We start from the raw sequence: 72,089 nt of genomic DNA, 5'->3' as shown, positions 1-72,089 counted from the left end.
TTTCCTAGAGGAATGTGTGATCAAAACAAATGTGAGCTATAGATATGTTTATATGTTTTACTTTGTGACATCTTTCCCACTTGAATTGGCCTCTTCTAAATTCTTAGATTCCAGTGGGGTGTTGTTAAATACTATTTGTGGTCATGTGCTCTTCTTATTCCCATAGCTACTTTTCATTTGGTAAAGTTTCTTTCTAAAATGTGTCCTGTATCAGAAAAATTATAAATCTATAAAAAACAAAATAAGCTTGTCTGGAGTCAGTGATGGGACCCCAAGGCAGTGTAATTGTATAATCAAGCAAGTTCTCTCGAAATATTTAAGTTCCTTTCTTTGGCATAAATTAATGAATAAATAGGAAACATATTCAAATTAATTCTTTCTCCAAATGAGGAGATTAGATATACAAAACTATTTATAGTAAGTCTTTCAGATGAACTCTTCTGAGTGTGCCATGTAATTGCTCCTGTGTAGGCCAGGCCCCATGAGCTTCATGTCAGGGTTTTGAATAGTGGGACTGAATTTGTTGAGCAGGACCTGGGCATCCACCTATAGAGGGAGTCCTGCCTTGGGAGGCACCTGGGGGCCACTGACACAGATCCTCATCTTACAGGGGGACTAAGCCACATCTGTTTATGCTAGAAAAGAAAGTGAGGTGAATTTCAGGACTCTCAATAGAATAGACAGGTCCCCAGAGGTAGTAGGTATGACTACACCAACCCGAGCAAATAATATAATTTAGGCCTATTCAATGAACAGAGAATCAAAAGAGTGCTTAGAAACCAATATTATAATCAATATTAATACTTTTGCATGATAAATCTCTTCAAAAAAAGATGAAGTACACAGGGAATACAAAAATGAATAAAAATGGGGAAGAAATAAAAAATAGAGGCATCATCTAAAAAATTAAAGATCTGAAATATTATTTCAAAAAGTGAAGCAAGAAAAACTGAAGAAAACAATATTATCAAAGAAAAAAATGAAAGAAAATTTCTTGACATTTAAGATATGAGCACATTAAATAGGCCCTGAATGTGCCCAATAAAATAAATGCAGGAATGTACCCACTGAGATATATTAACATGTTAAATTATCCAAAAAGCTTATGAAGAGAAACAAAAAAAAGCAAAAGAGGTTCTACTTAAACAAATTTGAACAAAAATGGCATTAGACATACCAAGAACAATGACTCTGAGAAGATAGTGCACACATGGATTTTAAATCCCACTTCCTCCCCTTCATGCTCAAAACACTAGAAAAAATAGGGATAGTGGGAACATTCCTTAACATTGTAAAGGCCATTTATGCTAAGCCCATGGCTAATATCATTCTAAATGGTGAAAAACTGAAAGCATTCCCCCTGAAAACTGGAACAAGGCAGGGATGCCCTCTTTCACCACTTCTATTCAACATCGTTCTTGAGACTCTGGCCAGAGCAATTAGACAAACCAAAGAAATTAAAGGGATACGAATTGGAAAAGAAGAACTCAAACTATCCCTGTTCGCTGATGACATGATTATATATTTAGAGGAACCTGGAAATTCCACCAGAAAACTCTTAGAACTCATAAGTGAATTCAGTAAAGTAGCAGGTTACAAGATCAATGCCCATAAATCCAACGCATTTTTATACATAAGTGATGAATCTTCAGAAAGAGAAATTAGGAAAACTACCCCATTCACAATAGCCTCGAAAAAAATAAAATACTTGAGAATCAATCTCACAAAAGAGGTGAAAGACCTCTACAATGAGAACTACAGAACACTAAAGAAAGAAATTAAAGAACACCTTAGAAGATGGAAAGATCTTCTATGTTCTTGGATAGGAAGAATTAATATTGTCAAAATGGCCATACTACCTAAAGTGCTATACAAAGTCAGTGTAATTCCAATTAAAATCCCAATGACTTACCTTACAGAAATAGAGCAAGCAATTATGAAATTCATCTGGAAGAATAAGAAACCCAGAATAGCTAAAGCAATCCTTAGCAGGAAGAGTGAAACGGGGTATTGCAATACCAGATCTTCAACTCTACTACAAAGCAATAGTAACAAAAACGGCATGGTATTGGTACCAAAATAGAAAGGTAGATCAATGGTACAGAATAGAGGACACGGACACAAACCCAAATAAATACAATTTTCTCATACTAGACAAAGGTGCCAAAAATATGCAAAGGAGAAAAGATAGCCTCTTCAACAAATGGTGCTGGGAGAATTGGAAATCCATATGCAACAGAATGAAACTAAACCCATATCTCTCACCATGCACGAAACTAAACTCAAAATGGATTAAGGACCTGGGAATCAGACCAGAGACCCTGCAGATTATAGAAGAAAAAGTAGGTCCAAATCTTCACCTTGTTGGTCTAGGATCAGACTTCCTTAACAGGACTCCCATAGCACAAGAAATAAAAGCTAGAATCAACCACTGGGATAGATTCAAACTAAAAAGCTTTCTCTCAGCAAAGGAAACTATCAGCAATGCGAAGAAAGAGCCTACAGAGTGGGAGAATATCTTTGCCAATCATACTTCAGATAGAGCGCTAATCTCCAGAATCTATAAAGAACTCAAAAACTCTACTCCAAGAATTCAAATAATCCAGTGGACAAATGGGCTAAGGAAATGAATAGACACTTCACAGAAGAAGATCTACAAGCAATCAACAAACATATGGAAAAATGTTCAACATCTCTAGTAACAAGAGAAATGCAAATCAAAACCACCCTAAGATTCCATCTCACCCCAATTAGAATGGCGATTATCAAGAATACGAGCAACAACAGGTGTTGGCGAGGATATGGGGAGAAAGGTACACTCATACATTGCTGGTGGGACTGCAAATTAGTGCAGCCACTCTGGAAAGCAGTGTGGAGTTCCTTAGAAAACTCGGAATGGACCCTCCATTTGACCCAGCTATCCCACTTCTTGGCCTATACCCAAAGGACTTAAAATCAGCATACTACAGAGATACAGCCACATCAATGTTCATAGCTGCTCAATTCACAATAGCCAGACTGTGGAACCAACCTAGATGCCCTTCAATTGATGAGTGGATAAAGAAACTGTGGTATATATATACAATGGAATATTACTCAGCCATAAAGAATGATAAAATTATGGCATTTGCAGGCAAATGGATGAAATTGGAGAATATCATGCTAAGTGAGATAAGCCAATCTCAAAAAGCCAAAGGACGAATGATATTGCTAATAAGTGGAGGATGACACATAATGGGGGGGAGGGAAGGGTTAGTGTTAGGGTTAGAGTGAGGGTTAGGGAGGGGGGCAAGTATGGAGGAAGGAAGTACTGTATAGAGGGTAAAGAGGGGTGGGAGGGGTGGGGGGAAGGGAAAAATAACAGAATGAATCAAACAACATTACTCTATGTAAATTTATGATTACACAAATGGTATGCCTTTGCGCCATGTACAAACAGAGAAACAACATGTATCCCATTTGTTTACAATAAAAAAAATAAAAAATAAATAAATAAATAAATAAATAAATAAATCCCACTTCCTGATGTGGGAAGATTGTTCAGTGATTTTTCCATGCACTCTGCTTATTGTCGTATACACTGAACATTAGAATTTTGTAAACTAATTAATTTGCTCATTTTTCCCAGCTATACTTGCATCTCAGATGTTCCTTTGGCAATACTTCTTTTTTCTAGAAATATATTCTTTAAAAAATGTCTTAGTAAGAGCCCATTCATTGTTGGTAAACAATCTCATTTTTTATTTGCCTTCATTTCTTTATTCTTGCTTTCCTCCAAATGGTTGTTAAGCTAGACATTTAATTCTTACTGTGCAGTCATTTTTTTCTTATTGCCTTACCAGTATTAAGATGTGCTTATTGTTGCTATTTTTACCCTGTGTTCTTACTTGAGCCTTTTAAAATCTTTTCTTGATATTTGTTTCCCTACAGTTTAAGAGGTGTTTGGAGGCAGATCTGTTTTTGTTTATCTTGAGATTCCAGAATCTTGAATTTGTATATTTCAGCATGTTCTTAAAAGTTCTTAGCCACTATTCTTCAGAATATTCCGTCTTTGACACTACACGCTTTGTAAAGCTCCAGATTTATATTGGAACTTCTCATTCTTTCCTTCATATCCCATGATTCATCTTTCATATTTTCTATTCATTTAGCATTCTTTTTAATTTTTTAATTCCGTATAATTTGCTCATTCTTCTTCAACAGTATCTATTTTGTTATTTAACCAAATGGAAGTGTGTAATTCCAGGTGTTATAGTTCTAACCTATAGAAATGTAACTGGTGTTTTCCACATCACCTGATGTCTTAAGAGTATCTCATTCTTTGTTCATATTTTTGATCCAATCTTAATAAGTTTCCTTGAGTTCCATTTTATCTCACATATTTTTAAAATGTGAATTTCTTGGTAATCTAAATTTTCAGTGTGTTATTCAGCTTTTTCTGATGACCATTTCCTGGGGCATTATGTGGATTTTGAATTGTGATCTTATGAAATTCTCAGAAAAGATTTGCTGTTACTGTTTTCCAGGTTTCTGGGACTCCTCCCCCCATTATGGAATAACTATAAATTTGTTTTATGGGGTTTCTGGAAACATAGAGTTGGTATAAATTTTACTCTTAGATCACCAAGGGAAGAACTATGGTTGTATGTATTCAATGAAGTTTGAATTTTGTTTTATTTTTTCTACCAAGTGTCTAGTCGTATCAGGCATGTTTGTAAATCATTTCTTTCCCTCCGTGGACAGAGTTTTAACTGTTCCATTTATTTACTGAGGTTATAATCTTTCAAAACATTCCAAGGAAAGAGTAAGCCCAATCTTCACCTGATGTTGACTCAGGCATTATGTCTTGTCTTTCTTTCACAGCTGTGGATATTGTTTACAGATGAAGAGATTGACATTCTCTAGGTAGCTCTATATTTTATCTTCTACCTTTCACTCCTATTTAAATCCTCCTATTAATTTTCACCTCTTGTGAAGAGGCAAAAATCTTATTACTTTAATAGGGGGTTAGAGAGTCTTTAGATGACAAGGGACATGAGTTATCCACTTCCCTCTTCCTTTCTACCCAAATCCAGTATTTTAACATGACATACTTGCAAAGTATTCTTTTTGTTGCAGAAGTCAAGTACCCCTTGTTCTTAATATATGTTGATAATTTCTTTAAGTATAATGCTTTCATTCATATTCGGATAAGACTAAATTTTATTCACAATTCTGAAGTAAAAATATTATTGAAATCAGTATGATAAAAATAATTCATGTACAAGAGAAACTCGGTGAGAGTTTTTAAAGAAGTATGATGTGAATTTTAATTTCTTTTAATTTTTAATTTTTAATTTTTTTGTTTAGAGCTTTATGATCACACATATTAGTTGGGTTCATCCCAACAAACTCATACACCCATGAAAATCAATTTCAATTCATGATCCCCCTTTTTTTCTCCCCATTTTCTCTCCCCCTCCCCCTTCCTCCTTCTCCTTCTTCTCTATGAGACATTCTTTTGTTCATCTATTTATATTTGATTGCGTCTTTATGTTATCCTATTCTTCCATCCCCTTTTATTTTACTCTAGCTTCCACATATGAGAGAAAACATTTGACCTTTGATTTTCTGAGTTTGGCTAATTTCACTTAGTCTCCATTTCCATCAATTTACTGGCAAATGCCATAATTTCATTCTTTTTAATGGCTGAGTAGAACTCCATTGCATGTATATATGCATACCACAATTTCTTAATCCATTCATCTATTGATGGACATCTGGGTTGATTTGATTATTCAGCTACTGTGATTTGTACTGCTATAAATTTTGATGTGGCTATGTTGCTGTAATATGCTGCTTTTAGACCTTTTGGGAAAATACCATGGAGTAGAATAGCTGGGTCATATGGAAGTTCCATTCCTAATTTTTTGAGGAATCTCCAAACTGCTTTTCAGAGTGGTTGTAATAGCCTGCAATCCCACCAACAGTGTAAAAGTGTTCCTTCCTCATCACAACCTCGCCAGCATTTATTATTGTTTGTATTCTTTTATTTATTTTTTATTTTTTTGGTACTGGAAATTGAGCTCAGGGGCACTCAACCACTGAGCCACACCCCCAGCCCTGTTTTGTATTGTATTTAGAGACAGGGTCTCACTGAGTTGCTTAGTGCCTTGCCATTGCTGAGGTTGGCTATGAGCTCGTGATCCTCCTGTCTCAGCCTCCCGAGCTGCTGGGATTACAGGTGTATGTTTATATTCTTGATCTCTGCTATTCTGACTAGAGTGAGATGGAATCTTAGTGCAGTTCTGATTACTTGCAAAGTATTCTTAAAGACTGTATTTAAGTCAGTTAGCAGTCATGACAGTCTTCTAAAGTTAGTCCTTCATTTTGTGATCACCTCTTGACTATATTTAATTTTTGCATATTTTTCCAGATTCTTTATATGCAATTAGCTTTAACTATGCACTTTGCTGCTTCATTCTTAAAAATTTTATATCATGGTCATATTTTATATTCATGTCAGATGAATTATTTTAATGAATCTATTTTGAAAAAAAGTTTGAATTGAACCATGATGTCAAAGAATAAGTTACAAATGAAATTTAAAAACACTTTTAAAAAATGTAAATGAAAACACAATATACTGAAACTTGTGGTATGCAACTAAGCAGTGATTGCTTAGAGAAAATTTTTAAAAAATATTTAATGTATAAATGGCTATATTAAAAAAGAAGAAAAATCTCAAAGCAACAATCTAACCTTCCTCCTAAAGAATCTAGAAAGGGGAGATAGCACCCAAAGCAAGGAGAAATGTGGTAATAAAGATTAATAAGGAAATAAATGGAATAAGGAAAAAAAAATGGAAAACATCAACAAAACCAATGTTGGTTGTTTGAAAATATCAACAAAAGTTGAAGATCTTTAATGAAACTGACAGAAACCAAGGAAGAGGGAGGGAGAAGACTCAAATTACTAAATTCAGAAATGAACAAGAGGCCATGATTACTGACCTTATAGAAATAAAAGTTTCGAGGATTCTGTCAACATCTGCATGTCAACAAATTAGAAGCAAATGAAAGGGGCAGATTCCTAGAAACATACAAACTTTTGAAACTGACTTGGGAAGTGATAAAAACCTGAAATGCACATAAAACAAAAAGAGAGATTGAACTAGTAGCCAGCATCCTTCCCCAGAAGAAAACACCCCAGCAGTTGCCATCTTTGCAGTTTATCAAGTGTTTAAAAATTGTTGCCAATCATAAAGCACAGGTCTATTCCATTTGTCTACATTTGTCCTTATGCTAGCACCACACTACCTTGATTACTATAACTTTCCATTGTTAAGGTGGGAGGTTAGGTTGTTGCTTTGAGATCTGTCTTCTTTTTAAACGTAGCTGTTTACATACTAAATATTAAAATTGACAACAGAACATTCCAACTCATTCTATGAGTCAACACCTGACAAAGACATCTGAAGAAAATAAACTCAGACTGCTATTCCTTATACAGATAGATGAAAAGAAATGCTCAACAAAATACTAGCAAATTGAATTCAGAAAAATGTAAAAAGGATTTTACATCATCATCAAGTGAGATTTAATATATGGTTGTAAAGTTTATTCAACATACAAAAAAATCAATCAACACAACACACAGGATTGATGAAAGAATGAAATAACCATATAATAATTTCATTAGATACATAAAAGTGATGTGACCAAATCCAACATACAAAAACCAATCAATGCAGCATCCATTAGTAGAATAAAGGATAAGAACTATATGACTATTTCACTAGATACAGGAAAGTCATGTGACCAAATCTAACACAGTTTCATGATAAAAGCACTCAATAACTAGGAATATAAAGGAGATTCTCAACCTAATAAAGAATATCTATGAAATATCCAAATAGAAGTAATTTAATATCCACCAAAATGTGAATGGATAAACCAATATGGCATATCCATACAATGAAATATTACTTGGCAATAAAATGAAGTTCTGACACATGTTCCAACATGGATTAATCTTGAAAATTTTATGCTAAGTGAAAGAAATCTATCAGTGTGACAAATTGCTTGATTCTGTTTATGTGAAATGTTCCATATGAGCAAATCTGTAGAGATGGAAGTTGGATTAATGCTTGCTTAAGACTAGGGAGCAGGGGGTAGGGGACTGACTGCCGGTGGGTAGGTTTTCTGGAAGAGTATTGAAAATGTTCTAAATCCTACTATCCAACTGTAGTGGAGACTGCACAACTCTGAATACGCTAAAAAGCCCCAAACTGTGCTCTTTAAAGGAGTGAAATGTATGGTGTATGAAATATATCAATAAAGCTACTTCTTAAAGAAATATTTGCCCTAGACCAGTCTTCTTCTCAATGAAAGGAAAATGATTAAGAATGATCCTCCTTTATATTATGAACTGAATTTAGGGTAAAGCATCTTAGAGGATGAAAATGATAGTTTTTCTTACAGAGAAATTTCAGCAAAGAATATTGAAGAAAAATCACCATTTTGTTACTCTTTAAGAAATAAGTTCAGACAAAGATCATCAAAGAATAAACCCAAAAGTCTGAGTGATTATCTTAATAGTGGGGGAATCTCTGTCGCCACATGCTAGGTTCTGAATAGTCATGCCCCCACTACTTCATATATTGAAATTCTACCCCCCATGATGATGACATCAAGAGATGGAGACCTTTGAGAAATGAGTAGTTCATGGTGGGATGGTGGAGTGCCCAGGTATGTGCCTATTTCCAGGGGAACGTGTCAGCCCCTTTTGTCAGATGCAGACTCAGCTAGAAGGAACTAGAGAACTATGAACTAGAAGAGCTAGGCCCTCATCAGATAGACACCAAATCTGCTGGCACCTTGATCTTGGACATTCCAGTCTCCAGAACTATGGGAAATGAAGTTATGTTCTTTATAAGCCAACCAGTCTAAGGCGTTTTGCTACAGCAGCCTGAGTAGACTAAGACACCACCTGAACCCAGTATCTCTTTTGGCATCACCAAGGGGTAGACATCCAGAAATCATGTCTAGCTTTGCGGTGCCATATGGAAGGTACACCATCACTTATGAAGTTCTTAATGAGGAGAGATGCAAAAGGACAGTCAACCTGAAACTATTGGAACATTTTGAGTGTATAATACATTTGTTTTGCTGGTGGAATTGATTAAATGACACCACAACAGAATCAAATAGAACAACAACAAAAAAAAGTCTGTCATGTTGGACATTCTACAGGAATACTGGCCCAGTTACTTTCAGTCAATGAATGGGATAAATATTTTTAAAAATGGGAAGAAGGAGGTTTTTAGATTAAGAGACTTAAGAGATATAACCAAACACAATGTGGGGACCTTATTTGTATCCTGATTCCAATAACTATATGTAAAAAAAGATAGTCTTTAAGACAATTGGAAAAACAATTAGTACAATTTTGGTATCAGACAGTGCTAAAGAATTTTTATTATTTTTGTTAGGTATGTTATGATAATCATAGCTTGGAAGAAAATGCACATGTTTTTCAAAGGCACATTAAAATTAAGTGAAATAAGTTCTGGGATTGCTCTGAAAGTACTTCAGCTAACGAAAAAAATAGAATGCAAAATGTTCACGATGTCTTAATCTACACGATGAGATGTGCATTCTCTACTTTTTGTTTGAAAAATGTTTACAGTTAAAACACTTGTTAAAGCAGACAAGTGCCTGTGGGGTCACCACCTTTTACCCACTCTTTTTTCTCCTCTGGTCTCCACTGGAGTATAGCATGCTGGGAGCTCCACATTATTCAATCCATAGGTGACATCACAGTGCAAATGCTGTACAGTGATAATAAATTACAAGTGCAAAGACTCACATTTCTCATCTTATTTTATACAAGATACAGCATTAACCAATCTATTCATGCAAGACCTTCCAAGTCTTATTAATTTTTCTCTTTAAAAGTGATGGAAAGCCAGTGAAGGGTTTTTTAATAGGAGATGGCACAATCACATTAGAGAACTGAGAAGTTCCCTTTGCCCCTTGGAAGATGAAATAGGAGAGTAAACAAAGGCACTGGAAGAAACCTAGTTCAGTCAACAACGTATGCATTCAAGCATGTTTACTGAGCACCAAGTGTATGCTAGGCTTGTTTTTAAGTACTGAAGTAATGCAGTGGTAGAGATGATGAATGATCATAGTTGGAATTATGGTAGTCATGGAGAAAACTGAAAGACTTGGACTTATTCGAAAGATATTTTGCTGGTAAAATTAATAGGAAAGGACTCGACAATGGTTTCCTAATGGAGAAGTCGAGTTTGGCTTGGATTTCTGACTTAAGACACAAGATCAAATATCTACAGTGAAGATGACCAGTTGGTAAGGAAAGATTACAAATTGAATTTGGAATGTGTGGAGCTTGAAAGATTTATCAAGTCAGTCAGTTGGATACATCGGCCTAGGGAAAGACTTGACTTGTAGAAGTCTTGGAGGTAAATTTGTGTTCCATCCATCCATGTAAAAATGGCAGATCTTACCACTTACCTTGCAGGCAGTTTCCGGAGCTCTAGGGTCTCCTTCTGTGTTCATTTTTCTCAGCGTGCCCTGTGCTGCAGTGTCTCCTCCTGCCTTTGTGCCCCTGTTATCCTGAGGCTGCTACCATGGTGACTACCATGGTGACCATTACACTTGGTCTTCAGCGGTTTCCTCATCTTTGGTTGTGAAGCCTTCGAACAGAGGACTCAAACTTATGTTTTGTGAGCCAGCGCCTGATACTTGCAGGTACTTACTCATATGGGAACTTTGAGGTGTGAATCCTGAGGCGGATTAAGACCATGAAACAATGAATCCTGGAACAGAGATGATACCACAACACGGAGGCAGCAGGCTCCCTCTAGAATTGTTCTAAAATAGCCTTTTAGGAGGAATGGCTGTAGCAGCCCTTCCCTCATCCCTCCCTCCACCTCACCACCCCAACTCACGTGTTAAGTAGAGGAGTGTAGCTCTGGATACTGTAAGAAAAACAAATATGAGCATTTTTTTTCAAGTATTGAAGCTAAATCACCAACGGCTAGATTACAAACACACCATAGAAGTAATTGATTCTGGGGCTGGGAATATAGCTCAGTTGGTAGAGTGCTTGCCTCACAAGCACAAGGCCCTGGATTCAATCCCCAATACCACACACACACAAAAAAAAAAAAAAAAAGAAAAAAAGAAATGATTCTGAGAAAAAATTCTTCAGGCCTGCTATGTAGCAAAGTGACAAATAATCACATAGTAGAGGAAAACGTTTTTCTGTATCCTCTTAGGCTCTCCTCCTTGGGTCTGTGAATTAAAATGATAAAAGATGAGCAGGAGAAAAGACATATCTATTTTATTGACGTTAATATTTTTGCATGCATGATTGGTAGAAGTTCACAGAAGTGAAAAACCTGATGAAACAGTGGACTTGGGTTTCTAAAGCATTTGAACAAAGGGCCATAAATTGTGGAAAAGTGATGAGATAAAAGAAGAGGGGTTTCTAGGGGCAGTAAATTGTGGGAAATAAATACCTGGGTAAACTAATAGGGGATAAGCATCGTTTAGTAAGTTTTCTTGCACATACTTAACTCACTAAGTGTAGTTGCCAGTGATAGTTGTTTCTTCTTCTTGATGTGGGTCACCTTTAAAAGAGAAAATGCCCTGTTTTCAGGAAGAAAGGGAGAGGGCAGAGAATTCTTCCTGCATCTGCTGCTTCTCACTTGCCTTTAGCTCAAAATAATTCTTATGCCAAAGTAGCGTGTTTGAAGTGACATAATGCGCTTGTAACGTTAATATGGATTCATATTGCTTCTCCATATTGAATCTCAGTTTCTTTTCTGTAAAATGAAAACAAGGAACTAAGATGATCTCTGTTGTTCCTCCAGATCTCAGATTTCATTGGGAGACCTAATTTCTTTTGCCTGTCCTAATGATTTTCACACTCACAGAAACTGCAAATTTACCAAGATTTCTAATAAAGGATAACTGCCAGGATATTGTATAGAAAATGTGCAGATTTACCATGGAGGTGCTTAGCTTAAGTAGAGAGTTTATCAAAAAAATTTATACTTTCACATTTAATACCCAATTTCATAGCTCATTATTTTAACATTTCTGAAACCAGCTGCTAAGTTTTCAATATAACTAGAGTTGTACATGTCAAACACAGAATTGTATCAAAGTTAGTTTATTGAATATGGCAAAATGCTGTGTGGCTGCTCACAACATCACATGCACTTGGTATAAAATTGTAATACCGATTGGGATCTGTATCATCCTTGGAGAGCCATTGAAGTATTCATTATTCACATTCATGATTTCAAACACTCCTTAATGACTAGAATCTTCTCTGAGTTTCTCAGATTTATGAGCAAGTCAAAATGTATTGACCAAGTGTTTCGTCCCAGTTTGTATCATCCACATCATTATTTAAAGTGTCTTCATACAGGAATGGAAGCAATTACCAGTCTAAGCAGACTTCAGCATCCTAGAGGATAGTATGGATGTTTAAGACAATAGACTCAGTACCACTGTTTGGACCCTGGAACAGGAGGGGGGGACTAGACTTATTTGTAATGGAAGTGTTGTCTAATAGGTATGTATCTGCATGTATTACAGCATATTGAAGCTTTAATAAAATTTTTCTTTCTTTTTTGTGCTCAAGGATATGATCAGTCAAAATATGGATAAAAACTAAAACTCAAGTTCCACTTTTACATTGCTGATCTAAACTAGATGCAGGAACCATTAGCAAAATTGATGAGCTTAAATCTGTGTCATTATTCTAACCATAGTATCGAAGCCTCAGGGTGATTCTGCCTTTAGTACCACTGAAACTTAATATGAACAGTATCACTCAAAACGATCACATAATAGGGCCTTTATTGTTGATTCATTAGCATCCAGAGACAGTTCTGCAAGGGATTATTCCCTTCTCTTCAGCACGAGGTTTTTTTCTTTTTCTCCCTGACATTGTGTTTTTATCCAAGAAGATTGCTCTGAGTGATCAGATGCCAAATACAACACGAGCTTTTTATCTAAGTTCTGTAGGGGAAAAAAAAATGACCTGGGAAAGTACCCATTCTGCTACTAGAAAAACTTCAGAGTAGAAATTAGAATTATAATATGCCATAGTGTCATATTAAAACTAGGACCCAGTGCCAGTTTCATTATAATCAGTTTACCAGGCATCCATGGAAACAACTCTTTCACTGACTAAATTACTATACATTCCCAAATTTTGGAAGAGAAATCTACACAGATGCAAAATCTAAATAGAACAAAGCAGAGTAAAGAGTTGGCAATAGTCCATTGAATTAGGGCAGTGGAGACAAATAGTCTGTATAATTCAGCCATTTCCCCAACTGCACCCTGAAAAGTATTTTTTACATTGTATGAATTCACTGATTCATTTATTCAAGGGTTTATTGAACATCTACTATATACCAAGTTTATACCAAGTTCCATTCTAGACACAACAGGGAACAGTTGTGATCTAAATAGTATAAAAAATCTCTGCCAGTGATGAATATATGTATTTAGTTAAAATGAAAAAATATGCAAAATGAATAAAATATGCATTATATCACATGCTTCTTAATATTGTGAGAAGGAAAGGACCAGAAAGATGATAGGGCATCCTGAGGTTAGGCAGTGCATCAGTTTAAGTGGAATGGTACATTAGTTAGCTTTCTGTTACTATAACAAAATATCTGAGATAATTCGGAAACAGTTTATTTGGGCTCATGGTTTTGGAGGTTCCAGTCCAAGGTCAAGTGTCCCATTGCTTTGGGGCTCTACTGAGGCGTGTATGGTGCAGCAAAGTCAGTCAGCTCCTCAGCCAGGAATCAAAAGTCAAAGATGGGGCCCAGGACCCATAATCCCCTCTGAGGGCTCACTCTCTAACAACCTCGGGCAAAGTCCTGCCACCTATGGTTCAAGCACTTCCCAGGAGTGTCGCCTTGAGGACCATGTCTTTAATAATTATGCACACCATAGCAGATGACCTGGAAAAATGGCATTCAGAGTGTGACCTGAAGGATGTGAGGAAGTGAGCTAAGTGAATAATGGAGGAGAAATTCTGATCAAGAGTAAACAGCACAGACAAAGGTCCTGAGCAGAGTGTCTTGAGGGTTTCAGATCCGCTGAGGAACTCAGGCAGTTGGGAAAAATGGATAAGGAGCTGAGGAACTGGACATGAGGTAGGGGAGCTAAGTGGAGCGGGCGTGGTAGGGTTTCTGTCTGGGAAGCTTAATGGAGTGCTGAGCAAAAGAGGGACATGATTTACCCTGGCACTGTGGAGGAAATAAACTGAGCGGCAAGGAAGAAGCAGAAGCACGCGCTCTTAAGAGCAGTTGCCATAACCCAGGCGGTAGGCAATAATGGCTTGGGAGGAGGGGTGACAATGGAGATGATGGGAAGGGTTTAGCTTTTTGAACATACTCAGGAGATACAGCCAGCAGGACACATCAGGGGATTTAGTGTAGTTATGTGGCAGGAAAAGAACCAAAAGTCTAATGGTGTAAGCTGGAACAGTTAAAAGATGGAGAGATTTGCTGAGCTGAGGCAGCTTTGGGAGAAGTTCAAGGCTCAAAATAGGATCCCAGGTCAGAGGAGGAAGAAGATTCCTTAAAAGACTGAGGAGTGGTTTATTAAAGGTATGAGAAGAGTTGAGGGGTGATTTGACTGGAGACCCTGTGTCATTCCAGATGAGATGGAAAGACAGGAAGAGGCCAGTCTTTTAGGGTCTCCTGGATAATGTTCAGAAATTTGTGTCTATGATAGATAAGCTAGTAATAATTGCTTTGTCTTGATTAGAAATATTAATCATGTTACTAAGATTTAGTATGTCTTACTTTAGTTCTAGTTCTAGCATCTGAATAAAATAGAAATTTCTTTATGAAGGTCAGTTTATTCAATCCTATTGAGTTGGTCAATATGCCAAAAGATATTAAAAAGAAGCTTTTCCTTTCAACAGATTAATGATTTATTTATTTATTGCTCTCAATGTGGAAGATTCCAATATTCTGGAGAAAAAAGGACAGGTTATAAAATATTATTATAAACTTTAATTAGAACCAAAAGCTTAATGAGGGCAAATAATTCACATATTTCAATGGAGACTGACATAACCTAGGGTTATGGCATTATCAAAATAGATCATACAGATTTTTTGCCCTACCCACTTCATCTTCATTTAAAGTAAATACAATCTAAAGTCTAATGGATGTCTTGAATAGGCATGTAGAATTTAAAAACTCTTTTTAAAAGGCAGAAAACATTTGTGTTTGCAACTTCTTCTGTATATTGGACTATTAGATAAAAATGAACAGCTAAAAAACGGAGCCTCAAATATGTTCAGTTAATTTTTTTATTGCAGAAAAATACGTTTCTTACCCATAAATAATTAATCTGGTTTCATGTTAGAGTCATGGAATAATCTTTAAAACTGAAGGGCCAGTGATTGCCATTTGTGAATAGCATCAACAGCTTCGGCCCAGCCCTATCATCTGTCACTGCACAATGTCATCTCAGCTGGGCAACTCTGGCAATATTGCAGCAGGCTATTGTTTATGGAGAAAGCTAATATTAGGAGGAGATGTGATAAGAATGCCTTTAAAAAAACTAATTGAATGCTATCTGCTTTTTGGCACTAGTGTCTTGTATCTCTCTGTAGTTTATCACTTTAGAGTCCTTTATTCAGTCTTTTTATAAAATCCCATTATTTAAAAATCGAGGGCAGAGTGATGGCATGTAAGGAGCTTTATATATTAGTCTGATGCTCGGTGATAACCCTTTATCCTCTACTACTCCACAAATCCGACTTTATTGGAAAACATGGGCAAACCTGCAGAAGTGTTGAAATGTGAGTCATAATCCAAGGTTTGCTTCTAACCCTTTCCAGATTTATATCATAATTTTTACACAGGAAAAATTAAATTCAAAAAGCATGAAAACATTCCGAAGGGTGGGATGGGAATAATTCTATTGAATCATGTTCTTTCTAATGTTCGTAAGCTGATTTCACTTATAAAGTGGTTGCAAGATCGCCAAACAAGAAAAAAAAATAGATGGACAGATACATGATTAAGAAGATAGAATAAAATATTAATCACAGAATCAAGGTTTTCATTGTTTGGTTCTTCCATGGTTTTAGTATGTTTGAAAATTTTCATAACAAATCATTGGAAACCCAAAATATTCAAATATTTCTCTGGCCCATCAGCTAAAATGGACTAGACATTTGTTGGTTTCGACACATGATTATTTCATTTCTAAGTATAATCTTGCAGCATGTTTGCTGCAGAAATTCCATACTGCTATCTGAATGTGGGGAAACATGAACTTGGAGGAAGAATCAATGACATTAAATCACAGTATGTAGGAAAACCACAATTGGTAGCAAGAAATTAGCAATGGGAATTATATTTTGCAAAAGGTCTGCGAAGTGTAAAGAGTGCCTGTTCTTCCTTCCATAGGATTAAATTAAACTGACAAACTTTAAAACTAATGTTGAAAATAATTTGAGAATCGCAATTGTTTTTACTTAGTTTTTATTTTATTTTTTTACAAAACCCTTTCCAAATGCTGACTACCCAGACACCAAAAAGTGGGAACTGACCTACCTCTGGGGATGAGGACTTCCTCCTGCTCTGCTAGGCTTCTCTGGCTTAGCCATGGCGTTCTGGGACTTGGACATAGTTTTGATCTCTGCCTCCTCCCTTCCTTCTGCAGGGAAAGAGGATGAGAGCAGAAGTATCAGATGGCCTGTAGGCGCCCATCTATGTAGTAGCACAAATACCAGCTGAATGTATTTTTGATCAGGTACAAAGAAACAAATGGCTGTTGGTTTTTCCAAATGTTGTTTACCCTTCTGATATTCTTCCCAACAACCATCATGTATAAATATGTATGGTATTTATTTTAGTGTGCAGCTGAGAACAAACTAAGCAAGGTGCTCTTGGTACCAATATTATTCTTGATATGAAGTTATTGAGCTTTTAAACTGAATGGATTGGGACACTACCTTAATGGCTACTTTTAGGATAAATTTTGCTAAAAAAGAATATATACCAAAAAGATTTTAAAATGAAAGAGGAAAGGAGGGAGGGAGAAAGATGGAAAGGGAGGAAAAGAGGAAGGTGTAATTCTTACTACTTAAACAATTGTAATGAAATTTTGTGGCAGAGCAAGGGACTTGGGATGATTTTGGCCTCTATTTTTAAATATGTCTAAGACATCTAATTTTTAAGCAAATGGCAACTATTAGGTAACAGGACATACACCCTTTATGAAACAAAATATTCAAAGCAAGGGTCAAGACAAAATAATAGCAAAAGCAAAGGATGTATTACCAGGGGATATTCTACCAGAGGTAAAAAGTATGTGCAAAATGGAAAAAAGAAGGGTTTAAGAGCTTGATGTTAGTACATCCTAGTTCAAATATACCAGGGAAGGGAAGGGAAGGGAAAAGTCTGAACATGCTACTTCCAAAATTTTTTGTTTCTTTCAGAACAGTTTTAACACTTCTAAACTACAACCAAAGGTTGTGTTAGGCTTGAATGTCAAAATGGTTTTCAAGGGTGGTTTTGGAGAGGTGAACAAGGAGATTAGGGTGAAGAAGATGGACTATGTTTTAGTCTACTTCGTGTTTCTGTAACAGCATACCTGAGACTGGATAATTTACAAAGTAAAGAAATGTACTCCACACAGTTCTGGAGACTGAGAAGCCCAAGAACGAGGGGACACATCTGGGAAGTGCCTTCTTGCTGCATGGTAACATGGCAGAGGGCATATTATGGCAAGATGGAGCATGCAAGACAGCTTGGTTTTATGGCTATGGTTTTATGGTTTTATACCTGGGCTAACTAGCCCATTCCCTTAATAATGGCATTAATGTATCATGAGAATGGATTACTCCTGACACCTCTTAAAGTTCCCACCTCCCAGCACCAGCCAAGTGACAACTGAATTTCAACATGAACTTTGGAAGGTACATTCAAATCATAGCAGACTGAAATGCACGAAGAAGCAAAACTGAGACCCACCAGCAATTTCCTTCTCTGAAAGGCATGGGCTCCTAGAACTTCTGTCAATCAGCAGTAATACAACTTAAACAACAAATGCTTTATCAGTCAAGGCTCAGTGAGGGTAATGAAATGCACACTATAATGTAAGAAGAAATATGGATTTGATACAAGTTATTTTAAAACATTGTTGGAGGGCTGAAAGTGATAAGTTCCAGGAATGACAGAATATGGGAGGCTGATCCACCAAGGTTATACCCCACAGGTGGCTGCTGCTGTGAATGCTGCTGGTCAAATCCAGCTAACAAGCCTTGGAACCCCCCCAGCAGGACAAACTCAGACCTTGCCAGACCTTGCCAGAAAGAACTAAAATATCAATGGGGAGGCAGGGCAGAAAAAATGGTCTCCACCTCTCTTATGCCTTCCCGATGTAATGCTAAGTGCACACTAATTGGCAGAAGGTAATTAATACCCAGAGTCTTAGTTGTGGGAGTGGTCTCATAAATACAGTTCATTTTTTGAAATTTTAATTTCTGGCTACTTTATGTCTAAGTAAGATGGAAAGGGAGGACTTAATCAATATTACCCATTACAGAGTTAATATCCAGGAATAGAAAATATCTGTCAATACTTGTACAGTTATTTTGCATTTCAGTTTCTTGGCTATTCAGTAAAATGTTTATAAAAAATGTAAATATAGATCTGAATTATTTATACAAGTAATTAATATTCAGAGAGTCAAAGGTACACTCTACTCATAGTTTAGATTCCAATCCTGATCTTGCAACTTATTTTAATAATTCTTAAATGTGGTCCTTTTTTCATCAGCTATTTAACATATAAATCTTAGTTTTCTCATCCTTAAATGAGAATAAGAGAGTAACATCTCATAGGGTCAGTGTCAAGAATGAATGGGGAAATAGATGTAAAGTGCTCATATAGTGTGATTAACTTGTTTGTTGCTGAATCATTAGCGTTGGTTGTTGGACTCAGGAACTTCCTCTACATGGCTCGAGTTTGAATCCTGTTATGGAATTTACTAATAATATCACTGTGGGAAATTTACTTGAAGTTTCTATGGCTCAGTTTCCTTATGTGAAAAATTGAGGTTATAATGTTGTCATATGGACTGTGAATTAAGAAATTGGGGGATTGAATCCCAGGGTCACTCTACACTGAGCTACATCCCCAGCCCTATTTTGTATTTTATTTAGGGAGAGGGTTTCACTGAGTTGCTTAGCGCCTCATTTTTGCTGAGGCTGGCTTTGAATGCATGATCCTGCCTCAGACTCCCGAGCTGCTGGGATTATAGGCGTGCGCCACCATGCCTGGCTAACTGGGCCTTCTTATGTTAAACTTTCGCCTATTTGTTTGAATTGTTAGGATTTATATCAGCTCAGAGAAATTTACTTTTATCTTTCACAAAGACTCTAAAGTCTTCAAGTTGTATTAGCCTTACTTTCCTATCAACCACTTAAAGCCTCAAGAAGAAGAAATATGAGAAAGAATTTCAGATTGAAAACCTGAAATTGCTCTTATATTTTCATCTGTGTCCTTGCTTCAAACTTCGCTTCTTAGCCACCACACAGAGAATGAGATCATAGGTAATGAAGCAACCCAGGCTACTTTTATACAAACTTGGCTAGAGAACTCTTATTGAGAGTAAGAGTGGACCTGAAGAATCCAAAGAAAGTTTCTTTCAAGATGGAAATGGTTAGACATTCTTTGCATTAATGGTCATAGGTATTAATATTTTAAGAAAAGGTAAAATATAAACTCACTTATCTATTAAAGGGTATCCTAAATCCCAAACACATTCTATTCTAGGAGTATAGAATGCTACTATATTAAGAGATCTGTTCTTACACTTCATTACAGTAACACATTCAAAGAGAACAAGCATATATAATTAATAATTATAAAAACGATAACAACCAGTTTAAAATAATTAGTTAGATGATAGATAAGGAAGTAATCTATGAAGCTGGAGAATCAATTATTTACTCTAGGAACAATAAAGATACTCTTTAGAAAGAATATGAAAGAAAAGTGACTTTGATTTTATAAAAATTTCAAAATTTTTCTATGGAAAAATACCATACATAAATCTAAAAAATTGATTTGAAGGGGAATTGCATCATAGAAGGCAGAGGTTCAATACAATGAACTATTTGAAATGAAAACAAGGAAATAATCTAATAGCAAAATAGGACAGAGATGTAGAGAAACAATTTATAAAACAAAATCCACCTGCTATTCAATATAAACTGAAATACTCCAGGTCACTAGCTGTGGGAACACAATGAGAACAACAGTTTTTCAGATTGACCCAAATTAAAGCAAGGCAGAAAAAATTAATAAACAACTATTTCTGGCTGGGACATGAGCAGAGAAGTGCTCTCACACTGCTAGTAGAAATATGAATTTCACAGAATTTTAGAAAGCAACTTAGCAATATATATTAAAATAAATATATTTATTTTTAGTAATATACACTTTTTATTGTACTTCATCTTGGGAATCTATCACACAGAAATAAAAGCACTGCTAAATAAGCAAGCTTAGCTTAGCATTATTCGTAGTTTGAAAATGGGAACTAAGTAATGCTAATTAATAAGAGAATATTTTGATCCATTCATATCATAGAAAATTATGTAGCACTTAAAATAATGAATTATTATATCTATATTTGCTGGCTTAGAGGGATTTTCATGAATTCTTCTGAAGTGAAAGAAACAAAATATAAACATGTCATTTCTGTAAAAATATAAGCATTGTCAATATTATTTAGTGAATATTCACTTATCTGTTAGATACTGTCCTAGAGATTAGTATAGTGAGACAAAGAAGTGAATTACTGGTGTTTTGAAGGTATAACACATGTACTAAAAGGCAGATGACAATTTAATGTAGCATAGACCTTAAAAAATGAGTGGTTTAAATACTACTGTGGTTTCCAGTGAGTTGTAACAATTTCTGAAATCAACGTGAATCAAGATTTGCCTACAACTCAGTGAAACTTGTCACTCATAAGAGTCTTAGTTTCCCATCATGATGAGGTTAGCAGCAGGTACTAGGAGAAAGAAAAATTGAGATAGCATAAGTACAGCACTCAGCACGGTGCCTGGCACTGAATCTAGTATATTGAATGGCAGTTATTCTGTTATCTCTATCTGGAATAATTTAAGATTTATAGATGATTATGAAGCTAGTATAGAATTCCCTCACCCAGTTCTGCCACTGATACCTTGCATAACTATGGTACATTATTATGAAAACTAAGGAACCAATATTTCCATATTGTGATGGACCAACTCTAGACTTTATTTGGATTGTACTAATTCTTCCACTCATGTTCTTTTCATCCAGGTTGCAATCCCACATGCCACTTTGTGTTCACTTGTCTTCTGGGGCTCTCTGTGGTTTGAGCAGGTTCCTAGTGCTTCCTCATTTATTCATGACCTTGATAGTTTTGAGGATTAGTGGACAGAAACTTTGCAGAATGCTCCTCAGCTTGGGCTTGCCACATGTTTTTTTCATGGTTAAAATGGGGTTATACATTTTTTGATAGAACATCGAGAGCTAAGTGCCCTTTTCAGTACATCATCTCAGCAGAAACTTGCTGTCAGTGTGACTTATGGCTGATGATATTAACCTTGATCACCTGGCCAACGTAGTATTTTTCATGTTTCTCTACTATAAATTCACCCCTGCCCTTTCTGCAGGTGGTTTTTGGGAAGCACAAAACTAAGTCCATCCCATAACCAAAGGATGAGAAGGGGACAAAATTAAACTTTTCTTTCAATTTACGGAAGCATCTACATAAATTATTAAGAATTATTAAGTAATACAGACTTTTTCCTCTATATATTCAATCATTTATTTGTATAAATATTCATTAATAAATTTTTATTTTTTACTTCAAGCCATAATCAAATGCTATATTATTTTGCATTATTATTATTCAATTTTAGACACCTTTAGATAGTTTTTTTCAGATTGGCTCCTTTGTCCCTTTGACATGTCCCTCTTTTTGTCTTTTGAGGACTTCCTCACATTCTGTCACTACACAGTTCTGTAGGAGCATCTTGTATTAACTTTGGCCTAACTCTAGAATCAGCCATTCCTTCAAGTAGTTCTGGCTGCTTCTATTAGAAAGTGATATTTAGAAAACAAGATCCGTTTACTGGAGAAGCTCATTGCTACCAACATGTCACTACTTCCTAGCACTCTTCCTCTATAGTACAAATAATGCACATGCTGATATACATGCACACACTTACACAACTGTAGTTATATATCCACTTGCATATTGTCTTTAGCCTACAGTTTCTAATCAGAATTTGTTTTCTGAAGTTACTTGGGTCAGCTCCTCTTTTTTTCTCCATACCTTTTATTGAGTTGCAGTTACTTCAGATGAAACTTTTATTTCTTAGTATATAGGGTTTTATCCTTAAGTGTAGAACATGTTTCCCTGCTCGTAATCTGACTCACTTCTTTCTATAAGTGACATTTCTAAATTTTGTTTTTATGCTGCTCCTGTTATTTATATATTCCATCTAATTTCATTCTCTATTCTTAATCTGCTCCTGGGAACCCATTCATAATAGATCTGCTCTCTGATTTCTTTTCTGAGAGACATCCTGAATGCAGTGTCCTCTCCTTGGTGGGCTCTTCTGTGCTATAAATCATTCCACCTGGACCTTGGGAGCCATTTATTGGCATCCATTCTTAATATCTGCTATGGTCCCAGTAGTTGAATGCATAGACTGTGTTTCTCTGATTCCTGATCTCGGGCCTCTTCTCTCAGTCAGCATTCTCAGAATTCCCGTGTCCCCTGAGGACATTCAGCAGTCTCAGTATGTCTCCTCATACCACATTGCAATGCTATTTGTTTCCTGTGGCTGTAGAACCTAATCTAGATGCTGTTTCCCATATTGCTTAGCACTGTATTGACCATTTGACTTTTTAAAGAAGATTGAATTCCCTTTCAACAAAACCTCCCCATTGCTATATTCTCCCACTGACTCCGAGAGACTTCCATCACTGAGGTTTCTCTTTTCTACCCTCCAGGGCAAGATACAATGGGATAGGGAGTTTGGGTTTTGTGGCACATACTATCATCCCAGCTACTCTGGAGTCTGAGGTAGATGCATCCAGCCTCAGGCAGTTTACCAAGACCCTGTCTCAAAATTAAAAAAAAAAAAAAAAAAAAAATCAAAAAGGATTGGAGATGTAATTCACTGGTAGAGTGCTCCTGGGTTCAATTCCCAGTAAAACACCACACACACACACACACACACACACACACACACACACACACACACACACACACACACACACACACACACACACACACACACACACACACACCAGAGCCTGATCTTTGATCTTTTTGTCAGGTACTGTTCAAGGTCTGTCTTTTGTTCTTCCACCAATCTGATGGTTCAATACTTTCTTCATTAAATTGGAAAGGGTTCTCATCATCACACAATCTTCACCATATGGCTTCATGTGCTGAGTTTTCCAGATTCTGGTTTCTTGGATCCCCAAAATACCATTCATTCTTAGCAAAGCCATTCACTTCCAAGTGGAAGCCTTACTTTTGGAAGTATGGTTTCCATTTTTTTTAAACTTCCTTCTTGAAATGCAGCTGTCTTCTGTGTTCTTGAATTTTTCTGCTTGAGAGACATGCATATATGGAATATTATAATTCACCCCATTTTAAATGGCTATGTTTTCCTTTTTTGCAAATTTTCGAAAAGCGATCTGATTATTTAAAACTTCAAGAATAGAATATTTATTAGCTACTTATAATAATTTTCCTTGTTTTAAAATGGGTAAGCATCAGAAATTAGGTGATTTATTTTCAGTCAGTCTTTAAGAGCCATTACTCTTATCTGAATACCAGAATGAGCAGCTAGGAGCAGTGAGGATTTTAATATTTCCAAACAATAGCCAACTACATACCCACACACATATGTATATGTAGATAGAGAAATATATAGGCACAAAAATGGTCACAACCTCTGGTCTCTTGAAAGCAGTCCCAATAACCATAGTAGTAACTATGAATTCTCCTAGGGTATTTTGCATCTGCTTACAAATATATCACTTTTGGTTTCAGCATAAAATTACACATTCCAGCACCACACCACATCTTTCCCTGCCCCCTTGTGGCATCTGCTGCTGTTTCTCTGAAGCTGAGGAAACCTGGTGAAAGTGTTTTGCTTCTTCTGTTCCAGCCCCTGTCCAGGTCATTCTGTGGTGAAGATGCATAGGTCCAAGTTAACCTCCTAGGGGGAGAAGGCCCCCTCCTGTCCTTCGTACCAGTGACCTTGAATCCAGACCCCTATGTCTGTGCTCTCAGCATCCCAGGACCTAGTGTAGAGGGGATGACTTTTTAGACATTTCCATTTTCTCACTTGGTACCATCCTCTCAAAGTAATATCCCCCAGTATCTTCTAAAATCATGCAATTCAACCAACTGCTGTCATCTTCATGGACCATGACTAAGACATTCAGCTCACTCTTAATAGGAGTCTTTCCCCACAAAAAGGATTCTTGGTCTTTTGCAAAGGGATTCCTCAAGGATTTATTCTTCCATTGTTCTGACATACCCTCTTCTGAAAGCCTAAAGTAGACAAAAGTTAGGTTCAGGCTTGGCTCTTGCTATATATGAATATCAATTATAACTCTTTATATCCTCATTTATCATTTAGAACAAGACTTGGTTTTGTATCGACTGTGACCATGTTCTACTGGGCAGGCTCATGATGACACATTAGGTGGTGCTTTCATGTATTTTCAGATTAAATCAGTATGGCCAGCTGTGGTGGCACATGCCTATAATCCTAGCAGCTTGGGAGGCTGAGGCAGGAGAATCAAGGGTTCAAAGTCTGCCTCAGCAACTGTGAGGTGCAAAGCAATTCAGTGAGACCTGTCTCTAAATAAAATACAAAAAGGGCTGAGGATGTGGCTCAGTGGTTGAGTGCCCCTGAGTTCAACCCCTTCCCCAATAAAAGATTAAGTGGTATGAATAACACAATTATTATGGTTTTTTGCTGTTTTGTTTGTTGTTTCTGGATTAAGAAGTGGTGACCCAGAAAGGTCTCAGTTAATCACCCTTAGCATGACTCTAAACTCAATAAATACTCCATGACCTACACTGCATTTTATTTTGTAACATAATGTCTGTTTGTTTTCTTTCCATGTTGCTTTAGGAAGATTTATTTTGAAGTATTCATAAGAAGTAGTCAACAGTGTAGAGCAATGTACAACCTTGAGTAGATCAGTGAATTTGCCTGCTAAATAATAACATAGAATGGTGGATATGAAAATTTGTATCTGGTTTAAAAGAAAACAGAGAAGAGTATTTTTTAAATCTTTGAGAAAAAATCACATTTCTGAGTATGGTGTATGCAATGTAGATTAACATGCTATCTATTTTATTTGAACATTTTCCAAAGTTCAATCCATTTCTTTAAATTATTGCAATATAAACAAAAGTATTTCTGATTATTTCTTAATCAGCTATAATTAAATGACTTTCACCCATATATTCCAATCTAGAACCTTGAAACTCTCTTGGTGTTGTTATTTTTCACATAAATAATATTTTCTATCGAAAGGAAGAATAAGGAGGAAATCTGAAGCTAAATTATACTTCCAGTTACTTCTAAGATTTTGGTATTAATATTTTACATGTTTTGCTATGCATATAACTTTTCACAAACTAGGATTGCATTGTAGATACTACTTTGTAACCTGCTTTTCCATCTAAAAATTCACTATAACACACTGGGCTTTGATAAAATACACTTTTGTGATATATTTTAAAGGCCTTGTTTGAAATTGCTTTCCTCTTGAGAGGTTTTTCATTTGTTTTTAGGGACCAACAAACTTTCGATTTGATGTTCTTTTGGACACACAGGTGACCTGAACTGGAATACCAAACCATGGCCCAGCCTTACAGTAATGGTGCCTCTGCCCAGCCTCATGGAACAGGACAGTTTTCTGACTGTCCCCTTCCTTGAAGTGTTTTCCTTTTTTCTCTTTCTCCCTGCTTTCCTCCCTCCCATTCTTTCTTCTCCCTCTTTCCTCCATTCTTTCCTTCCCCATTTCCTTCTTCCTTTCTTCCCTAGACCTCAGGTCCCCAGTCGTTGGTGGTGGCCTCACACTAGACTCTCCCTTTGTGGGAACCCATATTTTATCTCCTGTCCCTGTTTCCCTCACAAGACTGCAGTTCAGACATCCAGGGCTTAACAGAGAACCTTGGATGGAAGAAACTGATTTTGGCACTGAGATATCTACTAAGGTGACTGATTTCACTTTGTTTTTGGCCTTTGTGTTTTCTTTTCTCCCTGCCAGTTCAGCAATGAAGTTAAAACACATTTAATATTTTATTCAGGATTGGACTTAATCAAAAGGATTGTTTTTTGAATCTATTCTGCCATATGACAGAAATGAAGGTCAAGAATATTTACTTTGAAAGATCATGTGAACTTGCATTTGTATTTTTCCTAAGATGAAGTGGTCTTTTATTGAACTTAAAAATTCATGAACCAGCAGATTAAACAATTGTTTAGTGAAATCTTAAAACCCTATATTATAATGTCATAAAAATATTAAAATCCTATATTATGTCATAATATAGATAATAATTCAACTATTATATTTTGAATATTTATAAAGCATTAGATATATATGTTTTTAATTAATAGATTATTATTATTAATTATCATTATTTTGGTATTCTAGAAATATTGGTTTACAGAAATACTGAGTCTGAAGTACAGTGTTAACATATACCTAGAAAGTTCCCCTATTTTTAATATCTTGAATCGGTATGGCACATTTGTTGGTAGTTGAGGAGACAGAGTATTATTTTAAACATATTTTTTGATGGATATTTTTGGATCTCTTCAAATACGGGCAAGATAGATACCAATTTCAAAAATAAGGAAATGGAGATTAGGCACTAAAGCTAGATTCCTTTACAGATGCCTGAGAATAAGAATGTGGATCATTATATTCATTTTTCTACTTACCTGCCTTGAGTAATCCTTAATGTTAGCTCTCTTCTGCTTGATTAAAGGCATGCTTGGCACTGCATATTATCAAACAAATTCACAATAGGAAATTATTTTATACTAAGATCTCGTCTCAGGATCTAACATGCTTATCTAATGTAGCAACTAGATTAGGACCCAAATTGGTGATTGCCTTTTCCTATGATCATAATAGGAATAATTACTGATATTGATGATTTTATAAGTTCTCTTAATGTGAACTAATTTATTTTTTAAAAAATAAATTCTATTGTGTATATTTAAGGTTATATATGGTATTATAAGAAACATAGTAAAAGGATTATTGAAGCACATTAATGTATCCATCATCTTCTGTAATTTCCCATTTTTTATTTTTATTTTTGTGTCAGGAGCAGCTAAAAATCTCTCCATTTGGCAGGAATCCCATATGCAGTACATTTTAATTAACTGCAGTCCCCATGTGGTACATCATATTCCCTCGCTTGTCCATCCTTCAGTTCTGCAGTTTTTGACCACTGAGCTCCAGTTCCCTGTTTCCTGCTCCTGACACCCCTGGTAACCACCATTGGGTTCTCTATCTCTGTGTACTTAAACCTTTACTAAAGTTCCATAGCATAAGTGAGATTATGCAAAGCTTTCCTTTCTGCATCTGGCTTATTTCACATAGTACAATGACCTCCAGTTTGGGGCTTATTTATATAGTATTATGTTATGGCAAACACAGTCTCCTTTTTTGGGATTTCATAATATCCCATGTTGCTTTAGCCATTCATCCATTACTCAATACTTAGGTTATTTTCATATTCTAGCAGTTGTGAATAATGCTGCAGTGATATGGGAGCACACATCTTTATGAGCAGTTGAGTCCAATTTCTTTGGGTGTCTGCTCAGAAGAGGAATTGCTGGGTCGCAGGGCAGCTCTACTTTTACCTTCTTTAGGACCCTCCACTCAGTTTACCAGAAGGACCGCAGCAGTCTGCATTCCCACCAGCAGTGTCCAAGGTCTCCCCTTCTCCACACCCTTGCCAGCACTTACCTCTAGACTTTCTGAAAACAGCCATTCTTACAGATGTGATGTGACGTTCTGTAGTGATTTTAAGTTGCATTTCCCTGATGATTAATGATACCAAGTACCTTTTCATATGACCATTTGACATTCATATGTCTTTTTTGGAGTGATGCCTGTGCCGATTCTTTGTTAATTTGACCTAAATTAATTGTGTTGTTATAAGGCCTTGCTCTTTATCTAATGGCTTTTCAAGTATACATGAAGATAGCAGCAATACCCAGTATTGATACCCAACAGGACATCCGTGCCCTATTAGTAATGTGGACTGTTCTCACAAACTTAACTGTTTTGGGGCAGTTTGTTATATTTTTATTAACAACTCTAGGACATGAACAATGAAGAAACACTACCCTACTATAAATTATTGCTGTTCATAATGGCGGCAATGGTAAACGTATGACTTTCATTTCTTATTTAAAGTGTTGTTTTTATAGATAAGAATGAATCAAATATAAGCGATCTATACAATTAGTGGTTTATGTTGATTCACTATCAGTATCAGTACTGGTATAAATAATTTTTATAATAAAACATGATGCATCTAATTTATTTCAAATATTCTCTACATTAGTGAAATCCCATTCCTGCTATCCCTTCCCTCAACTTTGGTTCAGCAACAGCATTTCCTGAGTCTCTAGGCATGATCCATAAGGTAATACAATAAACCTAAAGGAAATGTACCCATGTCAAATTTTCAGTATGTTCTAGCACAACCATAATTAATTTCCTATAATAACTATTCTAAGATTTCAAAAGCATAGTACATTTCTCTCATATTCATGGAGCATTTATTAATGTAAATGTATTTTTTATTATAGTGAACGGACATCCAATACTCAAAAGAGCTAACATCCAGCTTGTTGGGAAGTTGGTGGCCAGATCCATAAGAGAAAGGAAAATGAGAGCATGTTATAAATCATGAGAAGTTTAATAAGGGCAAGAAGTAACTCAGTACTATTACTTATAATGATTGAATCTATTTACCCGAAGAGAAGGTTAACAGTGGCTGTGGAATAATTTGGCATCAACAGGAAAAAAGAAAAGCATTTTTGTACATGCAGAGAAGGATTTTGATGAGTTAGTCTGTAATTTCTAAATATCTTCGCCTGAACACTGCTTATTTTAACTTCTTCATAAACATCATGATGAACTGAAACCACAGAGTGTCAAGTATTGCTTTCATTGGACTGAAATTTGTTTTGTTCCATTAACAACAATAAAGGCCCTGAAGAAACTTTAGAATTATTTTTAAAACTCATCATTCCAATATTAAATACTTCTGGATTCATCTTTTTTACTTTTTAAAATGATAATAGGATAACATTTTGCTAAAATATATATATCAAAGAGTTTGCTTTTTAGTATATCTTTCATTACTTAATTTTTTTGGAATTCATTTCTGAAGAATGTGTTTTAAACTACATTAATTTTTAGCATGGTCATAATATTTTTTTCCTTTACTCATTCCTTGTTCTAAAGGGACACACTGAGAATCAATATACCCTTGCATTTCTGAGCTTACTTACCTCAAATCTGGAAGGAGTTGACACACAGTGGCTAACGCTAGTTCCTTAAGAATCTTGGACTTCATTTTATTTATCCACCTTCCGACCTCCACCTTCTACTCATGAATGGATTAAAGAAAGGAGACAGGAGCAGTAGTAGTTGAAGGAATAGAATCTTTGCAGAGCATAGAGACCAGGTGTGAATAGAGACCGACGCTGTGTGACAGGTGTTCTATTTTTTTCAAAGTCCTTTTCCCTGATCTGCTAATTTTATGATACATTCCTTGGTTTTAAACAGACAACTCTTTCAGGTGGCTTTCATGCTGGAGTTTACTGTAAGAATACATAAAAGTTACTGAAATTAATCTTTAGAGAACCAATTATAAGAATCATGTTATTGTTAGTGTTCACCAAAACCAAACAAACTGGGCTAAAACCATGATGGAGTCTAATCAGAAAATTTTAGAATTAAACATTTGGTAGGAGATAAAAAGCAATGATTACTAGCTTAAGTTTAGTTTTCTGTGAAATGAAATTATATATATCCTCCTGCTTGATAACTGATAGTTTCACTTTTAAAAGTTTATTTTTTCCTTTATTTATATGCAGAAAAAGGTGGAAATGGCCCAATTAAGAGGAAGAAGAAAAAATCTTATATGATTTGAATATGAGTATGATAACAGATCATAGTTTGATTTATAACATTAATGGAGTGAAAATTTTGCTAGATTTTCAGTACCTCTATTCGATAAAAATGGTAGCAAAACCATGCAGTTATAATGTGAGGTACTCACAAGCATCATACAGGATTTCTCCGTGGGTGTTGTACAATTGCTCTTCCAAATAGTAAATGTATTTATAAGATATATTTAATGTTAAGTAATATAAAAAGTACTTTATAATATTAAAATATAAAAATTAACTTGCAGTTAAGGCATGTGGAGTAGGATACAGAAGTTCATTTTTTCTTTAATAATATGTATACACACACACACACACACACACACACACATATATGTATCTTTTTTTGCCTCCAATATGATCACTTTTGTCTCATGTTTCCTACATTTGACTATCTGGATTCTTAGCAAACTGAAGGAGGGATACTGCTGAGTGTCTGTTAGAGGTGTGATTCCACATTAAGTTCAGTGACAATGTCCCTCTAGAGGTGGGGAAGACAGTGTAAGGTCAGGGGAAAGAAGCCTTCACTTTTCAATAGTCAGTTTCTATATAAAAATTGGCACTTGGTGCTCATCAAAGAACAAGAAATATTGGATATGCTCTAAATGTCCATTGTGTTTTGAGCCAACTACCTGATGGAAGCCATCACTTATATGTAAATGAACTGTCAATGGCTCACCACAGTTGGCAGTCACTGGACTGTGAAGGGTATGTCTTAATAAGAACTGAAGCTCTTCACCGACTTTGATTTACTGGAAATAAAATAGAAAAGTCCTCTGAGACTACAAAGGACACTTGTTTCAGATAAAACGTCTAGACAGTAGCAATATATTTAGGGCTTTTATTATAGCAAAACTGCAAATTAGAATGGAGTGGTGAGAAAGTTCCTGTGACCCAGCTGAATTCTAAAACACTGCTTCTGACTAGAGTAATACGAGATCTTTAAAATAGCTAAGCCAAATTAAATAAAAGTGCATTAAGGAGAAGGAAAACCAGAAACAAGGCCAGGTCAAGATGCAGCCTTGTTATTCCTTTTAAATTGTTTTAATGAATTTTACATTTTCTTATAAATTCATATTTTTTTTCTTAAAACATTTGACATTTAGAATAGTTGAATGCCAAACTTCTGTGATCCTGCAACATGGACTGCTACTCAAGTAATTCCAATTTAAGAGGATTTTTTTTCCTTGTCTATTCATTTCTTTCCAACTTTTATTCCAAAGAATAAAACAATTGAAACATTAAATTCTGTGTAGCTATTAATATTTCTATTAATTCTGCTAAAATACATTTACAAAACACTTTAGAATTTGTAGTGTACTTTTGCACAAATGAGTTGTGGAAACTTTAGTAGATAGATCAAATTTTATGTTAACTGTTTACTCCTGAAGCATCCCATATTCATAGAAGTGTGTCAGTCAGGGTAAGTTAACAACCTTTAAAAAAAATCCTATCAGTTTAAGATAATAATTTCTTTGTAGCTTATTTCATGATCCAGTGTGAATCAGCAGGGACCCTACTCAATGCAGTCTTTCAGGGATTCAGGCCTTTTCTATCCTAACCGCCATTCTTTATTTTTCTTATTGACTCTTTTTAGTTCTACATGACAGTAGAGTCCATTTTGATATAATTATACAAGAATGGAACATATCTTATTCTACCTAGGACCCATGTTTTGTGGATGTACATCATGGTGAGCTTCACTGTGGTTTATTCATATATGTACATAGTAAAGTTGTGTCAGATTCATTCTTCTGTCTCTCCTTTTCCCATCTTCCCTCCCTTCCCCTCATTCTCCTTTGTCTAATTCACTGAACTTCTATTCTCCCCTCTCCCTTATTGTAGATTAGCTTCCACATATCAGAGAAAACATCTGACCTCTGCTTTTTTGGAATTGATTTATTTCCCTTAGCATGACAGTCTCCAGGTCCATCCATTTACTGGATGTCATAAAGTCATTCTTCTTTATGGCTGAGTAATGCTCCATTGTGTATGTATACCATGACTTTTTTTTTTTAATCTGTTCATCTGCTGAAGGGCACCTAGGATAGCTCCATAGCTTACCTATCGTGAATGCACTGCTACAAACATTGATGTGGCTGTGTTGTTGTAGTATACAGATTTTAAATCCTTCGGACATATACTGAAGTGTGTGATAACTGGGTCCAATGGTGTTCCATTCCTAGTTTTCTTAGGAATCTCCAAACTGCTTTTCAGAGTGGTGGCACCAATTTGCAGTCCCACTAATAATGTATGAGCGTACACTTTTCCCCACATCCTTGCCAACAATTGTCGTTACTTGTATTCTTGATAATTGCTCTTCTGGTTGGAGTGAGATGAAATTCAATGCAATTTTAAATTGCATTTCTCCTGATACCATTCTTTAAGACTATTGCCATAATCTCTCCATCCAGGCAGGGACTAAAGAGAATGTGGAGAAAGAATACCTTCTCCTTAACTATTTGGGTCTAAAATTAGGACAAATCATGAGCAATTACATCCTCTTGGGGAGAACTTGTCACCTGATTCCATCTATATTCAAAAGCAGAAGGAAATGTGGCCTAGCTTTGTATCAAAAAGGAGAACTATGCCTATTGCGGCCACAGAAAGTAAATTGCATACCCCATGATTTTGGGGAATAGGAAATATTTTCAGTGGCTTCAATTGGATGGTCACCATCCTGGTTTAAAATTATGCAATCCAATCCCTTCTAATTTTTCCAAGATTTTGATGCTAATTCCTTTGCATAGTTCATCAAAAATCCTAAAAACATCTAGCATCAATTTAAAGGAAACCCATTTTTCTTTTTCATTTCATAGATTTGAACATTTCTTTTTGCAAATTGAAGAACTTTGGTTTTTAGTTTTCATTGGTTTTTAATGTTTGTTACTCAATAAAAGTCATGTGAAGTAAATAATTTTCAGTAATATTTTGATAAGGACCCTTGTTTTTCTAGAAGAGACCACCATTTCCCACTTGGAAAAAAACTTGATCAGAAATTAATATTTTCGAAACAGTGGAAGGGAACACAGAATTGTACCATCTCTAAACTTTTTTATGTAAAATAAATCAAGAAAAGCATTTATGATAAAGTGGTACTAAGGCAAGTCTGAGTTGCCATTTCAGAAGTGATCTTCATTTTATTCAAATGGGAAGAACACTGAGGAATTAAAATACATTCTTTCTCTCTCTCTAGGTCTTTAAACAACAGAGGGGAAAGAGAATGTATAAACTTAACCAAAATGACAAATAGGTTTGCTAAAAGTTTTGAACAAATATGCTAGCTTAAGCCTGTGCCTTCAAGACCACTAGCTCTTTTAAACTAAACTTTTTACTTAATTTAATAAATTCTTAAATTTTTAAGTTTGTGGATTAGAAAACAAATTTTGCATTGAGCTTTTTGAGAAGTTTCTGCACATTTAGCTAGTTTTTCACATTGTAAAACACACTTTTCAAGACATAAAATAACAAACTATCTAGCTTCCCTTGACCCCATGTGAAACTTTGCTTTGGAGATTAGTCATGTGGGGATAGAGGGTGAACACAGAGCATGTGGTCTACTCGGTATTCATGTCAGTGGCCTGGCCTGGCTAGTGGTTCTGAGGTCAATGGCTGTGGCATAGCTTTTTGATGCAGTTTCCTGATTTTGGCAAACCAGTTCTGGGATGATGCAAGGGTTGGTTCATAGAACTTTGTTGGGATTATTTCTTCTGCAATCCCAACCATTATCTAAGTTGTCTATATATACCTTAGTAAATTTTAAGGTACCTTTTCAAAATGAAGACTATCAATATACTCCATAAGTATAAATGCCAGATAATCAGATTTCCTTGTATGTCACATTGTCCCAAACAGTCCTAGTGCCCTGTTCCCCTTGCATATAACTTGCAGCTTCATCTTTGTTGAAAGCCTATTTGATATCCTAAATAGTATTTCCATAAGTAATTCTCTATAGAAGAAAAGGCAAAACTTTATTTTTGATAGCGGGATGATAATTTCATGAAGCCCAGGAGATTTGACAGTTGCTTATAATCCACAAAAATGAAAAGATGCAATAGGAAGACATTTATCAATTTAATCTTTCTGCATTTTGACAACATAGATATTGAAGGCTAAAATATTTGTAAATCACACACAATTTCAATGATAATGTAATGGTTAGTCTGGAAGTAAAATATCTCATAGGTGACAAATGTACCATATACTGGGACTTTGTAACCAGTGAAATATTATTATAAGAAAAACGGATATTGCCTTGTGCATATCATAGGTTCTATAGATTTTCATCATAAATCAAGATGGCCGCCTCGTCTGTAAAAGAACTTGAAAACATGTCTTTGAAACATTACTGATGCTACAGAATCTCAAAACAGGTGGTTTTCTTTATAAAAGTTGTTTATTTATAAAAGTATCTCCCTTGTTCTATGAGAAAACCACAACAAAAACAGCTGTGAAAATTAAAATGTAACTAACAGAATTGAACAGCTTGATCAGGAGTCCAAGGGCCTCCCTCCTCTTGGAGACGCAAAAGCTGGGCAGAGAAGGTAAGGAAACCATGCAGCAATGTAAGGCCTGAGCTGGGGCTGGCATCAGAGCTTCTAATGCCGTCCAGCTTTTTGGGTCACTTCCACAAAAGACTACCTCACTGGATACCAATAGCCTGGAAAGAAGAAGATCCACAGTGCGAGCCCTGAGGACCACACAGACCCAGGATGATGGATTCCTCCTGAATTCCTTGACAATCTTTCCTCTCTCTTACGCACAACTTCCTCCTTTTCATCACCTAAAAATAGGTTAGCTAATTCCATCCATTAAGTGGGTTAAAGGGTTAATGGATCCTAATTGGTTCTGTATCACCTTGCTTGCATTTTAACAGGTCCATCACGTCATCCTGAGCTTCAGACACCAGTTAAGGGCACCTTGGAACAGCCATGTCACCTGGATTGACCACTGATTTCATAGAAACCCCAGAGCATCCCTATCTAGAAATTTTATTTTGCCTGTTGGTTATGATTTGCATTAAGTGAGCCTCCTGGCACACATCCTGTGTCTAGATCGCTATATCAGTATGGTATATATGTAATTTGAGATTTTTAGATAGGGAAAATACTTGTTTAACCTTGAATTCCAACCTACTTGATACAAAATATCTCAGTTACCCACAATTACATTTTATTAAAAGATTCATTTTTTTCTTAATGTACAGTAGTTCACCAATTTCTCCAAACTTTTTCTTAAAAGATACATTTTGAATTTTTCCCTTTCCTCTTTCATTCACACCTATATTTATTTATTTTGATTACATATCAATGGGGTTCTACATAATAATCTAATATTAATGGGGTTCCATGTGATTTTTTCCACACATATATATAGCATCCTCTGATCAAATCCAACCTCCCTAATCCACACATATACCCTTTCCTCCTCTATTAATCACTATTCTACCTTTAGGTTAACCATTTTCTATTTTAATTCTCACATGGGAAAGAGAACATGTGGTACTTGTCTTTCTGTGTCTGGCTTATTATATATAACATAATGTCCTCCAGCTCCATCCATGTTTCTGCAAATGACAGGATTTTATTCTTCTTTATGACTGACCAATACTCCATTGTATATAATGCCACATTTTCTTTATTCATATTTTGATGGACACCTAGGATGATTCCATATCTGAGCTATTGTGAATAGTGCTGCAATAAACATAGGTACGCAGTTATCTCTTGAGCACGCTGATTTTATTTTCTTTCCATACATATACAAAAGTGGGATAGCTGGTTAGTTAAGGTGAGTTTATTTTGAGTGTTTTTTGAGAACTTCTTTACTATTCTCTATAATGGTCCTAATTTACATTCTTACCAACGGTGTATAAAAGTTCCTTTTTTCTCCTCATTCTTATCAGCATTTGTTCCTTATTTGTTTGTTCATCTTTGATAATCGCTATTCTAAATGAGATAGAGGATATCTCTGTAGTTTTTGTATGCATTTCCCTGGTGGCTAATGATAATGAACATTTTTGTAATGAATTTGCTGGCCATTTGTAGTTTTTCTTTTCACAAGTATTTATTCAGTTTGTTTGCCAATTCCCATTTATTTTTAATTAATTTATTTTTTAGTTCCTTGTTTATTCTGGATATTAACCTTCTGTAAAATGAATGGTTGGCAAATATTTCTCTCCTTCCGTAGGTGGTCTCTTTACTCTGTTGACTGCTTCTTTGTTGAACATGATGCTTTTTAGTTTGATGCAATCCCATTTGACACTTTTTGCTTGTTTCCAGTGCTTTTAGGCTCCTACAGAAAATAATTGACTGTACCAATGACTTGACACATTTTCCTGGTTTTCTTCTAGCAATTTGGTCATGGGAGAAGAGGTGTCTCCAAAGAAGGGTTTGAGGAGTTTCTGGAGGGAAAGGGGGACTCAACTCAGGACCAGGGGGCTTCTTGGCTTCCATAACAAAAAAAGAGTTTCAGCAATGCCAGTCAGAGGCACAGATTTATTTGGGAAAGTAGATACACTTTGAAGGAAGAATGGGGACAGAATCAGAGAGAGAGACACGCCTGTGGGGTTAAAGCAGGGACTTTGTGTCCAAGGGAGAATGTGGGCCACTTTGAGAGAAGAAATAGTTTTGGGGGAGTTCCCAGGTCTTCTTTTAGAGGAAACTTAGTGATGGGAAGGCATGGAAAGGAATGTGGGAATGATATCAATCTAGTGATCTCAAGAAGGCCTCTGGTGGTCTGGTCAGTCTTGATATCCTTAGGCTGATGTAATTATCTTCATTATCTGATCGACAGATCACACTGGGAAATCCCCTTTATTATAGATTCCTCAAGACATCTTATCTCTCTTTGCTTAGTTTATTCACTGGAGGTTCATTTATAGTGCACAGGCAGAGGTACAGATTTCCCAGGGATTTGATTTTTGTTGTTGTTGGTGGTGGTGCTGGGGATCGAACCCAGGGCATTGTGCTTGCAAGACAAGCACTCTACCAACTGAGCTATCTCCCCAGCCCTTCCCAGGGATTTGAGAGTGACAGGTCAGGAAGAGAGACTGGCTTGGGGAGTGACAGGTCTAGAAAAGTATCTGGAACTTCTGAATGTAAATGTTTTCGTGGTCCTGTCTTTCCATCTCTGACTTCTTCTTTCATTCCTCTTTCAGTTTCAAGGTTTCAGGTGTTACATAGATCTTTGATCAATTTTGAGTTGGTTTTTGAAGGGAAATTGGGGTCAAGTTTCAATCTTCTGCATGTTCACCTTTATTCCTTCATTCTAAGTCCTTATCACTTCTAGTCTAGTTTTCTTAGTATGTCCCTGAATTTTATCAGATGTAAGTATCCTGCTCTCAAATCTATTTAGTACTATATGGTCATCCTACTCAAATCTACTCTAAAATCTCTCAATCATGAATCTCTCGATCCTCAGCTGAAACTCAAATTTTCACCTAGCATTCCATGGTGCTTGCAAATAGACACCCTCCTTCTTCACCAAACCACTGGCCACTCCAAGAAAGCCCGATTCCTACTTCTCATGGCATCAACCCTCACTCCCTTTTTCTTCTAGTTTCCCCAAAGTTTAGCAGGTCTTTTAGGAAACCAGTCATAGAGCTAGCCACCTTAAAATCTTTCCCTGAACCATCAGTCACCCTTCATGCTTTTATTTCCTTTCTGCCACTTTGAATTTGTCTATTCCATTTATTTTTGCTCTTGATGATCTATTTTGAATTGACTTACACTGGTTTCACTCATTTGTCTTATGTGAAAAACTTCTCACTCACCAGGTAAAGAAAAATATTTCTGAAAGCCAAGATTATTCCACATGCATAAACCTAGCAAAAGTTTTTGAGGGGTGTGCTATGAATTGAGAGACTTTAAGGCAGATTGATTAAGCAAGGAGAGTAGGCTAGGAAGAATTTTATCAGGAAGTAAAATCTTCAGTTTTTTGATCCAATAGAAAATTCTGGAAAATATAGAGAGAGTAGCAGCATAAACAGGCAGATCAAAAACTTATCACCTGAGTTGACACAATTGTGAGAGTAAAACATATAACAAAATAAATAAATAAATAAAATAATAAAAATAACTAAAATATTTTTATTTCTAATAGATTAGTTTTATTATATTGGTAGATTTATAAAATTCTTCTGTTCACTGCTTTCAAAAATAGGTTTTTTAGATGAAAATACATCTATAAGCATTAGTGTATACAGAAATGCATTTTTATTGATTATTTCAACATTAAATATGGCAGAAGCAGAGTTATTATTCTTGGTATTATAGGGGAGAAAGAGTACCATCTTCTTCTCACCTATTGCAAAGGTCACTTCTACAATAGAAGAGATACATCAACAAGAGAGAATCGTACCTCCTTTATTTAATCAATACCTTTTCTATTTTTACTGGTTCTCGTTATACACGAATTCGTTTTAATTTAACTACACCATCATGGAGTAAATCTTATTCTAATTATGACTCGGTTCTTGTGGCTGTACATATTTAATCATTATCTTAAGTGATGTGGGATCCTTCAGAAATGAGGACCCAAAGGCCTGGGGAAAACTATTTTTGTGGTAAATCTGATGAAAGAAGTGGATAGTTGTGGAGAAGCATGACTGGATAAAAGGGACTATTAACTAACACTGTAAACTGGGGGACTCGACAAGGCCTATCTGCTCAGGTTCTTCTTTCCTCTCTGGGCAGCATTTCTTTGCCTTGGGGATGTGCAGGACCCTTCAGCATGAGAGTCTGATGACCGGCTTTGAAGGAAGCTATGTCAGAGAATTCCTTTGTGATCAGGTTTCACTCAGAAAGACAGGGAAGGGCGGAGCCACCTTCTTGCTTCTGCAGCTTCATTGACACCATGTCCTATTTTGGGATATCAAGTTCCAGGCCCTGCCACTATAAATGTACACTCTAAAATCACATGCTTTCATAAATGACATACCTCCTTAATAGAGCATCTTCAGCAACTTTGCTCAAATACAGTCTCATTCTTTTAATTGTTTTCATAAATTTACTTGAAATATTTTTTAAATTGCATTTGATGATTAACAAATTTAAAATTGTGACACCTAAAATTAAATCTTCCCTGTTATATCATTTTTAGTTGAGAAAAAAAAAATACTCTTTGTGTGTGCTAAAGTATCTGGTAAGCTCAGAAAAAAAAATATGCCAAGCCAAAGATATTTCCAATTGTAAATTTGTGTGTGTTGATGTATATAAATATTCCAAACCAGATGTTTTCACAGATACTGAATTTAAGCCTCCAGATACCATTCTTTATTAAAATGTGAAAAAAAAAAAAAAGTGTATTAAAGATATCTGTTGTAGTTTGAAGGAATGTCCTGCAAGGTCCATATGTTAAAGGCTGGGTCCACAGGTGGCACTGTTGAGAGGAGCTGTGGACCGTTGAGAGGTGGGGTGGTAGGAAGTCCTTTAGTCATTGGTAGTGTGCCCTCAAAGGGAATTGTGGGAGCCAGCCCTTCCTCCCTTCCTCTTTCTTCCTGGCTTACGATGTGAAGTGTTTTGCTCTACCTTGTACTACTGCCATGATGTGCCACCTTGCCAGAGTCACAAAGTAATGGGACCAGCCACCTGATCCTGAACTGGAACTGCCAGACCCATGAAGGAAAATACACCTTTCTGCTTATAAGTTAATTGCCTAAGCATTTCATTACAGTGATGGAATGCTGACTAATATCTTTGTTGATTTTTAATGTTTCACCAATTTTAACTCTTGTAAAATCATAAGGTGCTGCCAATTTCATTGTATTACAGGACATTATCTATTAAATATCAGAACTTCAATAAATAGTATTCCTACCAATCCATATACTTCAAAGTGAGATTGTAGAATTTCAGAATTAAATCTTAGATACTACTTAAGCTGCCATTGTTGAACTTGCTTATTTCCTCTCTTGCTTTTATATGGAAGTCAATGTCTTGAAGAATATTTCCAAGTTTTATTTTCCAATAGTTGCAATTCAACAAAATCTATAAAAGATGGCATCTTCAAAAAAGGTAGACTAGCAAAATTCATGAAAGAAGGGAGAATAGTGGAGTAGGGGAAGGGAAATGACAGGTAGGGAGGAGGGATGGGAAAGGGGAGGAACTGCAGAATCTAACCAAACTATGTCATAGGCATGTTTGAACATATAATGAATTGCACTTTTATATGTAACTATAATATACAAATTTTAAAAATCAACAAAAAGTTATAAACTTGGAAATTTGGGGAAATTAACAGACTCCTAAGATCGGTGCGCTATTTATATATTCATTTACATGGTAATTTGCTAACGTTTGCTCACTATAGAAAAAAATTAATGAGAATGTTCAAGTTATGATTCATATTAATGAATGTGTGCATATGTGCACACACACACTGTAATGGTTAATTTGAATTGTCAGCTTGATTGGATTAAGAGATGCCAATGATTAAGAGGCTTCTGGGTGTGTCAATGAGGGCGTGTCTAGGAATGATTGGAATGTGGGATAGGAACTGAAGTGGAGACCCTCTCTAAGATGGACAACAGCACCCAATAGGATGGAAGAAAAGTTGGAAGAGCAAGGAAGCAGATGCAGATGCAAGGTCAACTCTTCTTGAATGGGTTCTTGATTGCTGCTTTAATTGTCTGGGGATATTGGACTCACTTCTTCACTCTTCCAAAGTGGACTCTGTCAGTGATTCTCCAGGTAGTTTCCAGAAGCCTTGGTCTTGGACTAGTGGGCACGGTTGATCCTTATTGTTCTGGGGCTTCTGTGTCTTGGACTGTGCAGATGCTGGTTCTTCCCGCTCTCCAGTTGCAGACGGCCATTGTGGACTATGCAGCTTCTGCTTGTGTAAGCCAATCTAATAAATCCCCCTTTTTAATCATACTTCCTTTTGATTCTGTTCCTCTAGAGAAAACTGACATTTACACACACACACACACACACACACACACACACACACACACACACACATAAAGATGGGATCTTGTAACAAATCCATTTGTTGAATGTTTTAATTAAATATTTCATATTGATTCTGATAAAATTAAGCCAAAATCTAGAGGAGTCAAGAAAGATTTGATACCATTGTAGGACTCAACCTAATGTTTCTGAAACCAGATTGATGATGGGCAGCGAGGAAAGTGTGTACTGCTTTGCTGAGGTCCTGCTTCATTTCCAATTTCATGTTCATACCCACAACTTGGTTGTATGGTTAGTGTAACTGGTTAAAAGTATGAATATTTGTATTGGAAATTTAACAACTGCAGCTTCTATTTCAATTGACAGAATATTGCAGCTCATTTGTATGCAATTGTGAATTATGGGTGTAGGACAACCAATTTCAAGAATATTTCTGCCCTAAGGATTTTGTAGTTTTTGATAGTATATTGTGTTTATCATAATGCCTTTATTCCTAATTCAATGAGGAGTGTTCTTATAAGAAAGCCATGTGAAGACACAGACAAACTGGGATCACCACCAGTGAAGGCAGAGGCAGAATGGAGGAAAGACCATACGAGGCAAGAACACCAGGGGCTTCTAGAAACCAGAAGAGGCAAGGAAGCATCCTCCTCTAGAGGATTTGTAGTGCCTAGGGCCCTGTGCACATATCGATTTCAGGCTTTCAGTCTCCAGATCTGTGAGACAATAGATTTCTATTGTTTTAAGCCATGGGGTCTGTGTTACTTTGTTCAGGCAACTATAGGAAATAAATAAGAGCTTACATGTTTTATAGACTTTTATCCTCTATGTATATTGCACTTATTTTTAAGAGTCTTGGTGATGGCACTAGGGCATTGCACATGCTTGCAAGCTCTCTACCTGTGAGCTACATCCCCAGCCCATTATAAATTGTTTTGATTTTATAGTGTCATTTTCATGTTCTATTTTAGTTGGTTGTTTGGGGATTTTTAATATATTAAAACATATTCTTTTTGATTTTTATATATTAATCTTATGCTTGGCCATCTTGATGAACATTTTTATGAATTCTAATAGTTTGGTGATTATCATATATCATTTTATGATAAATGTGCTCTATATAAATAATGTTTTATTTATTCTTTACACTCTCATACATTTATTTTTCTGGTAGCCTTGCCTTGGTTAGGAACTTCTATACCATGATGAATAATGACGAGTGTTGAGTGAGAGTCGGCAACACTATTTTGTTCATGATTCATGAAAATGCTTCAAAGTTTTACTATAGATAGTCATAAAATTATACATTTTATACATTTATAAAATTATGTATATACATACAATTATATGTGTATATATGTAATTATATATAAGTATATATATATAAATATTTTCCTTAGATAACTTTTCATTTGTTAATCTTTAAAGTGAATTGCCATGTTTTCTAAGGTTGAAACATTTTTGAGTTTGTGTGATGTGTCCTTGTTTACAAGGCATTTGTTAACACTGATGGATTTGATTTACAAAAATTATATTTAGAGAGCTAGAAGTGTAGCTCAGTGGTTGAATGCTTGGGTAGCATTTGATCCCAGCACTACCAGAAAAACAAAAACAAAAACAGAAAGATTATATCTAGTACTTGGCAGGTATGTTGTTACATGAGATTGTCTATAATTTTGGATTTTCTTGAATTTTCTGTTAGATCTTATTTCCAAAATTAATTTCTCCTACATTAAGTTGTTAATCCATTCCCTAACTATGAAATTCTTATATAAGGTAGGATTTGATGATTAATAAAACTATTCTATAAAACTGCTTGAGCTTACTAATGTTTTTTATTTTAATGAAGAGATATTAGACTGCAATTTCACTTTTATTTTTTTATTTATTTATTTGTTTTGCAGTAGTGGGGATTGAACCCAGGGCCTTGTGCTTGCAAGGCAAGCACTCTACCGACTGAGCTATCTCCCCAGCCCTTGCAATTTCACTTTTAGTATTTTTTTTTTTTTGGGGTGCTGGGGATCGAACCCAGGGCCTTGTGCTTGCAAGGCAAGCCCTCTACTGACTGAGCTATCTCCCCAGCCCCTGCAATTTCACTTTTAAAGTAAGTATTGGGTTTAAATTTTTTTCTTAACTTACTTTTGGAAATTAACAGTTATAAGTTTTTAATTTACTGGCAAAATGTTCTTTTGAGAACTTGCTGATTTGTACAAATGTTGACTTTATTTTTGGCCACTATTTATTACCTTTGCAAATGTTAATATACATTCATTCTTTATCAAAGTCTCAAGTTTTCATTACTTCTATTCTCCCAAGTGAGAAATAGAATTTAGCAAGGTTTTAACTTGCTATTGTATGAAATTTAATTCTCACCTCTTCTTAGACAGAATTTATTTTTAGGATTCTAGATTTATACATAGTTTTAACTCAATAGTAGTATTTATAGTAAGTATATTGTTAGTTTTATGCTACTAGTTTTTTCTTGTGGGTTGATTCTTTTCCTATACATTTTAATTTCTAAACAAGTAAATATCAGTCTCCACGACTCACTGAAGCAAAAAAACTCCAGGAGACCTTTTTTAATAATTACTTTGAAAACCAAAAAGATCCTGGAGGTCAACAAGTGAGATGACCACTGGGGTTCATGCCCAGGCCTGGCTGAGCCATTTCTTGCTCTGACCTCAGGAGGGAACCACTGTGAGGGGATTTCAAACACTGGCTATTTAAGAAGCTGGTTCTATCCACGCCTACAGTTTCCAGCCAGACAGTCCATTCAACCTAGAATGGACTGATAAGGTCACAGCTCTCACACTCCAGTCATTTCACCTCTGAATATTCCTGCATTAACACAGGAGCTTCCAGGGGACGCCCTAAATCCAAATCATAACAGGCTGTGATCCTCCCTACTCAGGACACTGAGGCAGGAGGCTCAGGTGTTCAGTCTCAGCCTGAGTAACTTGATGAGACAATCTCTCAAAGTAAAAAAGGCTAGGGATGTACCTCAGCAGTAGAGCATATGCCTAACATGTTTACAGACCTGGGTTCCATTGCCAGTATGTCAAAAAAGAAAGGAGAAAGAAGAAGAGAAGGAAGATCATTTAGTGGCAAATGCCATAATTTCATTATTCTTGATGCTAAGTTGAACTCTATTGTTTATATATACCACAGTGTCTCAATTCATTCATCTATTGATAGGCATCTGGGTTGATTCCTAATTTAGCTATTGTGAACTGCGCTGTGATAAACACTGAGGTGACTGCATCACTATAGTATGCCAATTTTAGGTCTTTGGGGAGAAAAAACAAGTAATGGGATGGGTGGGTGCATATGCTTGTTCCATCCCTAATTTTTTGAGAAATCTCCAAACTGCTTTCCAGAAAGTTTGTACTAGTCTGAAGTCTCACCAAAAGGTACAAATGTTCCTTTTCCCCCACAACCTCACCAGCATTTATTGTTGCTCATATTCTTGATAATTGCCATTCTGAGTGGAGTGAGATGAAATCTTAGTATAGTTTTGATTTGCATTTCCCTGATTGCTAGAGATTTTGAACATTTTTTTCATATTTTGTTTTGTTGCCATTTGTGTTTCTTCTTTTGAGAAATTTCTGCTCAGTTCTTTTGCTCGTTTATTGATTGTGTTATTTGGGGTATTTTTGTTGTTTGGGGGAGTTGGTGTTAGTTTTTTAAATTCTTTATGTATTCTGGATATTAATCCCTATTGAAGGAGTAACTAGACAAGCTTTTCTCCCATTCTGTAGGCTCTCTCTTCATGCTCTTAATCACTTGCTTTGATGTGCAGCTTTTTGGTTTTATGCCATTCCACTTATTGATTCTTGGTTTATTTCTTGCACATTGGGATGGAGAGGTGACCCTATGTTTTCTTCTAGTTGTAAGGTTTCTGGTCTAATTCCTAGGTCTTTGATCCATTTTGATTTGAGTTTTGGATATTGGTTTTGTTTTGTTTTATCTTGCTTTTTGTTTTGTTTTGGTTTGGTTATTCACTTTTAAATTTATCTTTAGCTAGGATCCTTAGTTGGTGTTCTAGCTTAGGATGTGTAGCGGGAGTAGTCAGAGTAGTGAGTGCTGCAGGGGCCCAGCTCCTGCTATGAGATTGCCTTCATGGACCATTAGCAGGTCCTTAGGGACATCAGGTAGTGGGGCTTCACCCAGGTGAAACTTGCCTGCAATCTCCTCACCAGGACAGAGGTGATGGTGCAAGTCCTGCCAAAGGTACAGCGGAACGTGTCCATCCTATCCCAGTCAGGTACAATGATGACCATGGATCACCAAAATGAGATCCAAGTCAGGCGCAGTGGCACACACATGTAATCCCAGCAGCTGGGGAGGCTGAGGCAGGAGGATCATGAGTTCAAAGCCAGCCTCAGCAATAGCTAGACACTAAGCAACTCAATGAGACCCTGTCTCTAAATAAAATATGAATTAGGCTTGGGGATGTGGCTCAGTGGTTGAGTGCCCCTGAGTTCAATCCCTGGATCCCCACCCCCAAAATGGGATCCAGCTCTTTGAGATTATTGAGACCATTGAAAATATGTACATCGTCATGGAACATGCAGATGGCCAATAGCTATGGCCCTGCATCTTAGAGGCTGGTGACATGGAGGAGGAGACTCTTCAGGCAGATCACAAGTGCCTTGTGCTACTGCCACAAGAAGGGCATCATATACCTAGATCTGAAGACAGAGAACATCGTGGTGGATACCAGAGGCGATATCAAACTCCTCAACTTTGGACTGAGCACCAGGTTCACAGCTGAGCAGAAGTTGAACAAGTTCCAGGGTACTGTCCTGGACCTTGCCCCAAAGTCATTAATGGAAAGAAGATGAGGGCCCCTGGGCTGGACACTGAAACCTGGTATCATTCTGTATTTTATGGTCACAGGGAGATGCTTACTTAAGGTCACCACTGTTAAGCACCTGACAAGGTACAACCTTCTCCCACATGTTTCTGAGGGAGCACAGAGTATCATCCATCAATACCGACAGTGGACCCTTCAGGGTGGCCCACAGTAGAGCAGGTAATGGGGTACCCATGGCCAGGTTGAGGACAATTCAGCCAGTTATTCTAGTGAGCCTCTTCCAAACACCCAGCCCCTGTAATTGTGACGTTGTGTTTGACATGGGTTATGATCCCTATAATACACGGTGGTCCCTTGCAAATCAAAACTAGGATGAGAAGATGGCCATGTACCTGATACTCTAGCACCAGGGGTGGGCTGTGCGATTCACGTGAAGCCTGTATATTTGAGGTTTGGGCCTTACTCAGGCCCTGTGGATCCTTCCAAAGTCCACCTAAAGAGGAGTGCTATTGAGCCTGCCCTTCCCACTTGCCCTTGTCCCGTGTGCTGCAGCTCCTGAGGAGGCCAAGCACAGTGCCAATGTGTCTGCCATTGGTCTCTGCTTCCTGCATGTGAGGAACCCCCTCCCAGCATAGCCTCCCAGCATGCCCATGGTCCCACGGGCCCAACCTCTGAGTGATTAGTAGGTGGTCACAGCAGGTGGCAGCACATCCTTCCAAGGAACAGTCCTCCACAGGGCAATCCCATGACAACAGGAAGGCTGGAAGGGGGCAATTAGGAGGCTCCCCACCTGCATCCAACAGCTATGTTGTCACATGCCATGTTTCTATGGGCCAGCATTCAGAAAAAGAATGCACCAATGGAAGGAGGGCAGAAAAGTGCCAGATTCAGAAACCCCAAGCGGCTCCAAGGAGAATGCAGAGCTAGACAGATAAACCTACGTGTAGCCAGAAGACCTGAGCTCTGTGGATTCTGCCATCATGGTGTGCCCGTGGGTCAGGTGTGGATTGAAGCAGCTGCAGGAATGAGGTATACAAACTCACTCGGGCTTTGCTGCACAGATTCCAGTCAGGAATGTAGCATCTGGATCCCCCAGGAGTCTCGTCTTCCCCCACCTGTGAGAAACATCAGAGACTCTTCTCCTTAGGACACTTCCTCGTGCCCTTCTCTTTCTGTCTTTTCTCTTAAGTTCTGGGAGAGCAAAGATGGTTCTTAATGAATTTCTGTCTCTGATAAACTGCATCATAAAATTGATGTGCAAAGATATTTTAAGCAGAGGAAAGAAGAGAAAGAAAAAGAAGGAAAGAAAAGAAAAAGGAAGAAAGGAAGGAAAGAAGAGAAAGGGACAGAAGGAAAGGAAGGAGGGAGGGGAGGGATGGGAGAGGGGTGAGAGGGAGGGAAGGAAGGAAAGAAGAAGGAAAGAGAAGAGGGAGGCCTCTGGGCAAGGGCAGGAGCCCAGCAGCCATCCTCTTCAAGATCTGGACCACTGTTCCTCTTCATTCATGTAGATAGATACTTTGTTGGTTTACTTTTCATCTCATCGAAATGTCCTTTAGTAATTCTTCCAGTGAAGTTCTGTGCATAGTAAATTCTCTTCAGCTTATCGAATATCTGTAACTGTCTTTACTTCCCTCCCTTTTGAGTGATACTTTTACTGGATCTAGAATGTGAATTGAAAGCTAATTTTCTTTCATACTCCAAGGATTTTATTTTATTGTCTTCTGCCATATATTCTTATTGATGAGAGCAGTGATCTGTCATTCCTTTATAGTTAATTTGTTTTAAAAACATTTTTCAAAGACAAATAAGACTTTTTCCTTAGTAGACCAGTTTTACTTAAAATGTATACATGGAGTAATTTATTTTCAGTTATCTAATTTTGTGTGTATATTTAATCTTCAAATCTGGGAAATTATCAGCTGTATTTAGCTAATATTGTTTCTCTGTCACTCTTTTGGGAAATGTATTTGTTCTAAATTTATATTGGTGCCTCAATCTCTCCTTCATGTCTCTCAATTTCTCTGTTTATACTTCTCTTAATCTTTCAAAGCTGTGTTTTGATAGATTTCTAGGGCTCTATTCCATTTTCACTAATTTCTCCTTTGACTCTTTCCATTCTAAAGTTTTTTTTAAATTTTTTTTCTTTAAGGCTTTTTAAAAAACTTTAATAAACATATTTTAACTGCAAAAATTTTCTAAGTAGTTCTTTTGTATATTCCTTTATTCTTAATTCGTATATGTCTGATTTTCATTCTTGGAAGTGTTTTTAAAATGTTTTATTTTCTTCCTTACATCTCATTTATACTTATTTCTGATTTTTACATTGGAATATTTGTCCCCTGATCACTGAGCTGTTTATTCTCATTCATAGTACTAGTTTATGACACAGCCCTCCTATGCTTTGTCTCCTACCCATTTTACTGGGATATTGTTTCTACTTGTTTATTTGTTGCTTTCTCTTTGTATCCCTTTTTTTCTTTAAGCATCCCTGCTTATGGGATAGTTTTTGTTATATCCATTTTAACCTGTTTCAAGTGCACTGGACTAAAGTATATTCAAAATAGAAATGATCTTGGATCAATCAGAGACCTGGTCATCAATCTAAATGAAGTTTTAGCTTACTTATTCCATGCTACTGGTGTGACCCTCCACCACACATATGCAGCTTTATACAACTTTCACCTCAAGTGTACCAGAAGTTTTCCAGTCTCTCATTATGGACTTAGTACTCTTATACCATACTTTGCTGCTCTTCTGCTTGGAGTCTGGCAGGCCTATAGCTTCATCCCTTGGTGATTACAGTTAAAAATAATGTCTACTCAGAATTTGCTAAGAGGGTAGATCTTAAGTATTCTCTTTACATACATGTGTATGTATACACACAAGATAACCATATGAAATGATGGATATGTTAATTAGCACAATCGTGGCAAACATTTCCTAGTATAAATGTACATTAAAATATGGATATGTGTATATATATATTATATGCATAATATATGATATATGACATTTATGAATAAATACCATGTTATATATGTCTTGAATATATGTAAATGTTATTTGTCAATTATACCTCAGTAAATCAAAAAGTAATGACAATAGCAAATGTTAGTGAGGATTTATAGAAAATGGATCATTCGCATATTGCTTTTGGAAATGTATGGTGGTATAGCCACACTGGGAAATAATTTGGCATTTTTCTAAATGATTAAATATGGATCTACCATTATGACCTATCAAGAGCACTCCTGGGAATTTATAGAGAGGAGACATACCTTCATATAAAAACCTGCACAGGAATGTTTATGGTAGCTTTGCTTGTAATAGCCCCAAACTGTAAATAACCAAAGGTTGATGTTTAAACAAACTGTAGTATAACCATACCATGAAATGCTATTCAGCCCAAAGGAATAAGCCACTGATATACACTGGATCAATCATGTACAGGGTATATTTCCAATTGTGAAATCTTAAAATGAAGAATGATAGACAATGGATAATACATTAGAAGTCCCCAGGGTTAGGGAGAGAGTGAGGTGGTCCAGATGTGAGGGTAACCTTCATGACATTAGGATGGAGCTGTGGTGATGGAAAACTTCTGAATCATGACTATCAGTGTCAGTATCCTTGGTGTGATATTGAACCATAGTTTGGTATGATGCTACTATTGGGAAAAAATGGGTAAAGAGAACTTGAGCTCTTTTTTTATTTATTTATTTATTTTTTATTATTTATTTTAATTAAAAATCATTAATTTACATAGGGCAATATTGTTTGATTCATTCTGTTATTTTTTCCCTTCCCCCCCCCCCCTTTTTTCCCTCTATACAGTCCTTCCTTCCTCCATTCTTACCACCCTCCTTATCCCTAACCCTAAACCTAACCCTAACCCTAACGCTAACACCTCCTACCCCCCCTTATAATGTCCTCATTCGCTTATCAGCGAGATCATTTGTCCTTTAGTTTTTTGAGATTGGCTTATCTCACTTAGCATGATATCCTCCAATTTCATCCTTTTGCCTGCAAATGCCATAATTTTATCATTCTTCATGGCAGAGTAATATTCCATTGTATATATATGCCACAGTTTCTTTATCCATTCATCAACTGAAGGTCATCTAGGTTGGTTCCACAATCTGGCTATAGTGAATTGAGCAGCTGTGAACATTGATGTGGCTGTATTTCTGTAGTATGCTGATTGTAAGTCATTTGGGTATAGGCCAAGGAGTGGGATAGCTGGGTCATATGGTGGTTCCATTCCAAGCTTTCTGAGGAATCTCCATACTGCTTTCCAGAGTGGCTGCACTAAATTGCAACCCCACCAGCAATGTATGAGTGTACCTTTTTCCCCACATCCTCGCCAACACCTATTATTGCTTGTGTTCTTGATAATCACCATTCTAATTGGGGTGAGATGAAATCTTAGGGTAGTTTTGATTTGCATTTCTCTTACTACTACAGATGTTGAACATTTTTTCATATATCTGTTGATTGCTCGTACATCTTCTTCTGTGAAGTGTCTGTTCATTTCCTTAGCCCATTTGTTGATTGGATTATTTGTATTCTTAATGTAGAGTTTTTGGAGTTCTTTATAGATTCTGGAAATTAGTGCTCTATCTGAAGTATGAGTGGCAAAGATATTCTCCTACTCTGTAGGCTCCCTCTTCACATTATTGACAGTTTCCTTTGCTGAGAGAAAGTTTTTGAGTTTGACTCTATCCCAGTGGTTGATTCTAGCTTTTATTTCTTGTGCTATGGGAGTCCTGATAAGGAAGTCTGATCCTAAGCCAACAAGTTGAAGGTTTGGACCTACTTTTTCTTCTATAAGATGCAGGGTCTCTGGTCTGATTCTGAGGTCCTTGATCCATTTGAGTTGAGTTTTGTGCAGAGTGAGAGATAGGGATTAGTTTCATTCTGTTGCATATGGATTTCCAAGTTTTCCCAGCACCATTTGTTGAGGAGGCTATCTTTTCTCCATTGCATATTTTTGGCATCTTTGTCTAGTATGAGAAAATTGTATTTATTTGGGTTTGTGTCCATGTCCTCTATTCTGTACCATGATCTACCTGTCTATTTTGGTACCAATACCATGCCGTTTTTGTTACTATTGCTTTGTAATAGAGATGAAGATCTGGTATTGCGATACCCCCTGCTTCGCTCTTTCCACTGAGGATTGCTTTAGCTATTCTGGGTTTGTTGTTCTTCCAGATGACTTTCATAATTGCTTGCTCTATTTCTGTAAGGTACATCATTGGAATTTTAATTGGAATTGCATTGAATCTGTATAGCACTTTTGGTAGTATGGTCATTTTGACAATATTAATTCTGCCTATCCAAGAACAATGGAGATCTTTCCATCTTCTAAGGTTTTCTTTAATTTCTTTCTCTAGTGTTCTGTAGTTCTCATTGTAGAGGTCTTTCATCCCTTTTGTGAGATTGATTCCCAAGTATTTTATTTTTTTCGATGCTATTATGAATGGTGTAGTTTTCCTAATTTCTCTTTCTGAAGATTCATCACTTATGTAATAAAATGCATTGGATTTATGAGCATTGATCTTGTAACCTGCTACTTTACTGAATTCACTTATGAGTTCTAAGAGTTTTCTGGTGGAATTTCCAGGTTCCTCTAAATATATAATTGTGTCATCAGCGAACAGGGATAGTTTGAGTTCTTCTTTTCCAATTCGTATCCCTTTAATTTCTTTGGTTTATCTAATTGCTCTGGCTAGAGTCTCAAGAACGATATTGAAAGAAGTGGTGAAAGATGGCATCCCTGCCTTGTTCCAGTTTTTATGGGGAATGCTTTCAGTTTTTCACCATTTAGAATGATATTCGCCATGGGCTTAGCGTAGATGGCCTTTACAATGTTAAGGAATGTTCCCACTACCCCAATTTTTTCTAGTGTTTTGAGCATGAAGGGATGCTGTATTTTATTGAATTCTTTTTCTGCATCTGTTGAAATAATCATGTGATTCTTAACTTTTAGTCTTTTGATATGGTGAATGACATTTATTGATTTCCGGATGTTGAACCAACCTTGCATCCCTGGGATAAAACCCGCTTGATCGTGGTGCACTATCTTTTTAATATGTTTTTGTATGCGATTTGTTAAAATTTTGTTGAGAATTTTTGCATCAATGTTCATTAAGGATATTGGTCTGAAATTTTCTTTCCTTGATGTGTCTCTGTCTGGTTTAGGTATCAGGGTGATATTGGCTTCATAGAATGAGTTTGGAAGGGTTTCCTCCTCTTCTATTTTATGGAATACTTAGAGAAGTATTGGAATGAGCTCTTCTTTAAAGGTTTTGTAGAACTCAGCTGAGAACCCATCTGGTCCTGGACTTTTCTTTGTTGGTAGGCTTTTGATGACCTCTTCTATTTCATTGCTTGAAAGTGATTTATTTGTGTATGTCCTCCTTGTTCAGTTTAGGTAATTCAAATTCATATGTCTCTAGAAACTTGTTGATGTCTTCCAGGTTTTCTGTTTTGTTAGAGTGTAGATTTTCAAAATAGCTTCTAATTATGTTTTGTATTTCACTCATATCTGTTGTGATATTTCCTTGTTCATTCCGAATTTTAGTGATTTGGGTTTTCTTCTCTTTGTCAGTGTGGCTGTCTTTATCAATTTTGTTTGTTTTCAAAGAACCAACTATTTATTTTGTTAATTTTTCCGATTGTTTCTTTTGTTTCAATTTCGTTGATTTCAGCTCTGATTTTAACTATTTCCTGTCTTCTACTACTTTTGGTGTTGGTCTGCTCTTCTTTTTCTAGGGCTTTGAGCTGTAGTGTTAAGTCATCTATTTGTTGATTTCTACTTCTTTTCTTGAATGCACCCCATGAAATAAATCTTCCTCTCAGTACTGCTTTCATAGTGTCCCAGAGATTTTGATATGATGTGTCTTTGTTCTCATTTACTTCTAAGAATTTTTTTATTTCCCTCTTGATGTCTTCTGTTATCCATTCATCATATAATAGTATATTATTTAATCTCCAGGTATTGGAGAAGTTTATTTTTTTATTCTGTCATTTATTTCTAATTTCATGCCATTATGATCTGATAGAGTACAAGGTAGTATCTCTATCTTCTTGTATTTGCTAACAGTAGCTTTGTGGCATATGACATGGTCTATTTTAGAGAAGGATCCATGTGCTGCTGAGAAGAAAGTGTATTCGTTCTTTGTTGGATGGTATATTCTATATAAGTCGGTCAAGTCTAAATTGTTGATTGTGTTATTGAGATCTATGGTTTCTTTATTCAATTTTTGTTTGGAAGATCTATCCAGTCGTGAGAGAGTAGTGTTAAAATCGCCTAGTATTATTGTGTTGTGGTCTATTTGATTTCTGGAATCGAGAAGGATTTGTTTGATGTACATGGATGAGCCAATGTTCGGGGCATAGATATTTATGATTGTTATGTCTTGCTGATTTATGCTTCCCTTAAGCAGTATGTAATGTCCTTCTTATCCCTTCTGACTAGTTTTGGCTTGAAGTCCACATTATCTGAAATGAGGATGGATACTCCAGCTTTTTTGCTGTGTCTGTGTGCATGGTATGTTTTTCCCCATCCTTTCACCTTTAGTCTATGGGTATCTCATTCTATGAGATGAGTCTCTTGCAGGCAGCAAATAGTTGGATTTTTCTTTTTAATCCATTCTGCCAGTCTATGTCTTTTGATTGATGAGTTCAGGCCATTAACATTCAGGGTTATTATTGTGATATGATTTGTATTCCCAGTCATTTGACTCATTTTTGGTTTTTGACATGATTTGGTTTCCCCTTTATTTGGCTATTCCTTTAGGCTAGTTCCTTCCGTTGCTGATTTACATCGTTGTTTTTTCATCTCTTCCTCATGGAATATTTTGCTGAGAATGTTCTGCAATAATGGCTTTCTTTTTGTAAATTCCTTTAGCTTTTGTTTGTCATGGAAGGATCTTATTTCATTGTCAAATCTGAAAGTAAGTTTTGCTGGGTATAAGATTCTTGGTTGGCATCCATTTTCTTTCAGGGCTTGGTAAATGTTGTTCCAGGCCCTTCTAGCTTTTAGGGTCTGGATTGAAAAATCTGCTGATATTCTTATTGGTTTCCCCTGAATGTAATTTGATTCTTTTGTCTTGCGGCCTTTAAAATTCTGTCTTTATTTTGTATGTTAGGTATTTTCATAATAATGTGCCTTGGTGTGGGTCTGTTGTAATTTTGTATATTTTTAGTCCTATAAGCCTCTTGTACTTGGTTTTCCATTTCATTCTTCAGATTTGGGAAATTTTCTGATATTATTTCATTGAATAGGTTGTTCATTCCTTAGGTTTGTTTCTCTAAGCCTTCCTCAATCCCAATAATTCTTAAATTTGGCCTTTTCATGATATCCCATAATTCTTGTAGATTCTGTTCATGATTTCTTACCATCTTTTCTGTTTGGTCAACTTTGTTTTCAAGATTAAATATTTTGTCTTCAATATCTGAAGTTCTGCCTTCTAGGTGTTCTATCCTATTGGTTATGCTTTCTATGGAGTTTTTAACTTGGTTTATTGTTTCCTTCATTTCAAGGATTTCTGTTTGGTTTTTTTTTTCAATATCTCTAACTCTTTATGGAAATGATCTCTTGCTTCCCATATTTACTCCATTAACTGTAGATTGGTGCGATCATTTAATGCCTGCATTTGCTCTTTCATCTCCTCGTTTGCTTCCCTGATTGTTTGAATTATGTACATTCTGAACTCCCTTTCTGACATTTCTTCTGCTGTGCTGTCATTGGGTTTTATTGATATAGTATCTAGGTTTGTTTGGGACATTTTCTTCCCTTGTTTTCTCATATTGGTCAGATGTCAGTGGGACTTTGTGATATTGCAGAATTCTTCTATTGGCTTATAGTGTTCCTATAGATTTCCAGTATATCACCTTCCTTCCTTCAGTATCCTGAAGTCTTGGAGTAACTTGATAAGGCAGTGCTTCCAAGGAAAGCTGCCCCTAGCCTGCTACTGGTTCCAGGACTTGGAGCTGGCTCTGTGTGGAAAGGCTCTCACTGGGGGGCCTGCTCCAAGAAGCTAGCCTGGAAAGGCGCTTCCTGCCGGAGGTGGCTGGGCTGTGGGCTGCTTGGAGAAGTCCCTGCTGCCCTGTCCTGGTCCCTGAAGCAACCCGTGGGCAGGAACTCCCCGCCCTGGTTCAGGGACTTGAAGCTTGGTTCTGTGCATTAAGGCTCTCACTGGGTGCCCTGCTCTGAGATGCTGGAGAATCTGGCCCTATGGGAGGAGCCCACCGCTGGAGTGGGCAGGGCTGCCTGGGTAGGACTCCAGCTGCTCTGCCCTACTCTAATAAGCCACCCGAATCCAGGCCTGCCGCCCAGGCAGCGCTTCACCAGGTGGGGAAGACTCACTCCGTGGCTCTATTTTAGTCCAAGTCTCTCAATGCCTCCCCTTCTTGAATCCTGGGTTCTGGAGCGACTGGAGATGCAGTCACCCTCTAGTCCGCCATCTTGGATCGCCAGAACATGAGCTCTTGATACATTATTTCTAAAAGCTATATATGAGATACAATTATCTCAAAATTAAAAGTTTGACTAAAATACAACTAAATAATATATCTGTGTTAGAACAGATTAGGCATTCCTCTTGCCAGAGAGGGATAGAGATGGGGTATTAGAAAATTAAAATCAGAGTTAAATGTGTTGAGTGCTTTCTATGTGTCAGGTCCTTAGAGGAGGGTAGGCTTAATTCTTAAAATTACTCTGTGAATATATTATTGTCCTCATGATATGTACAGAGAAAGTAAATGAATCAGTCCAGATATTTAGTCATGCCTAAATCCAAGCCAAAGCTTTGTGCTACCAATTGCCTTTCCATATGGAAAATGTCATTCTCTATGTATTAAATGCTAATAGTGGGAAAAAGTTTTAAAAATACATTAACTTGGAATACTTTTTCCTCCTTCGTTGTAGCTCATCTTCCTCCATTCCCAAGTCATTACCTCTTTTATCCAACACCTTTTCCCCCTGTTTCTCATATTACAGAGAACACATACATCAGCCTACAGGAAACAGTCTTCGTTCCCTGGAAAATTCAGAGTTTTGTGAAAACCAAACAAAAATAAAATCCGGAGGGAATGGTGAGACCAAAAGTCTCAATTTCCTTTAATCACACATCCGATGCTTTTTAGATCCTTTAGCAGATGGACTTGGGTTTATTTGGGGGATTGTTGAAATCCCAAAAAGATGGGTGCCATTGGGTTAGAGTTATCCACAGGGACAAAACTCAGAGCAAAACAAATGTCTTACTTCCTAGGAGCTGCAAATGTCAACAGGATAAGCTTAAAAATCAATCTGCTAGTTCACAGAAAGGATCAGGAAAAGTGTAAAGTGATCACAGATGCTCAGTTTTCAAAGCAGACATGGTGTGGTATGAAAGAAGAAGGAGTACTCCTACTAACCACCAAATTCTCTTTTTTGTTGTTGTTGCTTAGATTGAGGAAGTGATTATTTTGTGGGGGAAAGGTTCAGGTATATTCTTCAAGGAAAAACTGAGATGTTTTGCATAGAGGTTAAAAAGAATATAACAATAGTAATAATAGCAATAACAAAAGTGAAGTGTTTGCCATATCAGGAACTGGTTTATCCTGTTTACATATACAGTTGATCTGTGTGAAGTGCACATACTTATTCCCACTTTGTAGATATGCATTTGATATTTAGGAAGGCTAGTAAATGAGAGTCTGAACTTCAAATCCTCTCTGTCATTAACATTGGGCTTTTTAAATTATCATGGTTGCCTAGCTTGGGGTTTCTGAACTTCAGTACTAGTGACATATTTAGTTAGCTCAGTCTTAATTCAAATCCTGCCTTGGGTTCTTTAAAGTGTGAGAGAGGATTATTCTTTGCATTGCAGGATGCTTGATATCATCTTTGTCTTTTGATAAGACGCTTTTGATACTATTAAGCAATGGTAGTACATTCACAGTTACTGACAACCAAAAAATTTCTCAAAACATTGCCAAATATTCCCTGGGGGGATACCAGCACCCCTAGTTGAGGACATTTGTCTAAATCCATTTTAACACAAAGCAAAGCAGAAGGTTGAAATTAAACCTGTGTGGGTTTGAAGCTTATTTATATTCTATACTTAGTTTGGTTTAGCATGTGAAGTGGCTGTCAGTTATGCCTAACAATACTTCCACAGGCACTTGCTATAGCCACTCACAGAAAAGCACTGGAAAAATTTGCTGGGATGACTGGAGAGAGAGGTTATGATCCCTGCCCCTCACCCCAATAAAAAGGAAGTCACCAGGGCTCCATACTCAGTATGTGGGAATACATATATGATACCATAGAAAAAGTAATGGCTTTGGGACAGGTACTGGAGCTCAGTGGTAGAGCACTTCCCTGGCATGTGTGAGGGCCTGGGTCCACTTCCCAGCACCCAAACAAAAGATATAATGGAATTCAGAGTTTGATGATCCTGGGTTTGAGTATTCAGAAGTCTTTTATTTATAATCCTGTTTGAATGATCTTGACAAAAATTACTTACACCTGCCAAACTTTGATTTCTTCATAAAAATGGAAAATCTAATATAGGGTAGACACAGAAAATCCCATACATTATCTAACATCATGGAGTCAGCTCTGTTCTACAAGTGTAAAAATAATTTTTCAGGAAAAGAAAAAGCTGCCCCTGCAATAGTTGTGCTGTGACTCAAACATATTAGGCAAAATAAACTTACAACTGAGCATGAAGTTAGATTGTCATGATTTGTATCATGAGGAAATTGCTGGGCAATGAATATCTCCCTTGAAACCTCTTATGAGACATTCTGCTTTCCCATCTCTTCGGCAATGACAGTCCACTCTACCTTGAGGCCTTTCAGAATTATGTTTCCATTGTAGGCATATGGTACTTAAAACATCCTGTAAAAACTCACTTGAAATGTGTTGTTTAGTAAAATCTTCAACAGAAACCTTAGTGTTTTATTTAGCTAAGAAAAATACCATAATAAATTTACTTTGCATAATGTTCTTGTCCTATTAGATTATTAATTTTAGAATGATCTAACCATGGAAAAAAAAATGTAAGTAAAGTTAACAGAATAATTCACATAATTGCTACTGTTCATTGAGAATTTACCAAGTACAAAGATTATACTGAAAGCTTTATGATATCTCATTATTGCTCACACACAAAAAAATTCCTTTGGGTTTGGTTATTAGTATCACATTATGAGAAATGAAGCGATTGTGGCTTAACTTAAGGAACCCAAGACAAGATTTGAATTAAGATTGGGCTTGTCCTAAAACTTCTGCCTTTCCACTAGGCACATTACCTCCCTACCTTGATAACTTGCCTATCCACAGTTTCATCTGGTCTGATTTTTACTCTTACTTCTTGTGAATATCCATGGAGATTTTTATATTCCAGGAGAATAAAAGATCCTAATGCTTTCAAATAGACTTTCAAACTGAGTCAGAATAAATTTGACAGAGAGAATTATCTAAAGGTCCTGTCAAAGGAATATACTGAGAAGGAAATCAAAACGAAGATAAAATCGTTGTGTTGAGCAGCATCTTCCACTGACCACTTGGCTCCTCAGCACTTAGAGAATTAACAGAACTACGCTGCAGGTGCAGATCTGTTGAACATTTATTTGCAGCATTTACCTGATTTTTAGGAAACAGTCTATAATTAGAAATTATTAGCATTTTATATACTATGCCAAGCACATCAGATCCTAATGTACCTTTTCAATAGGGAAAATAATAGCTAGAAATATAGTTACTAAAAATGGATAGTGGCCTAGAAGCATATCCATTTTTCCCCCTTGTTAATAGTATCTAAGCTCCATAGTCACAGTATATTAACTCATGCACTTTCAGCTTCTCTATTGGGGATAACAAAAGCTCAAAAATTCTCTGCTTCAATTAGCAAATTTTATATTTATAAAAAGAAAACTGTTAGAAAAATTTCATCTTCCAATTAACTCTTGCTGGGAAGACACAAAGTTGTTTTTAAACGTTCCCAAACAGTGTTTTCTTAAGTAATATTTTTACTCAACAAGTGATTTTTAATATATTGCTTTTTCTATAGGAAGAAATTATTGGAAGACATAATGATGAAAACACGAAAGGGAAAAATCATTTGTACTTGGACTAAAGAAAATACAACTGAATTTAAAGGACATTATTGTTGCCATATGAATGGTTCTGTTTATATTTGGTCAAATCTGTTTCTACTTGAATTTAAGTGACAAGATGAATCATATGAAGGAGGTTCTTAAACCATAAAGGCACAATAAGAATTAATGATTGTTTCTATAAGTCTTCACATACAAACATGATGAATGAGGACAATTTTTGGTTGAATATTTTGAACTACTATTTTCATGTTCAGTGTTTAAATAGTGCCTTCATCACCTAAAGTATCACTATACCTTCAAAGACAACTAACTCATTTTCAGGAAGAGGTATATACTGAAAATATCAAAATCAGAATTATGTAAACTATCATATAGTCTACCCAGTTCTTCATTTTTCTGAAAGAATTGAAATTCTTTGCCCAACTGAAAATTATGACTATATCCTTACCATGGTAATCAATGTAAACGCACTTATTTATTTTAAAAACATAACATTCTGTAAGTGAAGTAAATGATCTTTTATTAGAAAGTGGGTCCAATTAACTTCAATATAACAAATATTTACTAGGCCTCTGCTCTGTGCCATCCATAGATCTGGGTACATAGAATATGCCTGTAAGCAAAAGATAATTCTCCTTACTACTGTGGGGCTTATAGACCAGTGAGAAGAGACAAATTACAAAATATAACAGAAAAGCAAATTTAGTGTTTAAAAGTACTACATGCTATAAACCAAAATTAAGGAATAGGTCATAAGGTGCATTATAATAGGATGGTACTCACTGGGTGGCAAGATAGGTCTCATTTAAAACATGACATTGGAGCCTACAAGGGTAAGCTATCTCTGCAGATATTTGGGATGACAGCATTTTAGATACAGGGAATTAATGTATTTCAAAGGCCTGAAGGCAATTCGGACATAGTAAGGAGGTCTAGTGGGATGAACCATAGGTGGTGAGGTGAGAGAGATGTGTGCTGGACTGGAGGCAGAATCAGGGAGCTATTGAGCAGAGCGGTGATATCACCCAACTTGTGTTTGAAGGGGATCCCTGTGGGTGCTGTGTCGAGCACAGATGCCAGAGTGCAGGGAGAGGCAGTTAGAGAACCACACGAGAGGTAATGGTAGCTGCGTGGAGTGGTCAACCATCAACCTCTGAATAGACTTTTTAATGAGCATCCTGTTGCCCTCTGAGGGCCATTTAGAAGCATGTTATAATTTTGTGAAAGTAAGATATATATGCATGAAGTCATTTTAAGAACTATAATAATAAAATATGGAGTGGTACTCATTTTCATGGGATGTGTGTGTGTGGCAGGGTGTGGAGGTAAATGAATGAACATGGAATGTTTGGTGGGTTCTAGTCTCAGCTCTGTTATTAACTATCTGAGTGATTGAGACAAGTAAAATTGCTTCTCTGGGCCTCATTTTCTTTCTATATACAATATTGGGTTTAGATCAGTTGATCTCTAAGATGCTTGCTATATTAAATGTTCTACAATGCATGGTCTAAATTAATTCATATAACAGGTATTTATTGATTGTAGCCTATGAGTAACACACAGAGCTTATGGTTTTTATTAAAAAAATCTATAAAAGAAATGGAAATTTCAAGAACAAGGGTACTTACTAAGGACATTTTCATGCAGAAGGTAGACCCATCTATATGATTTTTACCAGGTCTCCAGACTATTATATGGTTACATAAAATAACCTTTTAGAATTGTATAGGGTTTTGGTATTTTTCCAACATATCATATAATGTGGTATCAATATTATTAACTTTGGCATGGTTCCTAAGAGTCAGGCATTCAGAGATTTCAGATTTGATTTTTGTGTACATACTAAAATCATGAAAATTTTATTAAAATTAATTGACCTCTGAATACATTAATAACTGTTTTGTCTCATGAAAAAGTAATTTTATGTTCAGTACCCATGAATCCAGCATGGGAATTGTATAATTTAAAATAGTTTTTACGACTTAGCTTTGAAAAATATATATATTCATTACCTCTCAATTTAACATATGTAATAAAGTGTTTAGCATTTCTATCATACTATGTAACCATGTACTTTCCCCAAATATATTAAATAAAGTAAGTATCAATTGGTAAAATGCCTTACTGAATAGAAAAAATATAGCACATTTCCTAGTTCCAGACCTGACCATGTCCAACTTTTCTACTCTATTTCTAACTTGTAGCTTCTAGGCCTTAACTTCTGTTGACACTCTGTTCTCTCTTCCTAAGCAGACACTCCAGAGTCTTCTACATATGAACTCAAGAAACACAGATTCTTACAACTTCATGAGATATTCAGAATGTCTTCATTCTTTCCAATTTCTGTGAGTCAACTATTTTTATTCTTAATAAGACTACATGTAGAAAATCCTGGAGCCCTCCCACCGCCCCCACACCGAGGTCAGATGCTGTCACTGAGCCAACCCCCCCTCCAGCCAGGTCGAACGCCATCACTGCACCCCCAGCCTCCCACACTGAGGATAGAGGCCCGTAGCTGAGCCTGTCCGCCTGCCCTCCTACTGCTGAGGGACACTGCACCTGCCTCCGTGCTGACTCAGCACAGCCTCACCCGGGTTTCCCAGCTTCTTTGGAAGCTGGTGCAGGTATTTTGAATTATTCCTGAGGTCATAGCCATCAGCATTGGAAGGGCGGCCTCATTCCTGAGACACCTACAGGAGCTTGGAGGCCCTTTGACAGGTACCTCTATTTACTCACATCCTACGCCCTTTCCCATCCTCTTCGTTCACCACTAGAAATAGTGTAAATAGTAACCAAACTGATCCAGTTCATTACAATAATGTTAAAGTCTTTATAGGGACTGTCTGGTTCAGGGCTATATTTTCTTTGTATTGGGTGCGACTGGTATTGATATCTTCTTCAAAGGAGAGGTAGTGGAAAACTGCAGGGTCATAATAAGCCTGCAGGGGGCGAACTTCAGTGTCGCTGATCCTCACTGCTGGAGGGGACTATATAGAAACAACATGAAAAAACAGGGGAAGAAAGTGTCCCTAACAAACCAAGATGATATTGTGATAGAATCCAATGACAGCATGGCAGTAGAAATGACAGAAAAAAGAGTTTAGAATCTGCATAATTAAAATGATCAATGAAGCAAAAGACAAGATAAGAGAGCAAATGCAGGCAATGCATGACCATTCCAGTAAACAGTTAAAAGAGCAAATGCAGGAAGCAAAAGAACACTTCAATAAAGAGATAGAGATTCTGAAAGAACACCAAACAGAAATACTTGAAACGAAAAACGATAAACCAAATTAAAAACTCAATAGAAAGCATCACCAACAGAATAGATCTCATGGAAGACAGAATCTCAGACAATGAAGACAAAATATTTAATCTTGAAAATAAAGTTGAACAAACTGAGAAGATGTTAAGAAGTCACAAATAGAACCTCTGAGAAATATGGGATATCATGAAAAGACCAAATTTAAGAATTATTGAGATTGAGGAAGGCACAGAGATACAAACCAAAGGCATGAACAACCTGTTCAATGAAATAATATCAGAATATTTCCCAAACCTGAAAAATGAAATGGAAAATCAAATGTAAGAGTCTTACAGAATACCAGGTGCACAAAATTACAACAGATCCACACCAAGGCACATTATAATGAAAATACCTCACATACAAAATAAAGATAGGATTTTAAAGGCTTTGAGAGAAGAGTGTCAGATTACATGTAAGGGGAAGCTAATATGGATATCAACAGATTTCTCAGCCCAGACTCTAAAAGCAAGAAGAGCCTGGAACGATATACTTCAAACTCTGAAAGAACACGGATGCCAATCAAGAATCCTATACCCAGCAAAACTAACCTTCAGATTTCACAATGAAATAAAATCTTTCCACAATAAACAAAAGTTAAAAGAATTTACAAATAGAAAACCTGCCCTACAGAACATTCTCATCAAAATATTTCACGAGGAGGAAGTGAAAAGCAACAATACAAGTCAGCAAAGGGAGGAACTACCCTAAAGGAAAAGCCAATCAAAGGAGAAACTAAGTCAAGTTACAAACCAAAAATAAGCCAAAATGACCAGGAATACAAATCATATCACAATAATATCCCTGAATGTCAATGGCCTAAATTCAGTAATCAAAAGACATAGATTGGCAGATTGGATTAAAAAGAAAGACCCAACAATATGCTGCCTTTAAGAGACTCATCTCATAGAAAGAGATACCCACAGACTAAAGGTGAAAGGATGGGGAAAAACATACCATGCACTTGGACCTAGTAAAAAGCAGGGATCGCCAACCTCATATCACATAAAGTGGACTTAAAACCTAAGTTAGTCAGAAGGGATAAAGAAGAACATTTCATACTGCTTAAGGGAAGCATAAAACATCAACATATAACAATTTTAAATATGTATGCCCAATGGAGCATTTATGTATATCAAACAAACCCTTCTCAATTTTAAGAATAAAATAGACCAAAACACATTAATAGTGGGGGATTTTAACACACCTTCTCACCACTGGATAGATGCTCCAAACAAAAACTGAACAAAGAAACTATAGAACTAAATAATACAATCAATGATATAGACTTAATGGATATTTACAGAGTATTTCATCCCTCATCGAGCGAATATACTTTCTTCTCAGCAGCTCATGGATCCTTCTCCAAAATAGACCATATGCTATGCCACAAAGAAGCCATTAGTAAATACAAAAAAATAGAGATCCTACCCTGTCTCTCATCAGACCATAATGGAATGCAATTAGAAATGAACAATAAAATAACAAACAAAAACTACTCGCACACCTGAAGACTAAATAATATGCTATTGAATGATGCAGTGATAACAGAAGACATCAGGGAAGAAATAAAAAAATTCTTAGAGGTAAATGAGAACAATGACACAACATATCAAAATCTCTGGGACACTCTGAAAGCAGTACTAAGAGGAAAGTTCATTGCATTGAGCTCATACATTAAAAAAATAAAAAGTCAACAACTAAATGACCTAACATTACATCTCAAAGCCCTAGAAAAAGAAGAATAGATCAACACCAAAAATAGTACAAGACCAGAAATAATTGAAATCAATGAAATTGAAACAAGAGAAACAATTCAAAAAATTGACAAAACAAAAAGTTGATTCTTTGAAAAAGTAAATAAAATTGATAAACCCCTAGCCACACTAATGAAGAGGAGAGAGAAAACTCAAATTACTAGAATTTGTGATAAAAAAGGAAAGATCATGACAGACACCATTGAAACACATAACATAATTAGAAGCTACTTTGAAAATCTATACTCCAACAAAATAGAAAATATCAAAGACATTGACAAATTTTTAGAGACATATGATCCTCTCAAACTGAATCAAGAGGACATACACAATCTAAACAGATCAATTTCAAGCACCAAAATAGAAGAAGCCATCAAAAGCCTACCAAACAAGTAAAGCCCAGGAGAAGATAGATTCTCAGCTGAATTCTACAAGACCTTTAAAGAGGAACTGATACCAATACTCCTCAAAGTATTCCAGGAAATAGAAAAGGAGGGAACCCTTCCAAATTCATTCTATGAGGTAAGTATCACTCTGATACCAAAACCAGACAAAGACACATCAAGGAAAGAAAACTTTAGACCAATATCCCTGATGAACATAGATGCAAAAATCCTTAACAAAATACTGGCAAATTGCATACAAAAATATATTAAAATATAGTGCACCATGATCAAGTGGGGTTTATCCCAGGGGTGCAAGGTTGGTTCAACGTCCAGAAATCAATAAATGTAATTCATCACATCAATAGACTTAAAGTTAAGAATCACATGATTATTTCAATTGATACTGAGAAAGCATTTGATAAAATACAGCACCCCTTCATGCTTTTAAAACACTAGAAAAAATAGGAATAGTAGGAACATACCTCAACATTGTAAAGGCTATCTGTGTTAAGCCCATGGACAACATCATTCTTAATGGAGAAAAACTGAAAGCATTCCCTCTAAAAACTGGAACAAGACAGGGATGCTTTCTTTTACCACTTCTATTCAACATCATGAAACACTTGCCACAGCAATTAGACAGACCAAAGAAAGTAAAGGGATATAAATAGGAAAAGAAGAACTGAAGCTGTCACTATTTGCTGATGACATGATCCTATATTTAGAAGATCCAAAAAACTCCACTAGAAAACTTCTAGAACTAATAAATGAATTCAGCAAAGTAGCAGAATATAAAATCAATATGCATAAATCTAATGCATTTCTATTCATAAGTGATGAATCCTCTGAAAGAGAAATTAGGAAAACCACTCCATTCACAGTAGCCTCCAAAAAAAAAAAATACATGGGAATTAATCTAACAAAAGAGGTGAAAGACCTCTACAATGAAAACTACAGAACATTAAAGGAAGAATTGAAGAAAATCTTAGAAGATGGAAAGATCTCCCATGTTCTTGGATAGGCCGAATTAATATTGTCAAAATGGCCATTCTACCAAAGGTGCTATACAGATTCAGTGCAGTTCCAATTAAAATCCCAATGACATTCCTCATAGAAATAGAGAAAGCAATCATGAACTTCATCTGGAAGAACAAGAGACCTCGAATAGCCTGAGTAGAAAATATCCTGAGTAGAAAAAGTGAAACAGGAGGTATCACAAAACCACACATTAAACTGTACTACAGAGCAGTATTAACAAAAATAGCATGGTATTGGCACAAAAATAGACAGGCAGACCAATGGTACAGAATAGAAGACACAGAGACAAAACCACATAAATACAGCTACCTCATACTAGACAAAGGAGCCAAAAACATACAATGGAGAAAAGAGAGCCTGTTCAACAAATGGTGCTGGCAAAACTGGAAATCCATATGCAGTAAAATGAAATTAAACCTCTATCTCTCACCCTGCACAAAACTCAACTCAAAGTGAATCGAAATCATAGGAATTAGACCAGAGACCCTGCACCTAATAGAAGACAAAGTAGGCTCGAATCTTCATCATGTTGGCTTAGGACCAGACTTCCTCAACAAGAATCCCAAAGCACAAGAAATCAAAGCAAGAATCAACAAATGGGTTGGACTCAAACTAAAAAGCTTTTTCTCAGCAAAGGATACAATCAAGAATGTGAAGAGAGAGCCTACAGAGTGGGAGAAAATCTTTTCCACACGCACTTCAGATAGAGCACTATCTACAAAATTTATAAAGAACTTACAAAACTTTACACCAAAAATACAAAGAACCCAATCAATAAATGGGCCAAGGAACTGGTCAGACACTTTACAGAAGACACACAAGCAATTAATAAATATATGAAAAAATGTTCAACATCTCTAGTAATTAGAGAATTGCAAATTAAAACAACTCTAAGATTTCATCTTACTCCAATTAGAATGGCTATTATCAAGAACACAAACAATAATAGATGTTGGCATGGATGTGGGGGAAAAGGCACACTTTTACATTGCTGGTGGAGTTGCAAATTGGTGCAGCCACTCTAGAAAGCAGTATGGAGAATCCTCAGAAAACTTGGAATGGACCCACCTTTTGACCTAGTTATCCAACTCCTTGGTTTATAACCAAAGGACTTAAAATCATCAAACCACAGTAATACAGCCACATCAATGTTTATAGCAGCTCAGTTCCTAATAGCTAGATGTGGAACCAACCTAGTTGCTCTTCAACAGATGAGTGGATAAAGAAACTCTGGTATATATACACAATGGAATACTATTCAGCCATTAAGAATAATAATATTATGACAATTTGCAAATAAATGAATGGAATTGGAGAATATCATACTAAGTGAAAGAAGCCAATCCCAAAAAATCAAAGGTCAAATGTTTTCCCTGTTAAGTGGAGAATGATATATAATGGGTGTGGGGCGGTGGGGAGTGAGAGAAGAATGGGGGAACATTGGATTATGTAGAGGGAAATGAGAGGGAGGAGGTATGAAAAATGGTGGAGTGAGACAGACATCATTACCCTGTGTACATGTATGATTACATAAATGGTATGAATCTACATCATGTACAACCATAGAAACGAAATGATGTACCCCATTTGTGTACAATGAATCAAAGTGCAGTCTGTAAAAAATTAAAAGATAATTTTAAAAAATTCCCTAGTTTTTATGTTTCTACGGTTTTTTCAAATCTCATTCTTAGAAACCACAAATGCTTCATTTGTACCTACAAAGATGTTTATTAATATTGATAAATTTCTAATATGTGTTGGACATCTTATGTGAAATTTAAATTTTTAGACTAAATTTTTAAGTCCTGTAGCTAGCAGGGCATATATTGAGTAGCCTAACAAGGTATCAAATAGACTACATTCTAGTTACATTTTTAGAGGCCCAATATCACATAAAAAGTTCTACTCTCCCGGTACAAAAATTAACTGTTACCACCTTGATAGCATATATATCAACACATGTGTGTGCTATGTGTATGTACAGATATATGCAGGTACATAGGTATATGTTTAGGATAAGGTGTTGGTTAGGGGAACCTTTCCAATATCTGCAATAAAAGTTTTGATTCTTAGAATAGAAGAGTAATATAAATTTTAGTTTTTTGTGCACATCACTAAACTAAAATATAAAGACACCTATCTTCTTGTATCTCTCTATGAAACTGATCTGTATCTGTACAGCAATTTAGTGTCCCAGCTGGTCCATATGAAAACCTGAAGTGTGTGACACATTAATATCAGGCTCTCATTTTGTCTTTACTGAAAATATAATATGATTTTTCATCAATGTGGAAAGTGACATATTTCTTATATATATATATATAATTATAAAACAAAATTTTTAAAAAACTTGTAAATGTGTCTGAGAAGAGTTTATATGTATAAATAATATATGCAAGTGCATGTTCACATATTTGAAATTGATAGCTGAAAATAGCTGGGCATAGTGGCACATGCCTGTAATACCAGCAGCTCAGAGGCTGAGGCAGGAGGATCTCGAGTTCAAAGCCAGCCTCAGCAACAGCGAGGTTGTAAGCAACTTGGTGAAACCCTGTCTCTAAATAAAATATAAAACAGGGCTGGGGATGTGGCTCAGTGGTCAAGTGCCCCTGAATTCAATCCCTACTCCCCTTAAAAAAAAAGAAAGTTAAAAATAGGGAGCCTTTTCCTTGACTACAATTGTGATCCTAATTAAATATTGCCTCAAAAAAAAAAATTTAGGAAAGTTTATTTTTCTATAAATAAAGTTTATTTTAAATCTTTGTTATACTGAATTATACTCAAAACTTTCCTCAAAATGTCTTAAATAAGTCTTTATGATTTATTTCATTACTTCTCTTCATTTTACACCTTCCATATACACTCTTTTCATCTGAAAACTCAGTAATCTGTGACTCCATAACAGTTAAATTTCCACAAATCATCATGACTCTGTTAAGCCCCCACTTTTCTGTGTTACAATAGTGTGCCCTTAAGTGTCCGTTTTTTGTCTTACAGAACTTTTCACTGTGTGGTTCCATGTGTTCTCAGAGAAAAGTCCTCTACGTTTTACTCCTTTGGCCTCCTGCATAAGCTTCCTCCCTTTGTCCTGCTGCCTAAATGTGACTCCTGACCCCTCAGACACCATCCTCCTTGCAGGGGTCAATTGGATGCACTCTGGCTTGATGGATGGGTCTGGGCTGGACACTGCCCCATCATTATCCTTCTGTTGTAGGGATGAGTCATGACCTCCCTTAATCTCCATAATTAAATTAAATGAGACTATAATATATAAAACCATTTACTCGCGTTTAGAGTAACAGAGGATCAGTATAATTTAAAAGTGCATGACTTTATTAGACATATTTCTGGTCAGAGCACAGAATCCCAGATCATTCCTACATTCCTTTACTGAATGCCTCCTAGCCAGCTTCCAGTCTAAATGTGGCAGAGGTTACTAGGAGAGATTTCTAATCATGCCCATTCCTGGGTGCCTTAGAATCCCCAAAAACGTAAAGAAAAGCTGGGCATGGTAGCATGCAACTGTAATCCCAACCACTTGGGAGACTGAGGCAGTAGGATTACAAGTTCCCGGTCAGCCTGGGCAATTTAGCAAGACGCTGCCTCAAAATAAATAAATGATTAAATAAAAAGGGCTGGGGATATAGCTCAGTAGTGGAGTGATTCTGGGTTCAGTCCTTTGGGGATGGGGGAAGACTTGAGAAGAAGAAATGGTCGTCAGGGTGGGGAGCCTCCTTCTGTCTAATTCAAGGCTTTCTTTTTGCGTTTTCCATTGATGACTTAAGATTGTTTCTTCCTTGGGTAATTGTCTCTGAGAATGCCCATTCCCTTTAGGGATAGTCCAACTTAAAATTCACAAATGTGTCTTCTTGTGCTGTTCAAAAAACTTTCCTGTGCTTGATCTTGCATGTCAGTTAATTCCCACTGTTTAACCTTTAAAAACATCATGTAGGTTATCAGTTGAATAGTCCTCTTGATTTCCTCTGGCCCTGTACAGTTCATGTCTGCGAAAGTTCATGGCTATGCTCTCTGCAGTCTTCTGGTTTCTAGATCCCATTTACTGATGAACAATTTTCTGAACAAGAGCCATCTCTACAACAACAATCCACTCAGTGACTTGATTCTGAGGTACCAGGCAGTGTAAACAAACCCCATCGGAAGGATTTAAATGCAAGTCATTTATTTTGGAAGTGATTTCAATAAATACCAATAGGGAATAGAGAAAAGGGAGGCGAGAAGAAAGCAAATAAAGGATGTATGTTCAAACAAGCTGCCAATATGGAGAAATGGTCATTAAAACCACTGGGGAAAGCTGGGTGACAGTATAAAACACATGCCAGAGTTATCCCTGCCAAGGGGACTCATCTGAACCATCCATCCTTCATCAAAAGTTGCTGCTGAGTAATATTCCGTTGTATATATGTATACCACAGTTTGTTTATCCATTCATCAATTGAAGGACATCTAGGTTGGTTCCACAATCTGGCTATTGTGAATTGAGCAGCTATGAACATTGATGTGGCTGTATCTCTGTAGTATGCTGATTTTAAGTCCTTTGGGTATAGGCCAAGGAGTGGGATAGCTGGGTCAAATGGTGGTTCCATTCCAAGCTTTCTGAGGAATCTCCACACTGCTTTCCAGAGTGGTTGCACGAATTTGCAACCCCACCAGCAATGTATGAGTGTACCTTTTTCCCCACATCCTCGCCAACACCTATTGTTGCTTGTATTCTTGATAATCACCATTCTAATTGGGGTGAGATGGAATCTTTTGCAGGCAAATGGATGAAATTGGAGAATATCATGCTAAGTGAGATAAGCCAATCTCAAAAAACCAAAGGACGAATGATCTCGCTGATAAGCAGATGATGACACATAATGGGGGGTGGAAGGGGGGCAAGAATAGAGGAAGGAGGGACTGTATAGAGGGAAAAGAGGGGTGGGAGGGGTGAGGGGAAGGAAAAAAATAACAATGAATCAAAAACTATTACCCTATGTAAACGTTATGATTACACAAATGGTATGCCTCTACTTCATGTACAGAGAAACAAGATGTATCCCTTTTGTTTACAATAAAAATAAATTTTAAAAAATATTGAACAATCAAAAAAAAAAAAAGTTGCAGCTTTGGGATGATAGTTTCCCAGTAATTTCAGTTCACAGAGAGTGCCCCCATGGCTAGACACAAAAAATCCTCAGGCAGAGGTCAGGTCTCTTCAGTAAATAGTTTTAGTATGTACCAGTGTGTTCTGACAGAAAATGTGATGGGTCTCTCTGCATGTGATGTGATCAACTCCTTTTACAACTCACAACCTGTGTCCCAAATTAAGACCACTTATTTTGTCACTGATTATTCTGGGTGACTCCTAGTCACCATTCCCAATAAAAGAATGCCTATCAGGAAGATCAGCCAAGCTGCCTTCTACCACATTGCACCTGGTCCTGAGACTGTAGATGGCATTTACCATTTCCCATTTTATTATCTCTTACCTTGGCCAGCTTTTATGATAAGGTAACTGAATTTCTTAGTAGGGTAGCCCAGACCTTTAGCTTTGAGGGGCTGGAGCTCCTAAGTAAAGCTCCAGGGGTCTGGTGATGAGTGCTTCAATTTCCTGTTCACAGGAATGGAAGATGTGGAAGTACCAAGAGGGGCAACAGTGAGTGGGTTCTTTTGATTCTAGATGTATCTTCTAGATGGACCACTTTTGGTCACATGGTACATCAGCAACCCAATTCTTCCTGAGATAATCAGTCAGTGCCACTGATGTTCTGGTAACTCATTTCTCCACTTGCTAGTCTATTGGAATGAGAATCCCAAAATAATTCAGTAAAACTTTTAGTGTGTTTCCTAGGAAATATCCCTCTGAAAACTAGACCCAATATCTATAAGTGAGTCACTGAGAGTGATGGTGGCCAAGGTCATTCTTATTTCTACCATTTGTTCCCAAAGCATGTTTTCTACCTTTCAAAGACACAGTACCATATAATGACTGCTTCAAACAACAGTCTTTGTTTTAAGAACAGAACCAACCTTGGAGGATCATCTTTAAGTTGGCACCATATCTTGCCTCTAATTTTTTATTCTGACAATTTCAGGATATTGCAATAATGATAGGAATAAGGATCCCATAATCATGTGCCTACTATCACACCCTTTTCCTCACAAAATTGGTTCAAGATATTATTGCCTAGGATCCCTTGATGAGAGATGAGACACTCTATGAACTCTTCTATAGGGGTGCTGGTTAAGACCAACAAAGTAAGAAAGAGAAATTCATACTCAGACACTCTATTGATTCCAATAATGCTGACTTGCTACCCTTCCCAGGAAGGAAGTGGTTCAATGTAATCTACTTTCTACCAAGTCATTCTTTGGTTTCTCTGATAGTGTTGTGTTACTTTAAAACAAATACCTAAGTTAATCAACTTTCAA

This window comes from Sciurus vulgaris, assembly GCF_902686455.1.
Source record: "Sciurus vulgaris genome assembly, chromosome: 9".
In the NCBI taxonomy this organism is placed as follows: Eukaryota; Metazoa; Chordata; class Mammalia; order Rodentia; family Sciuridae; genus Sciurus; species Sciurus vulgaris.
Note: the sequence above shows the minus strand (reverse complement) of the source record.